General features: G+C 46.1%; 4 protein-coding genes across 5 annotated transcripts; 2 read left to right on the plus strand and 2 right to left on the minus strand.

The window, feature by feature from the left end:
* Positions 1-1,859: 1,859 nt before the first annotated feature.
* Positions 1,860-13,094, minus strand: ATPAF1 (ATP synthase mitochondrial F1 complex assembly factor 1). Of its 2 annotated transcripts, XM_054833898.1 has the most exons (9): positions 12,851-13,094; positions 12,411-12,519; positions 11,809-11,859; positions 11,056-11,118; positions 9,497-9,547; positions 7,694-7,741; positions 5,539-5,634; positions 4,865-4,972; positions 1,860-3,938 (listed from the first exon to the last, which is right to left on the minus strand). In XM_054833898.1, exons 1-9 carry the CDS (start codon positions 13,039-13,041, stop codon positions 3,744-3,746), a joined length of 912 nt encoding a protein of 303 aa, XP_054689873.1. In that variant the 5' UTR covers positions 13,042-13,094; the 3' UTR covers positions 1,860-3,743. The 2 variants fall into 2 exon arrangements, with proteins under 2 accessions (XP_054689873.1, XP_054689874.1); XM_054833899.1 differs by lacking the exon at positions 11,056-11,118.
* Positions 13,095-13,139: 45 nt separating this feature from the next.
* EFCAB14 (EF-hand calcium binding domain 14) lies at positions 13,140-33,055 on the minus strand. Its single transcript, XM_054833879.1, has 11 exons — positions 32,657-33,055; positions 31,593-31,741; positions 28,123-28,268; positions 26,148-26,246; positions 21,995-22,105; positions 21,067-21,147; positions 20,002-20,193; positions 19,253-19,333; positions 17,971-18,082; positions 16,996-17,127; positions 13,140-16,142 (listed from the first exon to the last, which is right to left on the minus strand). The coding sequence occupies exons 1-11, from the start codon at positions 32,836-32,838 to the stop codon at positions 15,967-15,969; spliced, it is 1,461 nt and encodes a 486-aa protein (XP_054689854.1). The 5' UTR covers positions 32,839-33,055; the 3' UTR covers positions 13,140-15,966.
* Positions 33,056-33,185: 130 nt separating this feature from the next.
* LOC129209586 (cytochrome P450 4B1-like) lies at positions 33,186-47,326 on the plus strand. The gene is made up of 13 exons (XM_054834215.1): positions 33,186-33,362; positions 34,050-34,542; positions 38,172-38,316; positions 38,980-39,024; positions 39,556-39,683; positions 41,243-41,367; positions 41,469-41,620; positions 42,195-42,301; positions 42,841-43,031; positions 44,365-44,498; positions 45,135-45,199; positions 45,731-45,813; positions 46,570-47,326. The coding sequence occupies exons 2-13, from the start codon at positions 34,363-34,365 to the stop codon at positions 46,736-46,738; spliced, it is 1,524 nt and encodes a 507-aa protein (XP_054690190.1). The 5' UTR covers positions 33,186-33,362; positions 34,050-34,362; the 3' UTR covers positions 46,739-47,326.
* Positions 47,327-58,402: 11,076 nt separating this feature from the next.
* On the plus strand, positions 58,403-66,736 carry LOC129209336 (cytochrome P450 4B1-like). Its single transcript, XM_054833630.1, is given in 12 exon segments — positions 58,403-58,647; positions 59,196-59,337; positions 60,908-60,952; positions 61,628-61,755; positions 62,187-62,311; positions 62,407-62,558; positions 62,762-62,868; positions 63,684-63,874; positions 64,134-64,271; positions 64,746-64,809; positions 65,517-65,599; positions 66,319-66,736. Coding segments are annotated over 12 exon segments (1,530 nt in total). The 5' UTR covers positions 58,403-58,461; the 3' UTR covers positions 66,488-66,736.
* The last annotated feature ends 3,660 nt before the right edge of the window (positions 66,737-70,396 follow it).

Consider the following 70,396-nt stretch of genomic DNA (forward strand, 5'->3'; position numbering starts at 1 on the left):
CCTTCAATCTGCACTTCCGTGATTGCTGTGACAGCCGCCTTTCACAAGCCAGGGCGTCTCCCCGGGGAGCAGGAGGGGCTCTGGGTTTCCTGCTGACATGGGGGTACATCTCCCCGGGGCGACAAGGGTGGGTGGGCAAGCCCGGGGTTTGAGACACTGATAAGAGCCTCTGGCTGCAAAACTTGCTCCACCACTCCTAGCAGGAACTGCTGCCACATCCCTGGCCCTGGGCTCTCCTTCAGCGGGTGGGAGACCACAGAAGGAGGTGGCTCCTACAGCACCTGGTTCAGCCGTGAAGCCCTTGCTGCAGGATGCTGCAGGGGCTGAAGCCTACATAGGGCCACGGGGACACTTGGGCTTCTCCTCCATGAACGTGCCCACTTGAGGGCTATTAAAGACAGACGCATCCAGCTCAGGAACACCCTGACCCACTGATGGCTGGAAATCAGCAAAGGGACCTGGAAAACTATTACAGGATGTTTGCCCTCCCCAAGGCAGCTCATGAAGGATCTGGGACAGCGGGCTAGGGGAACCACTGGTCTAACTCAGTACAGCCCACCCTGTTATTGACCACATAGCAGCAGCCTGGGCATCTAAATGTTCTTGCACAAAACTCACCCCAAGCTGACAAAGCTGAGCAGACAGGCTCACGCAAGCTGTGTGTGTGCTGGTAGCTCAGAAGGACACAAAACTTCCCTCTAGTGGCTACACAGCACATAAATCTCACAGTTACCTTCTTCCCCCACGCCAAGACTAACAGCGTCATTTTCACCAGCCCTTAGGCTCGACACAATCCTAAGCGCATCAAATCTTACAAACCCTATGCAAGTTTTTAGGGGCTTAAAATCGGTGCAGCTGCCAGTTTGCACAAAGCTGCAGATAGACCCAGGGGTCAGTGTCCACGCTGGGGTTTGTAGGTGCCCATCCCCACGGCCAGCCCGTGCCCAGGCTATGCAGTTCATGCACAAACTGGGCACTGGAGAAGCCACACAGCCACAAAACACCGCTGGCCTGTTTCTGCAGCAAGGATGGTTTGTGGGGCCAATTCTTCAGCTGAGTTACTCCCCCTTACGGCAAGTGGGATGGAGGATCAGGCCTAGAGTCTACCTCCCAGGAGGGCAGCAGCTTTGGAAGCCCTCCACTATCTCCCTGTCATTGCACACACACACACACACACACACACACGTATGTGTCTAGCCAGCTCTTGGCTCCTCTGCACCTCGGGGAGATGCAGTACAGCCCCAGATCACTGACGTCAGGGCAGTCGTTTCTGTGTCGAGCAGTCCCGCTCCGACACAAGGGTTAATGTGTGATGGCATGTACTTCAAGGCACATGAATATACCTGCAGAAGAAAGCCCTTGCTCCCTCCATCAGCCCATTCTGCCTCTGCCAGGGCCAGAAAACACACTCTTGCAAACTGGCTGCAGGTGGTATGGTCAACTTGGGCTTTTCAGTTTGGGTCTTATTTAAAAACCATTCCAATGCATGCAATGGGAAGAAATGCTTCCTTCTCTTCATTTTGCCATTTCTGTCTGTCTTAAACTCTTAGAGAAGTTCTTAGCTTGTGATTAATCACGTGATGGGTTGAAAAAAAACACTCAAAATTACAGGTAGCGACTGCTGCAGTCTTTACTAGAGACTTTAGTCTTTTAAGCTTAGAAAGAGGCTCAGGTATAGATTTGGAAGCCTTGAATTTCACTCCTGTTGCCCATTACTCTTGCAGAGATGCTGTATTATAGTTATATTAAAAATGAATACAGCAACTCTGACTTCTTCAAAGCAGGAAGTGAATAATGAATCAAAACTGCCCTTATTTCAGCTAAGGGAAAATGATAAATGGAGCGTGAATGCTATAAAATAGAAGTAGAAAGGCTCTTTATTAAAGGTGATTTGCTGTTCAGATTATAACTCTATCCACACCCCCTCTGATTATTCCCCTCCTATGCACACACTCACAACCAGAAACAGAAAGAAGATATTATCAAGGAGCAAGACCATCTTCTTGCTGCAGAGCCCCAGGAGAATATGTGTCTCTTCTAGAAACATCTTGTAATTCCCTGAATGGACAGTTCAACCCAACATATACAAGTTGCTGCTAAAATAGACCCCAACAATAAAACCTTACTATCTACTTCAGCGCTTTGCTGAACACTGTTCACGTCCAAAGAATGGGCTGAGAAAGTGTGGAGCCACAGCAAGTATTACAGCCACAGGGTCCTACAATTACCCTAGCAAACACTGTGTAAGAGTCCTTTATGACTAATCAAACCTCCATAGCAGGTCACGGTTAAGGGTAGCACAGAAAATCTGTTACCAGCTCTGCCCAAAAAAATTTGTCTTCCTTTGACAGACACGTTGCCTACCCTTCTTGCCTCCATTTCTTTGGCAAAGGAAGAAAAGCTTTCCAGCCTCAGCAGGCTGATGGGAAGATGCAACGTGGTCTGGACATAACAGATAATTAGTGCTAAGGGCAAGTTAGTGCCAGGGATTTGATGTGAATATGGGAAATATTTCAGCATTGCTCCTGGGAAGCTCCTGGCTGTTCTCTGTTTACTTGTCTACCCGTGCAGCGGCGGTATGTTGGTAATCCGTGCACAGGCTGCACATGACTTAGCCCTGCTGCAGTATGTCCTCGTCTGCAGAGGCACTGGCTGCCACTGCTGGGAATGGAAACAAGAGAAGCTCAAAGCACAAATGCCTTGGGATCCTTTTGTTGAAGGCAGGTTTAAAAAACAAAACCAGCTGTAGTCCTTTAAAGCCACATTCTTACCAACACTGCCATGTTAAAGCTGCTGTGCATACTCACACCAATGCATTTTTTCATGCATTGTCACTCAGCAGTTAAGAAACTGGCTGGTGGCTCTAGCTCTGTTACTGTGCAATTCCATCTTGTTTTTATTGGAGATAGTGGCTTTCCTGAAATAGGAACAAGAGCCATTTTTTGTCCCTCCAAATACCATCTGTAGTTACCTGACCAGCTGCCAGTCGGAGAAAAATTAATTCTATAAAGCATGCAATAACTCCTCACTATTCAAAAATATACAGAAATAAACCTACATTTATAATATCTTACTCCTCAAGAAAAACATCTATGACAGAAACACAGCAACAAGGTAAAATTAATGTATCACTTAGGCAGCACGCAATTCCCAGAACAAATCTAGTCACTATGTTTTAATCCCGAGAAAAACACAGGCCACAGTATACATCTGTGTAAGGAACCTCACACACAAAGTAACAAAGAGGAGTCTGTTTCAGAGCATCAGTCCTATTCTCTTTTCCTGATGGGCAAGCCTGTATAAATTCCACACAGATAAAAAAGCATTGGACCATGTCATTATAATGGTGGAGGGCATTGAAAATGCATTTACTGAGAAGAAACATTGGTTGTTATCTGTCTCCTGATGTCCTTATAGTCCATTACATAGCTCCCTTTCCGTCACTTTATTTCACATTTCAAACATACAGCATGCAGCAGTAAATTACAGGATGGGAAAATGGTTCGTTCTGATGAAGTTACACTGAAGTACAGGGCTCCGTTTCGGCAATTAGTTATTATCGTTCAAATGGCCCAAGTCCTCATCTTGCATCGGTGCCAGACAGGCTAGTCTATCACACTCCCAGGATGTCTCCAGATCCTTTCTGTAGCCAACTCAAATTCATAAAACAAAAGAGAGACAGGACCACCCCATCTAGGAACCCCACTGCCTGCTGCTGGCTCGCTTCACTCACAGGTCAGGCTCTACGACTTGTCAGAAGCCTGACCAGGTCTCAGTCCTCTTCCAAGTCCACTTTGCTCAAGCTCTGCTATAACTGACATATATTTAAATTCACTAGATCTGTGGTTGAAGGTCTCCACTAATTCGTAGGTCTCTGAACGATCTGTCGCATAGAAAAGCTGCACCTGATTCGCCAAGCACTGTGCTTCATGGACCACCTGCAAGTTAAAACAAAGAATTTGTTGCCATCTGGTTTTGCTATAGTTGAGTATCCTGTTGAAAAAGACTCTTTGGCAGCTGAAAGGCTGCAGTCCTACTCATTGAGTGACTCCCAAGTCACCTTAGTTTAGCAAATCCCTTAACAAACTACCTCCCTCTTGTTCCTGACCTACTACCACACTTTAGCCCCGTGCCTTTAAACTACTCTCCTGCTGAGCATACACCTCAGAGGTCAAAGATGATCCCTGCCCACTCTTAGGCACTGGAGACGCACCAAATCTCATCTTTCCCTTCTACAGTTGACCTATTTGCACAAATTGATTGTTTACTCTGAGATACAACAGGGAAAATGCATTACTAATGACTCCTCTGCACATCATTTCAGAACTGGTATAAGTAGGTCAGTTAGAGGTGGGATGCTTAGTTATCTTGTTCCACCAGTACGATCCCTAGTGCTATGAGTCCTAGCACGGTGCTATTACAGATATGCAAACAGCAGCACACCCACACGCAGGGAAAAGAGCAAAGGCACGCAGAAACCTAACACAAAGCTCTGGAGGTCTCCTGAGCTGACAAGCAGTGTTAAGCATCAAAACGTTTTAACTTGTTGGCAGGTAGTAACAGCTTTCATTTAAACTTGCTTCCATTAACATGAAAAAAAGAAGTTTGGTTTTTGGTTTTTTTACAACAATAAACTATAATACCCAGAGTAAGGAAAAAAAAAAAAAAGAATGCATGAGCTGAAATCACCAGATAGCCAAAGACCAATGATTTCCTATTAAGTAGATTACGTTAAAAAAATCTAGTAAGACCACTCTTTAGGAAAGGGTCTTTTAAAGACTTGACTTTAATTTGGTTTTAATTCAAAACTGTAGGACGAGTTGCAGCACAAAATGAAGGAAGCCAATGAACAGATTTCTCTTACCAAGAACTTGGAGTCCATTTCTGCTGTCATTAATACTATTCCTTTTTCCTTCTGCAGCTCAGGATAATGGTACAAGACCAACTGGCTAGGAGCAGTTTCACCTTGAGTCTGAAGGAGATAAATATCCCATAAGTATCCCATAAAGAACTTCGGCTCTATTGCAGATTTTGAGGCTTGATTACAAAACTTTTGAGAATTAACTGCTATGGAGACAGTAATTTTTCAGGGCTTAAGGATCAGTTGTAATTAAATTTAGTTCATTATTCCTGGTATTTACAGAAAACAAGGGATTTGTGGAGTTAGGTTGTTTTTTTTCTTGACTAAAGACATTTTGCATTTAAAATAACCCTCGATTTCAAGAAAGACATTTCATCTCATAGCATCTACTGGTATTTTATGTAGCCTGTGCAAACACTTCTAAAATATTTGGCTCTTGCTTCTATTTTCAGACTGTTTGACTTCTATCTCATTGTCCTTTAGATTAGAGACACTTAATACCCATAAGTTTATTAAGGACCCATAATTAATGGGAGTTTTTCCCTGACAAATATTTTCAACTTAAGCTAGATAACCTCTTCATTAAACTATTTACCAATTATTATGTAATGTAATATGCTGATATTATATATTTCTGGATCCTAAGCCATTTTTTACTTTTTCTTTCAACCACTCACCTGAATGTTTATTAGCGAAGTGAAGTGCAATTCTGTTCCTGACCACTGCCCCACAAAGAACTCATAGCCTTCTTTTCTTGGCAAAGCATATAGAAACTGCAGAGAAGTGATAAAAAGTAATTCTCCCTTTCATAAAACAGAATGATGCCTGTGTCATACTGGCCTCCAGCATAAACTCTTTAGTGAGACAACCACAACAGAAAAACGGGTTTCTTCACCCCACCAAGAGTGATAGGACAGCAGGAACCAGACTTCAAAACCGACGATAAACCAGCATTAACCTTATCAGTATTATTTCATAAACAAATATGTTGGTGCATATTTATCATCAGTATTATGAGAGACAGACAAAGGAAAGGATGGTGGTGAACATTCAGACTCTGACCTTTTCATTCACTTCTAGAAAATTAACAGCAGAACTGGTCAAATGTAAGATAAAAAGCATTCAGAGTTTTTAATCCTGTAATTTCACCAACTGTTCCAGAACAGGCAGCAACCATTTTCTCTCTAGAGATATAGGGTCTAGTCAACTCCACAGGCTAGGGACTTGCTCGTTTTCCCACACCAAGGGAAAGGACAACATTGGAGTGGAAAAATAAGCAGGATACCTGACTACATGCCAATGCACTGTACAGAAATGCACTTAAAGCTATAAATAACTTTCCAAGCTCTGAGTAGCTCAGGAAGCCAGATATATTTGATCTTGCTCTTGGCAAGTGAAATGTACAGGACCAATCCATCAATTCAGTAAACTCTCCCATTCAGATCTACAAAAGCACTCCTCTCAACACAGCAAAGTTTAGCTCCTTTGTTTTCATAATGGAGTGAAACATTTAATTTCTGTCTCAGGACAGTGAAATTTGCACAAAGCCCATGCTTCAGCACACAAATTACTGTAAAAACACATTACTTTCAACAGAAAACAGTACTAATCCAGCAGCATGTGGTACAAAACTGCAGAAAGATATACTTTGTATTGTTAGCTGTTCTGCTCTTTTGCAGTTTAACTTCTTCAAAGCAACAACCTGCTCATTCACACAGGAATCTTCTAATTGAAGCTTACAAGATACCCACCAACCCACACAAGAAACTGTGAACCCAAATCTTGGGAATTCACTCATTTCTGAAATAACCATATTACACACTCTCAGTATTCTATGCTTTGCCGTGCTGGCATACACCTAAGAGTAAATACTCTGTGGGTTGTGGATCTGTAATAAAGGGTTTGACTACACCCAATTCCCCCCTTCCTTCCCATCACAGCTGTTGAATTACAATGCTCTGCAACAGAACTTAACACCACTCAATTTTGCAGTGCATGCCATACAGTCATTTTTGACAAGTCACACTCCCCTAGAGACAGAGATGCATTATTTACACAACATAGTGCCTGCCCAGTTTGGCTTCCATGCAAAGAGCTCATATTCGCTTCCCAATATTTACCTATCACAGATCACCAGTGTGGTGAAGAAAGCATGGCTATGCATATTTATGATCAGGAAAAGCAGCCTAATAGATTATAAGGTTCAGCTCATTCTGTGGACAGAACCCCAACATACTGATTTCTTGCCTTTTTCCCCTTCCAGATACTCCTGCCTGTCTTCAGTGCCAGTAAACAAACATAAAAAGAGGAGTAACTTACACCAGCCATAAGACAAGAGAATTAACTTTCTCCATGTAAATGCAATGTAATGCTATGGTGACAGGCTACATGGCTAACAACAGTTCCTCCAGGTTAAAGCAAGGATGCTTTCAGCAATAAGGAACGATATGCAGGAACATCAGTGAAGCTGGCCTGCAAGGCTTGGCTCTTCACAACACTGCATGGAAGAGATTTAACCACAACACATCAATCAATGGAAACGAGAGGCACGTAGCTAAATCCATTTCCTGGGAGAATCTGTGCTCTCATTACTAAACCCTGCATCTTTTCTATCTACATATCTGATACCTAGATCAAACCGTTGAATACATATCAATAGCCATTGATTTTGTCCGAACACTAAGACAAATATTTGAACACCTGGATTTTACTAATCAAGCTGATACAATGAATCTGAATATAGGAGGGTCAAAAGCTTATGAATGAGGCTTTAGAGATGAGAAATGCATTACAGCTATAGATCCATGCATTACGAGTCTCTGCCATACGTACCGATGGACATTTCTGGGCTCTCTTCCATATTAAATCAAACTTCTCTGCCTTTGGGGAAAGAGAAAGGGAAATTAACTTTTCGTAACTCAAATGTGGATGCGCAGTTATTCAGAATTATCTAATTAACCTTTACAGGGTACAACTTCCATCCACAGAAGGTCTCACTACAGGAACGGTTAACAATGAGTGCATGGAAAACTGTATTTAGTTCTTAGTTACCTAAATGTCATTGGTACCTCATTTTAACAATGCCGTCTCTAAGATCCCTGCAGTGAACTCCTTGGATCCAAAGCGTTACTCCTTGGAGGTGTGGGGCCCAAGCTTTAGGCTTACATTGTGTCCTTTTCCAGTAATAGCTCCACTGTATCTATGTGGTGTCAACAGTTGAGCAAGATGACATATCCCTGGCCCCAAACAGTAGATTTTACATCATAGTCATCTGTTCTTCAGTATTATAATGCAGCCTAGATATTTACTCAAATAATATACTTATTGCTTAGGTTTATATTAAAACCACAAACATATTTGGTCATCCCTGATGAAACCTGGCAATCTCATTTACGTGTCCTCTGCGTTCCCCCAAATCTTTTGCTTGCTCTTCTCAGCACCATATATTAATACCTTCTCTAAGGTGTTCATGAAAGAAAACACATGCCGTTCATCAACACGAAATTCCTCCATGTGTGCTTTTGAGCACTCGAGAATTATGTGAGGCCCTTCTTTCAGCCAACAAAGAGCTTCTGGCAAAAGACATAGCTTCTTCCCCTGATGACACCATGAACTACTGCCTAATGTGCCTAGGATCTGGTTTGCATTAAAGCTTCCAAAGTTCCTCTAAAACAGCGCACCAAAGAACAGTGCCAGCCCCACTAATGAAAAACCTACACCATCTTAACTGGAGTCCCTGGCTTTGGCGCTCAATGAAAACTATTTCCACAACATCCATGTGAAACACGAAACTGCTTGACTTCAAATCCCCCATTGCCATTTTCAGAGCATACAGCACTTCGTACATTTAGAACGGAGCCTCCCTTCACTTCAGTTGCAGCTCAAAGGGCCAAGTACAACTGCAAATCAGACCCCAGGTCTAAACGAGGTTTCAAGAACTCAAGGAACACACAGTTCGTGCCCAGCTGTGAAAAAGACAGATTTAAGAGATCACGATTACATAGAGACTCTGCAAAGAATAAACAGAAATCCCAAAAGTGAGAAAAACTCCTTCAGCCTAATGCAGATTAACAACAATTAACATCTGGTGAAGTTATCAGGAATAAGAAATACAATCTTATCACAGGAAGCACCGTGCAATCTCAATGAAAGACAGCGCTGCCAATAATTTAAAGTGTATGAAAGTAAGTGATTAGCCACGTGCAAGTTACTAGCAAAGTGCTCCAACACTGCCATATTAAACTTGAGTTAGCAGTCTGTACTGCAGGGAAGAGGGGAGAAAAACGAGCAACTCTAAGAAAAAAATACAAATGCTACCTTAATAGATACTAGGGCCCTGCAAATAGTATGGGATACTCATAATAGAAAAATGCCTGGAAATTCAAGCCAAGTGTGCAGAAAAAAAAAAGTACTAGCTTTATTGAGGCTGATGTAAGGGAGGAAAAAAAGGATACACATTTCTGGAAACAAAAGCCTTTATTTGGGGCAATAATATCACTCAATCAGGAAAGTAAGTTTGTTCTTGAAACCTCATTTTCCTTCACAGATTGCTTTTAAAAGCAACAGAATCACAGTTAGGAAGGAAAGCTTTGCACATTGGCCTTTCAAGTGCATAACTACAAGGCAACTACTTACAGGAATAACAGCATAAACCGTATGTTTTGCAGAAAAATATTGATTCCAAATCTGTAGGAAACAAAGGAAATGAGCTACAGTTAAAAATCAAACATCTAGCAATAGTATTAAATGCTTTAAAAATAATTCCATTTGTCACCTAATCTTTGTAGGTACTTTGAGAAGTCATTTTTCAATCAAGCCTGACTGACTTTCCTGCTAATGCAACACACTTCTAAGGTTCCAGAGTACTTGTACCAAATGACAGATTTCAACTAGCTAAGAGAAATAAGCAGTGGTCTCAGAGGTGGCTCAAGATTTACTAGCTATCAGAAGCACTTCTTGCATTTTCCCCAACCATCACACTAATTATTTCGAGAGGGTTTGAGTTGTTGGGTTGGTTTTTTTAATAAAGAACATACAAAACATTTTCAACAGAAGACAAATCTTTGCGTAACGCTCCTCTGCATTCACAATCTTCTTCTTCACCACAACAGGATGGCAATACCAACATAAAATCTCAAAGTTCTTAATAAATGGACAAGTACAAGTAAAAGCCCAGAGCCCAGGACTCTCTCAGTTGCTCTTCCCCAGCCCTACATAACTAGTGAGAATTGTCAGTAAAATGTTTAATCGATAAAATGGAAATAAAGGAACTTGAAGGAAACTCATGAGTTATCAAATGCACTCCCTGCTATAACTGGTTGCACACCATTCCCTGTAGAGCACATAACCGCTTCTATAACATTCTCAAGCTATCAGGAAAGCAGCTAGATTTCTGCTAAGTCGTGCCAGAAGACTCCTTTATATGCACTGCTCCCCTTAAATGATCATGCCTACATGAAGTTTCTTGGCATACGGTCTGATTAGAAAAAAAACCCAAACAGATCCAACTCAAGTTACATCAGAAATGTGGAACAGATGTGACTTATAACTAGACAGAAGGGAATACAGTGCAAAGCCAAGCAGATATTAGGGAGAATAACTCGATTCACACGGTTCTTCATACAATGGATTGGGTTGGAAGGGACCTCAAAAATTATCTAGTTCCAACCCCCCTGCTATGGGCAGCAACACCCTCCACTGTTTCTTCAAACAGACCCACTCACCCCCTTACCCTAACCATCTTTAGTACGGTACAGAAACTCCCGAAAGACAGATAATGCAAGCAGAGATAGAAGATGGCAGGAGCTTTGTTTTCATTCCTGCAGAACTGCAGTACTGTAATCCACATGAGCTATTGCTAGGGTTTCCCTTTACCTGGCTTCAAACCTGACAGGAGCTTGCTGAGGGCAATTCAACTGCTACACATTAAAGGCAACAACAAGAATTACAACAGACAGTTTTTGAGTGACCAAGTCCAGATGTATTATTTATCAAGGGGGCACATCCTAGACAGACTTACCTATAGGGAGAAAAACTTTATCTTCTACTATTGATATGCACATGAATGTGTTTTTTATAAATACACATCCATAGCCATGTTTTATTTTTCAGTCTAAGCAAAATTCCCATCCTCACATGTAGATTACTATTAAGCACAGATGTGGGGCAAACCTTATTCCATTTAAATCCATCACCTCTTTTATCTCCTCTGCTGATTTTTCTTTCACCATCTCAACATCAAGAATCGAATCAAGTGTCTGCAAGAGAAAGCATAAGGAATTTGGCAGGATGACAGCTCTCTGATTCAAGTGAGAATCTAGAATGAATGGATGCAATTACAGAGAACAAAATCAAGCTTAATTCAATTTACAATGTGACTTAGTTCTCTGAACTGCCAAAGAAACTAGTAGATGATATGCAGTAACACACTGAGAAGTGGATTCACACACAGGCAGAATAGAAGAGATCCCCTCAGGATACAGAATACACTTTGCTCCAGTTCTGCAGATATCTACTGAAGCTGCAAGAGGAGCTGCAGCCTTTCCCTTTCAGCCATCTCAGATACATGCTCTGATGGCAGATTTACACAGAAAGCTTGCCAAAATACAAGAACGTGAAAGAATAAAACCATTCTCTTGTCCCTCTACTGGCTGATCTTTGGAAATGTATTTACATGCTGTAAAGGCAGCTTAACCCTTTCAATTTGTTAGTCAGCAGAGAAAGAACTCAGTAATAAAAAAAAAAAAACAAACAGATTGCTGGGAGTTTTAAGACTTGAATGTGATCCCAAGACTAAATGAGTATCTCATAGTCAAGTATAGCATAAGGAACATTAGTTTTATCTCAAGAAGTTCTTGGCTGAAGCAGTGACGGTAGCAATACAAGTTAATCTGCATCCCTGATTTGCCAGCAAGTCCTCTTCTAACACCTAGGTTCGTTTCCCTTACCTTATCTTTTGTGAAACCTCCCTTTGATGTCTTTGTGCCCAAGCCTTCTGCCTAGAAGAAAACATTCTTCTTTAGTTTTTATCACTGATGCTTTAATACCATTTATTTGCCTTCCCTGCCACACATAACATGCCTGCTGACAAGATGAGTATGAACTCAAATTTAAGATACTTAGAGATTGCTGCAGTGCATTTTATTAAAATAAAATATTGATTAGGAGAATAAAATGAGTAACAACATGAATTATGAATTTCAAGATCAGAAAGGATTAAAGCAAGCTATTATGCATTTTGGATCCAATATTATTGAACAGCTTTCTTTCATTCACTACAAAATTGTAAATACAAGATCATGTCACTCCATCTGGCCAAACTAATCTGGAACTAATTAAACACCTAAATTAGGCCTCAAGCACAGAAATTACAGCCAAAAAAACCAGCAAAACAACATGCTGGAATACAGAACTATTTTTAACAACCAGAGTGTGAAATTCTGGGGCTCCTTACTAACAGGAACGCCGTACGTTTGTAGCATTATGCTGATCCTATAAAAATGACATTATAGCTTTAATATATGTGAATTACAAAGAAAATTGGCCTTGCCTTTTCCTCCATACATCTGATAAATTCTCCCTGACTGGAATATCCCACGGGCTGCTTCTTCACTTCATTTCTTTTTTCCATCCGGGATTCAAACACATCTGGACTGGATCTGAATCGGAAAAGGGACTATTAACAGCACTGGGTGATTAACACCATTTGGCCTTTTAAAATGTTTACTGATTCAAGTTCTTCACCTAAAATTTTAACTAACTGTATTAGTAAAACAATCTCTACCCAAGGTGATCACGTTGGGAGACGACTCTCACTGACTTGGCAGCAACAATGTAAGTGAATTTCAAGGCATTTGGCCAAGAATCCACTTTCTTGTAAGGGCACAAAGCTAAAAATTACCTCCTTCCTCCCCCAAAAAACCCTCAGCCTCCTTCTCCCCAACAACCGCCCCCTCTCCGGCCTCCCCCGCAGGGCCCAGCCCCCGGCACCTCCTCAGCTCCTGGATCTTGTGTCGGTACTTCCCGTAGAACGGGTTCTCCTCCAGCGCCGCCTCTCCGGACCCCGGCCCGGGCCCCGCCACCTCCCGGCACGGCGGAGCCAGCAGCCCCAGCGGGCGGAGAGCTGCACGGCTCCGCAGGGCCGCCCCCAGCCCCCAGGCCTGCAGCAGCGGCCCCGCCATACCGCCCTGTCCGTCCCGGTCCGTCCGCCGCAGCGTTCCGCCCGCAGCGTTCCGCCCCGCCCCGCCGTTCCGCCCCCGGAATGAAACCGCCGGAAACGCACACTGAAAATGAAGTTTTATTTAGAGAAATTAAAAGTCGCGTTACATGATAAAAGGCGTGGAGTGCCGTAGCTCAAACGCAGCGGAGGAGAGAGGCGCCACGCACACCCAGCACGGTGCGGCTCCGCTCCTCGTACAGTAACTGAACTGAAAGATACACAGGAGTCACCCAAAACCCACAAATACAGCCTGAAAATGAACCCAAGCCTCACAGCAGAACAGCAAGTCTCAGCTCCAGCTCCAGCTGCCGCTCACAGACCCTTCCGCTGTGTTTAACACGATTTCAGACATCCCTTTGTTCCTGGAGAACTCACCGCATGCAGAAGCATTTGGCCTCCGGCTGGCTGGCAGCTGGGCACCGTGGTCCGCAGGCACGAGCTATGGCAGAGCGCGGGTCTGGACAAGCGCATTTACCATGTCCATGGCTTTTATGCCCTCTACCATCCGCAGCGCGAGTAAAACACAGGGGAGGAAGCCTGCCAACACCCAGCACGGGGGCTTTGGAAAGCAAGCGAGGTGGAGACCAGCAGCGTGCAGGCAACTTGCGGAGATGGGAGCAGGTGGCTGGGGACCCGGGCTCACACCGCTACCGGCTACAGAAGCGACCACTGTACTTGGGGACGATCAGATGTTGTTAAATTGATAGCACAAGTCCATCCTACAACAGCAGTGACTACAGCAATTAGCAATCCACTATGCTCTTGACATGCAAATTAAGCAGCACCACTGGAGAGCTGTGCCCTGTGCCGGTTAGTGACCAGCTCTAGCAACCAGCTCGGCTCCTTGGCCGCAGGCAGAGGACCCGGGCAGCTGGAGCGGCGCACGCTGTCTCTAGCTGACAGTTTCACTATTGCTGTTGAAGAGCCTTCTAAAAGTAAAGCAGACTGCAACAAAACAAAACACTAACAGACTCACATGGCAATACAATAATCCCTTAAATTTTAAGGTAAGTTAAATTCCGTACAAATCAAACTTCCAAAAATATTTTGCAAACTCTGGCATATGGCTATGATACAGTATGTACAAATAAAATACCAGATTGGTTACATTTTATTGCTAGGTTGGTTTTTTTTATTATTATTTGGTTAAGGAATTATACAGTAGTGTATAAAAGGGTGTGGGAAGTGGCAAGAAGTAAGTGTTGGCTTCTTGTCCTCTCAAAAGCCAAGGTTGGTTGGTTTTGTTTTTAAATACTGTATTTTCAAATGTCACATCAAAAGCATCTCCATATTGGGTCATGTCTGCATTACCCAAACAGGATAGAAGAGCAACAGTGAAAGAAGCCTAGGCAATGGGTGACAGGGTTCCATTTGTACACTCCTTCACTGATTCATACTCCAGAAGACAATTATTCATAAAACATCCAGTCTAAAGTTTTATATGTCAACAATTATGAACTGACTTCCACATAAACTGATGTTTCAGCAAGGTGGGCAACTTCAGTTCACTAATCATGCAAAAAACTCCCAACAAGATCGGTGACATTCATCAGCAAAATCATCCGACTTGGCCCTGATCTAGCCCGCAAAAGAATCCCTTCTGCAAAAGTAATTTTCTATCTTCCAGAAACACTCAGCGTTCAGATCCACTACGATAAACAAACCCTTAGGCTCCTCTATAGTAAGGAAACCTCACTTACAAAGGACGCGTCAGTGGAGAACGTGGATGCGACTGCATGCTCCTATCCTGCTTTTTCCATCCTTCTGTTGGCGAGAACACAAAAGGTAAAGGTACCAAGAAGGGATCATGCTCACATTAGTCAGGAAACAGCCCACAAACCTGCCCTGGGCCTTGCCCACCCACTCACGCTCCCAGTGACCAGGAGCTTTACTCAGGACACTTCAGAGTGGCCCCAACAACAGCAGATGGAAGAAACTGGCAGCACCAGCAACCCTGTTGAAAAAATCTCCAGTGACCAGTCAGCGGGACTGTCAGCACACTGTTGATCATATCCGAGGCATGAACTATTCAGGTGCTGCTCAGCAGGCTCCGTTGTAGAGTTTTACCTCTTAAAGCATCTGTTAAAATTCTTCAATAGCTTTCTTTTTTTAAAAAAATAGGCTCATCTTGCAAAATAATCTGGACGCAATACAGCAAAGCTAGAAGAATGCTGAAGTGAAAACCCAAGCACTTGTTAGGTAATTGCTCCTGTAGGCTCATGATATAAAAACATTTTCAACTCTTCCTTCTAAAAATATATCCTGCTGTAGATGGGCATGATTCACCACTCCTGCTTTCCTCTGACTGAGTCCAAACTCATTCATGGATATAGTCAGTCAAAATTAGAAATTTAGCTGAAGCTCTTAACCAGTCCTTTTAGGCTCAGTCTCTCCTCATAAAACAGCTTACTACCAACACAGCCCCTGACACAAACTTCCCCTTAAATATGCATAATTTACTCTATCTCAGATATTTACAAGCAGAAGGAGGCCATCTTTACAAGATAGATTTCTTTCTGCTCTACATAAAGTGCAGCTCTCTAATTTAAGGCAAATTTCAGTGAAATATAAAACCATAGTTTTATTTTAGTATGTACACATTTTAAATTAAAAAGAACTCCTTTGAAAAGGAAAGAATGAAAGGAAAATGTTTCCAAGTTTGGGAATTTTCTGGATTTTAACACAGTCCCAATATTATGTCCTATCGACATAGAAATTTGTAAATTTCTTTTCAATAAATGCAAACAAAAAGAGGTGGCAATGTGTACAGTAATTTAGCTCCAAAGATCAGTAAAACACTGGGAAAGTGCAGACGTAGTTTTTCATGTCCCGTAGTTTCCTTTAGCTACAGTAGCATCCATCAATATCACATTTCTAAATATATAACCTATACACCTAAAGCTAATCTCAGTTCTTGTAATGAGTATTTCTCATCTCCATCTGTGTCAAATTTCTTAAAGCTCCATGACTCTGGGGTTGTAGAGCCAAGCAGCTTTTGAAGATCTTCATATGATAGTTTTCCATCAACATTTTCACTTGCTTTTTCAAACAAATTCTGAAGATCTGCAAAGAGAAAAGCATTTAGAAGTAGGTCCTTTAAGTACACAGGAATATCCTATAAGGTGCTCTTCCAGTTTTACTGCACTATGTCTTACTACCTAGTAATTAAATAAAGCATCCCCAAGTATGCAGTTTGCCTTCTGTGTTGTTGCAAGCTGTCAGTGGCAGGTTAAGAGAAGGAAGCATAAACATTTCTGGATTAAATTACATTAAATCTGGAAAAAAAAAAATCCCTATTTCTGGCCACGACTAATAGCCCATTCTACAACCACTAACTGCATACGGATGAAGTTATTCTCCACAAAAGCCAGCTCTGAATGACTGTTGCTATACCAACAGCACAGATGATATAAAGGGAAAAGTGTCTATTCATTTCCTGATGCAAAGCACTGCCCTTTCAGTAGCGGAAAAGACTGAATAGCAAGACCCAGAAACCATTCGTTTGACCAGTCAGTGTTCTCCTAAAAAAAAAATAAAGAAAAAACAAACTACACTCACACCTACTTCACTGTCCTTCAGCACCCTAATTTTGCCTTTGGCTTCTCTCTCAATCTCTGGGGCACTTAATATAATACTTTAGCACTCAATTACAATTCGCTTATAATGCGCACTCCTGATTAAATCCCAGTTTCTTTTCTTTTACATGCTAGTCTTTTCTTTTAGGTTGTTTGGTTGTTTTTTTTAATTAATTTAAAAAAAAACCCAAAACAGCCCGTAGTTCGCAAGCTTTTAAAATTGACCTCAATTCTCCCAGAATGCCCAGACACACTACCATAATTCCAGTTACACTTACCGTCTCCTAAACATTTACATGAAGTATTCAGAAAAAGAAGAGGTCAGCCTAGAAAGGACATACCTTCGATGCTGGAAATTCCTGGTAAGGACAGATGTCTCAGCTGTCCATTTCCCTCCGTGTTGTCATCAGCTGACCTTGAAGCCAGCCTTGAAAGGTCTGTGGGCTTTGCTGTAGTACTCGGACTACTTCCAACTAGTACAAAACAATTTCTATTAGTTTTACTAATTCCACAGAATTACAGTTAGCAGAAACAAAAAAAATCCAATCAAACATGGGTTTTTTTTTTTTGTATTACAGATACTGTACGGGATAAGAATGCTGCAAAATCATTTCAGAATACAGCAGGGTTGTCCCCTTTTACCAATAACAGGAAGAACAGAAGGAAAGAAAATTTATTTTGGACAGTTACACAGCTTTAATCTTTCATGTTGTACTAGGAGATGTGCATTTGTAAACCCCTTACAAAGAATGATTTGGAATCACTTTCTACTTCCCAGTCTGAAAGTGCTGCACAAGCTTTATTAAGCAAATTACATCTTCTAAATTTTCACGTTGTCAATGCAGGTATCTATCTTTCCCAACAGCAAAGTCTAAACTTCCAAGTTGCTGATTAACAAATTAACAACAAGCTCAGTTTAATTGTAATGAAGTATTTCAAATCTTATCTTCAGCACTACCTGAATATATACAGCAAGAGTGCAGAACTGAGGTAAGGCAGCAGAGATGCAGACCTTTCCTCTTTTGAAAAAGCAAAACCAGATGTTACTGGGTATAAGTTTCTACAAGTTAATCACTGTATGCCTTCAAATACAAGCTATTGATGCATATGACTCCTGCTATACACATGGAAAGTCACCTTCAAACTTCTCTAGTCATATACAATTTTCTGGTTTAGAGCCATCAGTCCTACCACTTTGAAAGAACCTTCACCAAAAAGCTTAAGGAACAGTCTAAATTATCCACCTTCATTAGTTATTCTTTGAATTACACAGGGAACCTTCAGGTTTATAGATTACTATTATATGACACTCTTACCATTCTTTGATGTCTCAATGGGTCTGTCATTTTCTGGCTTGCCTGTTAGAGCACTGATCAGCTGAAGCTTCTCTTTTAGTTTTGATACCTGAGAATCTCTAGTTCCTATTTCCTGCACAAGTAGAAAAAAATTCTTATGAAGCACCCCTTCAGTAAATGGAGAAGATCAGGAAAAGAAGTAATTCAAAATATGTAAGTACTCGAGTGACTGGGAGGTCTCCAGGCTGATCAAGTTTAAAATGATAAACAGGACTTAAAAATTTAAAAAATCTGCAAGGACTAAATTCATACAGTCTGTAAGAAAACAATAGAATCAGTACCTCAACCTGAAGAGTAGGCAACCATTTTGCAGACACCAATTTCAAAAGAATCTGACATTTAATTTCTGTATTCCTTATATAAATGAGCAAGAATTAAAAAAACCTAACATAAAACAGTCAAACTTGGAGCGAACATTTATAATTAGTTGAATTGCATAATTCTTTCAATCATTTGTCTGCAGTACTGACTATCTTAGTGCTGAAGTCACTATATCCCTGTCAAAGTAAAACCACCACATTTTTTAATCTGGAGTTCCTTTGCTCTTTTTATGAGTAGTTTCCAGATTACAGATTGAGTTCACATCAACCCAAGCCTAAAACCGACAGTGTGGCCAGTTCCCTCACCCGACTTCTTTCCAGAAGATGGAAACTAACCTCAGCAGCGCCACCTCTTATCCGCAGCCCACAGTTTGCCCATTCAGGCTGTTAAACTCGTTCACAGCCAGTCATCAGATCATTACTGGGCGGCTGCTTTCATCAATTCCTAGACTCCACTAGTGCAAAGTTTGTCTAAGTCAACCCAAGAAAGTTTTTAAACCTGGATAAATGCCATAACCCCGTTTGTGGTGTGAACCCACAATAGTTGGGCTAGCTTTGCTGAGAGCAGGGCAATGGGTACTCAAACGAGCCGGCTGCCAGAGACCCCTGTTCCACTGGGCCTTGGTCTGAACTTCCCAAGATTCTTTCAGCTGCATGGAAGGATATTACAGCAGCTCTGCTATGTTATCCCATATGGAGTCAGAATGGCAAGACTTTAAACTATTAAAACTCCTCTGCCATCCTAATTGACTTCCTGTCCTCAAAGTGGGGTGGATAAGCTGTCCTTCTACTCTGGACTTTTAAAAGCAACTTCTTCAGACTAGCTTGCAGATCTTTCCTCAATTAAGTCTCATTTAAAACATGATTATAAAGACACTGACATGTTCTACTAATCCAGCGCAGTTTGTGTTTCCTTACTGTACCTTTAGCTCTTTATATGAATGAGTTTCATTATCTAGTTGATCTTCATTTTCCACTTTTAGAGAGGTAGTTGCATCATTCCCCTACAGGAAAAATGGAGGAGAGCTGAGTTTATTCATGTGCTTATTATTTTCTACAAGAGAGTTTCTTTCCTTCAAATTTGGCAGGCATAAAGCAGGAAAAAAATCAGGACAAATACATGGTAGGATAAACATGAAAACAGTGGGTTACATAATTTACCACAGCAACGTCAGCATGTTCCCTTATCACTAAACATACAGAACACCTTCTCAGAGACTGGCCCCAGTATGGTATACAGAAAGCACTGGCAGGATTTACAAACATATTTAGTTTTTTTTCTTTTTAATATTTAAGCATCACTGAACAATCCAGAAGCCCACGTAGCTCCTCAGTGGTCTTAACAGACCCATCCCAGAGCGCCTTCCTAAAACATAGTTAAAGAGGTTTATGAATCCCATTAAGCGGTCACCCAAGTCTTAAATGTCACAGTGTTTTGGACATTTCTCTGCAGATTCTGCAGAGAAGAAATGACTACTTCAGAGATACTCTTAACGTTGGTTATCTGTTCAGAAATACGGAACAAATTCTAGCCTTTTACAATGAATTCCTAAGTGTCTCAAGTTTCATTCTGACATTTTCTTTAGTGAGGTTTGAAAAGCTGTATCCGTAGCGTATAGAAAGTATTGAAACTACCAGGCTGAGCAGACACCCTTAGTCATCAAATACTTACCACATTGGTAGACAAGTTCTCTTTTTTGCCCAGATTATTCACAGCAAGGGGAAAGTTTTCTAACAGCATAACCCTCCGGCTAAGGTCACCAATGCTTGAATTCACATTCAGAAGCTTGATATCATTCAACTTTTGGTACACCACTACAGAATTATTTAGCTCCTCCAAAGCTGCATGCAGTGACTGGCTTTCCTGAAATACAAACCCAGAACATGTCAGTTTACTCAACCTCTGTAGCGCTCTTGCTATTAACAACATGGTGACTGACCCAGTTTAACCAGGCAGACTTCAGACTGGCTGCCCACCAACCCAGCTGATAACATCCAACTGGAAGCTTCCAGAAAGTTATTCCAGCTTTCAAAGTTTGAAACTGAGATTTTCCTCAGGGCTAACCTCTTTGTTGCTAATGTAATCACTTCAACCGTGCCAGCAAACACACAAAGCCTATTCATCTAATTTTCCAGGGCAAGCTTAGTAACCACACCAACTATTTATTCCCAAGAAAGCATGTCTTAGGCATATTTATACACAGGAATCATTTTTGAGGAAGATATCAACTGTATTAAATGTAAATAAATGCAGTCATTCCATTCCAAGCCATTCAACTAAACACTCACACAGTATCCTCTCTTTTTTGTGGCTGAATCCCTGCTTTCCACACCTCATTACACTGAGGGTGACTCAACACGTGCCACTCCCAAATTTGCTCAGATTGGCAACTACCTGCCATAAAACCCATTTGAAAAAAAGCCTTTAACTCATTGCCATTTGCATAAGCAAAGTACACCTATAATTTATTTGATATTCATTTCAGTCTTTTTACTCCTCACCCAGTTAGAACGCAAAAAAAAAATACTCAGACTAGGATAGTCTCCTGTTTGCACGTACACAGGAGCAAACTACAGATAACAAAACATAACAAAATTATATTTCATTTTGAAGCATGGTATCGGTATTGTCTTGATAAAAAACATACTTTTTTGTACACTACAGTACTGCAAAATACACATAAAAAATTATTAGTGATACTGGTACCAATATTCCTTATGCAAGGAAGAAAAATACCTGTTTGCAATTTTCTGTCTGATTTCTCTCAGTCCTTGGCACAACAGTGGAGGGAAGTGAAGGTATCTGTTTTAGTTCCGTCTAAGGAAAGAAGTAGAAAGTTATGTTACCAAATGCCTGTAAAAAACAATACTAAGCTTTTAATAACTGGCAGGCTGTAACTAAGGTTGTCTTGCTACAGTTATAGTCACTCAAGTCTGTTGTGCATGCAGTATTTTAACTAGGCTAATACAGAGTTTTCTCTTTCAAACACATAAGGTCTAAATTTATTTTAATTAAACCCTCCTAATTAGTTCTTCTCCCTTTAATGAAGTATTATGACACACACTTCACTGCTACCATACACACTGCCATATCTGCAATGTTTTCATAGCACCCACTGACTGAATAAAATTTTATGTGCCCAATTTAGATTTTACCTGCAAGTATTCTTATTAAAGTAATGCTGCATTGCATTTAGCCAAGAAAAATTTGTACTGGCTCCGTTTGTTAACCCCAAGTGAGAGGTCAGTACAAATACGAGTAATTTCTACTAAAGATGGTCAGTAATTTCATCCTTACATGCATCCTTAATTCAACCAACAAACTATTTCAACACTTCCACCATCCCCAATCCTAAGACAGTGCAGACAGTTACCATATGCAGTGCCCAAAGCTCCACATCTGTGTAGCAAGGAGCAAAAATCTGCAGGAAAAGAAGTGTAGTAGGGACCAACAATTCTGTCTCCAGAGAAGTACATACTTGGTACCACATTGGAGATGTCACACAGGGATTAGCAGATTACCTTATTAAAGTACCAACCAGCACGTACTGAAACTTCAGAAGTATTTTGAAGGCACAAGGCAGAACTCCACACAATTCTTAAACTTGCTTGATATTAGGCAGGTAACTGTTAAAACGCAGTGTTAAATCATTACATTTTCTTACCACATCGTTCTGAAGTATTTCGATGGATTTCTTGTATTCTTCGATAGCTGTCTGTATATTTTCAACATCATGGGAAACACTGGTAAGCGTGCTACCTATGTTCGCTACAGTCTGGAATAAAGAAGATGACAAAAATCTCAGTCTTCCTCAAACTGCACTGTCCCAAAGTTTCAATCTGCTAAACACAATGTTTTGTTAGCAAAACTGCAGGCAGACTGCCATAAAAATACGCACATGAATTTCAAGTATTCAGAACTTTCTTTGCAGACAAAACTGCAAATTATACCACATCATCTCCAGGCCAATAAACAAAGGCACACTCTACAAGATGACAGCTTAAGCTAGATAACTAAAATCACAGGTTTGCTACTCCCACTCCCAAAACAATACAAATGTTCTGGAATTAATTAAAAAAAAAATCCTGATATGAAGACATGGAGTATTTGTACTGAATACAAGGATGCTGACATCACCAATTTATCCTGCCTTAATTGTCTTTCAGGGCTACCCAGACACATCATACACCACAAAACTAGTCTGCCAAAGGTTGCAGATTAGATTTTCAGCAAGTATTGCCTTTTTAAAAAAGGCAAGAATAGCTCTGAAGCATCAGCACAGCCCCTGTGAATTCTGCAGGTACAGTCAGTGTGCTCCAACAGCTGCCTTTGCTTCTGACTACCCCTGTCTCATCCTTCCCTTGCCTCCACCTATGTGAATTCCTCCTACCCCCAGCTCTAACTTTAGAAAGTAACTATTCTGTAAAGCTGCACTGGTGTTTTAGCAGCTGACAGCATGGCACCTATCAGAGTCAGACTGTCAACCAGGACATCCACAAACAGTACTGGAATGATAGAATCTTAAGGTTGGAAAAGACCTCTAATATCAAGTCCAACCATCAACCCAACACCACCAAAAGTCACAGTAACAGGACAGAGCATGACCCTATGCTTCTCATTCCATTTTTAATACTTTCTTCAATCATTAAAACAAGCAGAACCAATCTAAAAATACCCTTTTCCTATGACCCCGTTAAGCTCATAAGCTCTTAAGGCACTGAAGTGACCCTCTAGCTACCCAGACTATATTCAAAAGATATCCACACAAATCTTCCTCCAGCTTTTCATTTTGCAATTCTGAACACAGGTTCAGTAAGCAATCTCTCTGTCCTGGAGGATCTCAGGACACCTTTAGCACCTTTCATCAGTCTGAACAAGAGCTGCTGTCCAAGAGGAACTCCCTCAGTAATCCTTCAGGACTCTTAACACCAGCAGGAACCTCCCCATTTTCAGGAACAGTACCTACAGGGAAAAAGACTTAAGAAAACCAAAATCCTATTCTAAGAACAGCAGTCTTTTCATATAATCATAGAATAATTTAGGTTGGAAAAGACCTTTGAGATCATTGAGGCAGTGCTAGGTTAACAGTTGGACAAGTCCACCACTAAACACCATGTCCCTAAGCACCACATCTACATGTCTGTTAAATACCTCCAGTGATGGTGACTCCACCACTTCCCTAGGCAGCCCGTTCCAATGCTTGATAACCCTTTCAGGAAAACTTTCTTCACTAATATCCAATCTAAACCTCCCCTGGCAGAACTTGAGGCCGTTTCCTCTTGTCCTATCGCTTGTTACTTGGGAGAAGACACCAACCCCCACCTGGCTACACCCTCCTTTGAGGTAGTTGTAGAGTACAATAAGGTCTCCCCTCAGCCTCCTCTTCTCCAGGCTAAACAACCCCAGTTCCCTCAGCTGCTCCTCATAAGACTTGTGCTCCAGACACTTCACCAGCTTTGCTGCTCTTCTTTGGACACGCTCCAGCACCCAATGTCTTTTTTGTAGTGAGGAGCCCAATACTGAAGACAGTATTCAAGGTGCCAAGTACAGAGGGACAATCACTTCCCTGGAGCTGCTAGCTATGCTATTTCTGATACAAGCCAGGATGCTATTGGCCTTCTTGGCCACCTGGGCACACTGCTGGCCACAGTACTAACCCTGGGGAACACCACTTGTGACCAGCTGCCAACCGAATTTAATCCCATTCACCACAACTCTTTAGGCCTGGCCATCCAGCCAATTTTTCACCCAAAGAGTACATCCATCCAAGCCATAAGCAGCCGGTTTCCTCAGGAGAATGCTGTGGGAAACAGTGTCAAAGGCAACAACCACAGCCTTTCCCTCATCCACTAAGCAGGTCACCTTGTCATAGAAGGAGATCAGGTTAGTCAAGCAAGACCTGCCTTTCATGAACCCATGCTGACTGGACCTGATGCCCTGGTTGTCCTGTACGTGTCGTGTGATGGCATTCAACATGACCTGCTCTGTAACCTTCCCTGGCACCAAGGGCAGACTGACAGGCCTGTAGTTCTCCAGATCCTCCTTACGGCCCTTCTTGTAGATGGGCATCACATTTGCTGGTCCAGTCAACTGGGACCTCCCCAGTTAGCCAGGACTGCTGACAGACAATTTCTTCCAAGGCAGACAGGTAATCCCAAAGACAGCTGAATGCAATGGACAGTTGAGCAGGAGATTTTTCACCAGGGCTATCAAAAGCCAGGCTACCCACCTACACCCACTGAAGTTCTCCTGCATGACAGAAAGTAGTGCAGCACGCATGCAGAGGTCAAAGACATCCAAGTCTTGAAACCTATCGCTTCTCATTAACGTGGCACTTACAAGCCATTAAAACTATAGTATTTAAACCTTCAAAAAGCTTTTCTACATTCAACACCTTGCAATATACCTCCTGGAAGGATTCCAGCTCTTTTTTTCATTATATCAATTTTCCAAAACATAAATGCAAACAAGATAGCATCAAGAGAGCAGCGGAAACAGATGTCATATCTAACACCTTACCTAGACGCAACAGCAGAGACTGGAAAGAACTCAAAAGTTCCCAAGATCTTTGATTCTCATGAAGCATGACCAAGGACAGACTTATTTCAACATGAAAAAGCCTTGCTGTTCAGCAGATCACTGCAAGCTGACATCTGTTGGCCCTAACACTTTGTCCTGACAGTACTAAAGGCAGCAAGATGACAACACGGTTTTTCTACATTAAATATATATAAAAAATATGAAGTAGGTGCACGTTCCAGACTAGGTACTGCCTTCAGATGTACTTCTGATATGACACAGTGAAAATCTATCATGCTCATAACAGCAAATTAGAAGCTTAGGAAACAGCTTTGTACTCCTTCCAGAAACAGAAATCCTAGCAGTCTGTTCAGCCAAACCACATTAATTGCTTTGCATGTGACTACCTGCTGATTATACATTAATTTTGTTGGGATAGGAAATGAGAAGTAGAAACCCGTAAAAGCCACAAAGTCCGGACTGACATTAAGTGTTAGCCCAATATAAATACTTATTGCTAAATAAACAGAACTGCCATGGAAGAGCCAGGGAAGTTTCAACAAGCCATTCTTTTTTACCAAAATAAACAGGACAGTTCTTTGGTAAAGAATGCTCAGCTGAGGCACATGGTAAGACACTGTATTAACAGAAGCCACTTTAAAAGTAAGCTTGCATCACCCAGTAGGGCCCATCTTTCAAGGGATTGTCAGAAAACCATCCTAGTACAATTCATGTTTTGCTGTGCATGTACTGAACACCAAGAAATCTCCCACACTAACATTCCAGGCCCACCACTCCCCAGGTTAGACCTCTACCTGCCTCAAGACCATAAATGCAGAGCCAGATGCAGAACCATAGACTGTTCAAGATGAAAATGGATTGCTTTCTGGAAAACTTTCTCTTTTCAAATTAAAAAAAAGCTAAACAAACCACGTATTTGCAAGCAGAGTTGTAAAACTGCAGACAGATGTTTTGCAAGTGTCTTAAATGATATTAAGATTAGCAACCTGAAGGAAAGCAACCAGAAAGATCAGTGCCAAGGCGAAGAAGTGACAACATAATACAAGCAAATGCATCTCCAGAAAGAGATAGACGAGGCCTTCAATTTTTTTACCTGCCATATGTTATTGTAGGACCATACAGTATCAAGTATATGAAGTCTAATTTAAAAACAAGAGAAGCAAATACGCCTCACATGTAATTCAGGTAACTCCTGTTGTTACTGCTATCCCCAAGAGCCCAGCTGCAGCTTAGCAGCACAGAATGCTTTTAGCAATAGCCACATTTACAGTACTTGCCTTCTGAAGTTTCTCTACTGTGACAGGAAGAGAAATCAGATCAGAAGCAGCCTTTATGTTGCTTTTGAGATGATTTACTGTTGAGGTCAATAGTGATATCTAAAAACAGAGAGGAATATTTAGAATTAGTCAACATAATCCTGATTTTGACCTTCCCCAATGCTAATGACTTCATTTGTAACAGTAAAACATAAGACAAGACAAAATTATATATGCACACATACAAAACACCGCTGGCTGTAGGTTAGAAGTCCTGCCTAGGCTACATTAAAAAATATTCCGCCTCTTGCAACAGAAGATTTTTTTTTTTTAAACTGAATGAAAGCCATAGAAGCCCCTTCTTTTCAATAAGGTACCCTCTGCCCATTTTACATTCATGCCCTTAGAGAGAGGCTGTTGCCCAAGAACGGTGTAAAAAATTGTGCAAGAAGCCCTTGCATGGAGGAAACAAGTCAACCACTTCTGTATTCAGCAATCAAAGCCAGCTGGCAAAACCCAGCAAAGCCATGCAACTTCTCTAGCTGAGTGAAGTTGCACGTATCACCCAAACCTTCTGCTACAGAAGTGGAACAGTGACAACCTGAGTATAGCAGGTTAACTCAATTTCTGTCAACTGTTTGACCCAGACAGCAAGTTATTCAGTGGGTCAAGATTACTTATTCTAATTGAGAGTTGGTCAGATAAATTAAAAACAACTAGTCATTAATTGCTAACACTATTGCTTTAAAGTCAATTTGTAGCCATTGGTAGTCAAAACAAAGAAAAATAATTTCTTTTCACATTTGACAACACAAAAGTAGAGCAGATAAAACCCACTTTCTTCTGGTTAAAAAAAACAGTTGTTTCACAAGCTGGGGAAATGGGCAAGATCCTAACTTTACCGTAGGCCAATGCTGATCAGCTGGCATGCAGAGCCTCTGGTTCCACAGCTGTGAATATTGGCTGAAATAAATTCCCAGCAGTACATCCCAACAATTCATGGAAAACAACAGTAACTAAATTTTGATCCCCAGAAGAGCTGGCTCAGACTCTTAACCAGACCCTGAGGTAACTTGAGGGCCTGCAAGAACCATGTGCAAGTATCTTTAACGTCCACGTGCAGATGATAGTGTTTTAGAAGTCCAATGAAGCACCCAAATATCTGTGGATAATGCATACTGTCAGGTGCCCGAGAAAGCAAGTCAAATTTTCAAATATATTTGTGTGCCCCATTAAGCACTTAACCACTGCATGGGGCTGAAGAAAAACCAATCCGAGCAGGCACCTCAATACTCTTAAAAACTAAACCCAAAGCACCAGTGTCAGGGAGGGTTCCCCACACACAGCTCTCTATACCACTAACTGTGAGTAGCTCTGAACTTTTAGCCTCCGAGGCAAGAATTTCAATAAGAGCCTTGCTGGATGCTTTGTTTGAAGCATGAGTTAATACAGCAACTGAGGAAACAGCTTTCTGTTAAGTAGCTTAGTTCTAGCTACATAAACAGAGCTAAGATTTACAGCAGCTCAGATTCTAAGTGTGTATTATCAGATTTTATATTCACGAGACACCAGTGCTTCATTTGTAGCAACATGAACTTGCACTGATTTCGGTAACTTTTCCATGTTTATAAAACATTTGCAGACACTCTCAGAAATTTGGAATGTCAAATGTCTCATCATAAACATCACAATTATTTGGCAGGAAAGTTAAGAACCACACAGTTGTCAGGTTCTTTTAAGTTCTGCCTGAAGTCTTTCCACCAGTTGCGTAATTTCTTCTCTTTGCGATCAGTCTCCAGTCCAACTGGATGCTCAAAATTTTTGCTTGTTTAATAATGAGGCTTATACTCCATTTTAACTTTTATTTTAAAAGTTTAGCATATGGTCACAGAAGTCCTTAGATAAAAGCTCAGCACTGCACTTGAAATTAATTTCTGTAAAAATAAATTTGAATGGAATATTTTATTTTTCAAAACCAAGCACTGATCCCTCTCACCTGTTTATTGATCTCTGTGATATTTATCCAAATTTTATTTAACCCCAGTTCTCCAGTCTCAATTTGTTCTAGTTGCTTTTGCTTCTGCACCAAATCTTCATTCAGTTTAGGAATTTCTTGGAATGATGTCTTTTGATTAGATTCCACTAAAAAAAAAAATAAATTTGTTTAAACCCCCCCCAAAAGTCCAGGTAAATGGTATTGAAAGGCAAAAGCCAAATTACAAGCAGCAACATCTACAGCAGTGAAAGAAGGCAATAATAGGTTCTACATCTAGTTTTATTGCCAATTCAAAACTAAGTGTTTGTTCAGAATGACAGCGCTTTTTTGTTTTAAGAGTACTAACGTCCGCAAAGAGAACTCAGAGAGACTGTACTAAATTTAATACTTTGCAATAGTACTGTCATTCTGGCAAGCCTTGGCAGGTCTTTATTTAGTGCAGTTATTCTACATTACTTTCACAAAGAGACATGAAACAGTAATGGGATGGTAAATGAGAACTGCCAACAGTACCAGGGCAAAGGAGGTACACAAAATGAACCCTGGTGCCCTTCTCAAGCCTGCGAAGGGGTTGCTGACAATGAAGTGAATTCCAAAGAGATTAACATGATTACAGTCGTTCCATGTGACAGAAAGGCAAGTGAAAAAATGTATAAGCTTACACACTAGCGTCTGTTGGTAAACAAATCAGTAAACAAGGTCCTTGGAAATAAAGTCAGTTATTACTGCAATTAATACTAGACGAAGAGGGAAACATGCAGCTCAAAAATTCAAGTGTGCCTCAGAAATGCAGCTCTTCCAGGTCTGCAGTGACTAAGCTGTTTAGCTGCAAGCGCTGTTAGGCAATCCTAAATCCCTAGGTCTGGGAAACAAATACACAAAGGTTTTGAGATGGAGATGACAGAGTTCTCCAAAACCTGCGCCTCCACCCTGTAACGCAGCACTGGAATGCTCCACAACAAACAGCCATCGTTCAGACCACAGACCCCCAAGAGCAGTGGGACATATGTGGTACATAGCTGGCAGCTCCCAGAACAAATTTCCTTGTGCAACCCACCCAGCCAAAAGGGGAAGCCTTCACGAGTACTTCGTGCCCATGGAGTTGGATGTCCAAATACACACAACCAGAAAGCTGTGCATCTTCAAAAACCCACTTCACTTTTCTTGAAGCACGTCCTAAAAGTCATTTCTAGGCACAGAGTAATCTCCATTGATCACTCAAGATCCAAATAACACTTTCAAGTTAAGTAAGACATTGAAAGGTGTATTTTAGCCAAAACAGACTGAGCACTATTTGTGTTTGACACAAGCAGTTCACATGGCATCTGATGTTTCAGAAACTCTGGTAGACAAATTATTTTTCATTTTGCCAATCTCACTATGTACAGTGAGACTCCACTTAACTTTCCTAGCACTGCAAAAAACATTAAAGTGCTATATGCATTCTTAGCATCATTACTAACAACTGAATGGAAACACTACAATAACTTTCCCCTACCCCAAATACACTACATGCAAATACGTCTTATTTTTGGAAAGCACTCATACCATACACAGTTTGTTCAAAGGATGGCAGAACATTAACAAATATCTCCATGGGAATCCACTCTTATGGGGAAAACACCTGGATGAAGATTCAGAGGAGGAAGATTCTTTTTCCAAACCTGCTGCTGGACAGACAGATCCCGTGCTTTTGTTTCTGCAACCACCTGTCTCAAAGCACAATGTTAGCTTTTGGAACCAGGTTATTTTTGCTGTCTTTTTTTATTGTTCTTTTTAACTCTGTGCCTCATTATGAGACTCACGTCCAGCTTCTAGGCAGGCTATTACAGTGGCGAGGAAATCTGAGACTATTTTATCACTAGACCAACTATTAAATGCACAGCTTTTCTATCAGAGCTATTGAGGAGAAAACAGACATGCTATTCGTAATTGCTAGACAGCAAGAGAGACAGAGAGAACTGCTTTAACAAAGAGGTCTATGTAGAACAGGAATGATGAAACTTAACTACACCAAAGCCAACAACTGTTGGCATTGTGCAAAACTTTTACTGCCGGTCCTTACTTAAACCAGACCAGTCCATGAAGAGTAGTAGTCAGCTTACCCAGAACACAGAAACAGCTACGCAGAGCTGTTGGGTACGCTCACAGCCACAAAACAGCGCCTGTAACTGAAGGTGTCCTCCATAACTGGTGGACGCCAGTTACGGCTAACTTTCAGAGTTCAGTATCAGCTAATACAGAAGTACATCTATCAGCAACAATTCCTCTCACTCCCAGGCAGCAGGTTCCACCTTGGCAGACAACTCCCCACCTCATAGCAGAGTTACATGCCTGAACAGGAAGCCCTAAACACCAGCAGCAAAGAATTTCTACATACATTTCCTCAATACCTCTTTTACCACAAGCAAATCAAGCCCCCTGCTTACCTCCAGCCTTAGCAGCCTCCTAATTTCTTAATTGATTTCACCAGCCTTATTTAAGGTCACCTTCACATCAGGGGCACAAAAATTCTAAGATGAAGACCACAGCTATGGGACAAAACCCAGTCAACAACGGTGCTCCTAAGCCAAAATGTTAACTACCTAGCTTTCCTGATGCAGACTACCTGAATGCTTAACCTTCACTCTTCTGCTCCATTCACACAGCTCCTCAGCTTATCCTTGCCTTTTTCAATATATAGGATTTTAAACACTACTAAAATAAGGCATCAAAACATATCTTGTGTACAGCGGTGAGGTATGGAGAGCCAAGAGCACACATTACATGCAAATCTCACTGTTTGTTATACCTCAGCATTACAGAAGTTATAATATTGAAACCTTACACAGACAGGGAAAGCCTTAGATCTACAAGCAAAATGCTTCACGTTAACTCCACGCTTCAAAGTATTAAACATGATGTAACTCCACACCGTATGCAACACAACATAAAAGCTGAACAACAGGTCAACACAAGCAAGATAAACATCAGAGGATATGAAGGAAAAAACCATTACATCGAAGCAACATCCAAATTGCAGTAATGCCACAGCAAGTATTAGAAGTTTTTAAAAGAGCTCAAGACAAGAACAATGTTTTCCATTAATGTTTTTTAAGAGATGCACTAAAATCCCCTAAACTGCTTTTACGGGGCTGATCAGAACTTTTACTTTTTAAATAGGGGCTTCCTTTGGAAGAGAGCACTCACAAAACCAAAGTCAGGAATTTTAGAAATGTAAGTAAAAGCAACTACAGGCCCACTGAGTCCAGCATCCCTACACCTCAGGACATATACAGCAGATAAGAATATGTAACATTTGCCTTAGATTCGCCCAGCCTCCAAGTGTTTTTGGCTCAGAAGACTCCTCAATCCAGGGGCAGTTTGTCTACTCAGTACTTTCAGATTTTGAATAAGCAGGCAGGCAACTAAAGCTCTTCATACTGCCCAAAGCAAATGTAAAATAGCATAGTTACATTGACACTACTTACTAGTTCGAAACTTCTCCTTTATTGCATCCAGATCCTCCTTGAGAGCCACCTGCATCCAGACTAAGCCAACGCACGCTACCACACAAGCGGCAAGAATGACAAACGCGCATAATGGGTAACACAACTTGCAGCATCGTAGATAGTCTCCCCTGGATAAAACAAAAAATGACAGATTGTGAATATTCAACAGTACCACGGAAAGTTTTATTTTAAATGCTCTTCTATCAAAGTAAGGGACAGCGCTGGAACAGCACATGTTTTGGCTGACAAGAGCTAATGAAGAGCTTTTCCAAGAATAAATAAGGCTACAGAGAGAGATCAGGGCTATTACTCTCTGTTCAGTTTATTCTCAGGAGGCACATCTAGCATATTTTAGAGCAGCTGTCAGGTTTCCTTTACTAAGGCTTCCTGCTCTGCTCACATAAACTTGTTAGGAACATCTGCTCGATAGCTTGGAAAGCAAGCTTCAAGAAAGGATATTACCATAATGTTATGGCAAGTACTTCTATATTATCCTAAACTGCAAAAGACTAAGTTTCTCTGAGACAAGCCTACTTTTAATTATTCTCAGAGGTCCATTAACAACGCTGCTACCTAACAGAAAAGCTTATTTATTGGCAAAAGCACATCACATCCATGAGAAAGCCAGCACTGCCTCAGCTTGTGGATACAGGATTGCACCACGCTGAATGCACACAGATAACTGCGCTCAACATTTCAAGCAACTAACCCCAAGCTGCTCTAAGGACTGCAGCGAGCATAAAACAGAAAACACAAGAAGAAAAAAGCCAGAGGGTGGTTCAGATCCACTTCTGCACCCAGCCAGGCCACCTGTTGGGCCAGACACGCTCAGGGCAGCTCCAGGTCTTCCCTGGCAGTCCCCAGCACCCCACAAGCCCCGAGAACCGCGAAGCTGACCCGCTGAGAGCAACGCAGCCGCCTCCAGCACCGCCCCGGAGACCGGCGCTGAGGCGAGGCGGAGCAGGGCCGGGGCCCGGAGGCAGACCCCCAAACGGGCCGGGCAGGACCGGGCCGGGCACCCAGCGGCAGCCCCGGGGACTCACTTGCCGCAACGGCCCCGCGCCCCCGCCGCCGCGAACTCGTCCTCCTCGGAGCTGGACTCGGAGTCGGAGGCGGGGGGCTCGGTGCGCAGCAGCCGGTGGCCCGAGCCCTTCTTGGCGGGCTTCTTCCTGCGGCCGTCGGCGGCCAGGCCGATGAGGGCGTTCAGCTCCTTCCGCTTCTTCATCCTCTTGTGGGGTGTCGGCGGCGGCGCGGCCGGCGGCTGGCTCCCGCCTCCCTCCTCCTCCGCCGCCGCCGCCGCCGCGGCCGCCGCCAGCGCGCCCCGGCTCGCCAGCCTGCGGCCCGGCCGCGGCTACAGGCGCTCCGCGGGGCCGCGGCCGCTGCTCCCCCGCCGGCCCCGCGGCAGCACACCCAGCCCCGCCGCCGCCGCCCGCGCCATGGCTGCTCCCGGCCCCAACGCGCCCCGCCCCCTCCACCTGCCAGCAAGCCACGTTCCCATTGGGCGGGGCGGGACCGCCCCGCTCGGGGCTTAAAGGACCAGGCACGCCGCCTAGGGGGGTCGGGAAACGTGCGGAAGGACCCCGAGTTCGAGTCCCGCCGGTTCGAGTTCCGCCCCCCAGCGAGTGGGCCGGGAGGCGGCTGCGGCCAAAAGCGGCCGAGCGGAGGGGCACGGCCCGGTTGGTGCCTCACTCCGCGGTTACCCTCCGTCCCCTCGCCGACTGGGCCCGGCGGAGGCCCTTGCTGCCAGAGGTAACGGTGGCAGGGAAGCGGCGTTGCCTGGCAGCTGCCTGCCATCTGCCTGCCACACAGAGCTGCCGCGTTACCCGCCCGGCCCCTCGGCTTACACCGCGCCGGAACAGCAGCCCGGTGCAGGAGTCACCGCGCTCGCTGCGGGGGAGATGATGTCTCTGCCGGTTTTAAGATGCGGCTTAAAAAGCTCGCTCGGGGGGCGGCAGCGGGGAGGCAGCTGCCGGCCGGGATGGGAAGGGAACGGATGGAGGTGAGGGTGAAACCTCGGGAGGCAGGCATACGTGATGAAGACCTCGGGGGGAGGAAGCCCAGCATATGCCTGTTTTCTCCTTCGGGCTTGTGTGCACTAAAAGCCTAAAAAAGTGCATGTAAAGGACCGATATTCCCAAATGCCGGCTTCCCGCGCCCGGCGGGATGGTCGTTACACACCCTCACTCAGCCAGGCTCTTTTATTTCTTCAATCCCGCTTGGTCTTTGCAGTTTTCCCCGGAGGCAGCGCACAGGCCAGCAGCCGGGGTTGGGGCGGGGGTGTGAACACCCCCCGACTGTGCCGGGGCAGGCAGGGGAACGCGGGGCGGGCAGCCGGCCAGGTCCCGCTCAGCCGGCGGTGCTTGGCGTGCTGCCGCCCCTCACAGGATGCAGCCCCGCCGCCGGCACAGGCTGACAGCTCTTGTCCTCCCTCCTCAGTCCCTGGAACCACGGCGAGGTTCAAGCCGGTGCCGGCAGCGGGGAAGAGGAACAGGCAACAGCTTGGAGCTCATTTTGCGGGCAAGCGGTGCGTTTCCCGAGGCCCCGCGGGATGCTTTCCTCCCAACAAGCGCCGTGGTGATTTGCCAGCCGCTCGGACTCTGAACCTGACACACGCACCCCCACACACCCCGCCCTGCATTGGCTGAACGCCGCCGGTGCCGGTCGGGACGCCCGAGCGGTGCCACCGGCCTCCGCCTGAGCCCAGCCGGCTGCGGGAAGGCGGCCGGGTCGCTGCCTTCACCGAGGAGGGATGAAGCTCTCCTGGCTGGGCGTGGATGTGTCCCGGGTGCTGCACTTGGCTGCCGTCTTCTGCCTGACCTGCGTGCTGCTGAAGGCCATCCAGCTGTACCACCGGCGGCGGGAGCTGCTCAGGGCGCTGGCCGACTTCCCCGGCCACCCGACCCACTGGCTCTTCGGCCACGTCCACGAGGTAGGGCGGGAGCCGGGTCTGCCCTGCCGGGGTGGGGGGGAGGGAGTGCGGGGGGCGGTTTCCTCACGTTGGGGGGGAATGATGCTGGTGGGACTCGTACCCATGGTCCAGGAAAATTGCGTCTCCCTTTTCCCAGGGGAGAGGGAAAGGTGGGCATCCTTTTTCTCAGCCATACAAACTGCTTTCTCTGCTTGTGATGCCTAGAGAACAGCACACACAGGCTGTTGCAAAATGCACGGTGGAAAGAGGTGGTAGCTGGCTCGCAAGTAAAGAAAGCAATAATCTAACGTGGCGTGCGCACGGTTGTCCTGGGGTGTAACCCAGCATCGGTGCTGGAGGCAGCAGAGCCGCGCTGCTCCATCCCGGGGCAGGCTCCGCTGTCACCTCTCTGCTCCTGTGAAAGTCAGGGCATGGCCACTGCAGCCGTCCCTGCGATGCTGTGCAGATGCATGCTGCTCCCAGCATCCGGAGGCACCTTTTGTCCCTTGCCAGCTTGCATCGGCTTCACGACCAGGTGGGCCAGACAGGCTATTGATCATTTTGAGTCACATTTAAGCCACAAAAGACATCCCAGGTACAGTATCCAGCACAGGGGCCGTGGATCCTTTTAAGGTTGCATTAAAGCTGTGACTAACTAAACCCATGTACCTAATAAGCAAGCCTTGTTCTGGGTGGCATGGATGACTATTCCCTGAGGTACGTGCTTGCCAACACAGATCGGCGTGGCTGCCTTGGCAAACAGATTTCCACAACTCATCAGCAGCTTCCTGAGGAGTAACTGAGCTGCTTGATGCAAAAGGCTTTTCCATACATGCCAAAAGTTGCTTAAAATTGCCCTGGCCTCCCCTGACCTCTGCTGATGCCCTGCTCTGGCCAAATCTGTGGCACACTAAATAACTGGCACACTGAAAAGTAGTGGGAAATCTGGAGGAGACCTCCTAGGACTCGTCTCTGCTGTGGCAGCCCCAGTTTTGCTGCACTGGATGGGACAGTCAGTCTTTTGGCAACATAAGCATGAAGACAGGCCAGTTCAGGGCTTTGTTGTGATGCCAGTTAGACTTTAAAACTGCAATGAAATAACGTTCGCCTGTTTGTCAGTAGTGACTATTTATCCTGGAATGGAATTTAACTGTTGGTGCGAATCGCTTGCTCCCATCGTCGCTAGGTTGTTCATGGCTCAACTTTCACCTTGAGCAGTATCTTTTTAAGAATTCCTGGTTAGCAAATTTAATCATTTGCTGATTAAATGCTGCTGAATTCTCCAGAGCCTGACAGTTCATTGAGCCAGTGAGGAAGCTGGCAATGCTCTGAGCACCTTCTGAATACAAAGTTTACACACGCCTCCGAGGAGGACCTGAGAGGCGTATTCAGGGAGAGCAGGGAGCTGCCCTGCGGGCGCAGGGGGGCTGTCGGTTCCTCGGCAGCCCTTTGCCTGCATCTGCCCTGGGCGGGTGGCTGGTGGAGGGGACCCAGCCTGGTTCTGACTGAGCATGGCACAGCTTCGTGCTCAGATTTCAGCTCCTCTATTTTCTGTTTCATTTGCTATCAGTGCGTAGTCATTAACAGCGCCTTTAAGTGCCCCTTCCCAGATGCTTTTAGTGTTGGATCCATTTCAAAACTTGCATTTCAGTGTGAGATCAGGCTATTACCTTTTTTCCCTAGACCCAAGCGGGGGTTATACTTTTCTTTTAAAGTCCCCAAGGGAGGAAGAAGTAGAAGTGCTGGTCTTGCGTGCAGAGCCCGGTAGCTGGAGCCACGGTTAAGAAGCAGGACCTGTCCATTCCTGTTCCTCCTCAGCCTGCAGGACTTTACACGCTCTGCCCGGGAGTGCTTGGCACAGCAGGTAGAGGTTACTCACCTTGGTGGTAACCTCTCCTCTCAAATAAACCCTACCAGCGCAGGGGTGGTTCTTGACAGCACAAACTGAGGCCAGTGCTCCAAAACCAAGGTCAGATGCAAAGGCTTCTAGCGTTAGGACTTCTGCCAGTGAGGTTTGCTTAACATCTCCCAATTACTTTCATTTGTGCTTTCTGTGATTTCATGACAGGAGGAAGCAAAGCAGATGTATCAAAGGGACTTTCACATGTTCAGGTGTCAGCTAAAGGCACTGTGCCAAGCCCTGCTTCTGCTGGCATTGCTGAAGGGATGGGCACTGGGGAAGGCTGCCTCCTTTTACCCCAAACCTTGATCTCTGCAACCAGAGAAATTGATGGTTCTCTTTAGTCAGTCCAAAATCCAGAACTTGAGTGAGAGAAGTTGAATGATAACTTTTTATCATAAAAGATAACTGAATGTAGTTTGCCATTCTGCCACGAGAGACACACAGGGTGTGCTTCAGGGACCTCCTAGCTCACAAGGAAGGGGGCTGAGCCTTGGTGCACGGAGCCTGGACATGCCCCCACGCAGCCTGTGCAGTCCTCTGGCAGATGCACTGCGGCTCCTGAGCATCCTCTCCAAGACAAGCCTGACATGGATGATCATTTGAGTACAAACCATCTTCCGGGTTGAGAAACATTAACCAAACGAAAAGCTGAGCTGAGCTAACTCAGCACCAAATATTCACTTGCCTCAGTCAATAGGGTGACTTCGTGGCTGATTTCTGCACCAGAATACAGATGTAATTAAGCTTCAAGCTTCAAATCAAAGTAGCAGCAGCTATGTCAGCCCTAGCTCACCAAAATCCTTCTCCCTGCATATTGTGGCAGCGTAGTTTCTGTTCAAAGAGAATTCTTACACAGTTTTGTCTCTGTGATCTTTTTTTCTCTGTCTGTGACTTTGGATCTTTCCACTGATCTTTCCACTTGTTCTTTGGCTATTGCCTGTTTAATATACAACACTAGCTATGAAATCAATAAAACAGTTATCACTTTTGAAGAGCAAACCTGCCAGTGCTGCCGATATAAACACTGATGCTCACGTTACTCCTCAGCGTGCAACTTCCAAGAACCAGAGATGAACCCTTGTCAGAACACCAGCTCCTCATTACCTATTAAATTCAATTCCTGGAAATCAATGAAATCTTAATCTAACATTACTAACCAGCTTCCCCTTCACTGTACACTCCATTGGTGACTTTGGACTCATTCTTTTGAATTTGACCTGGACACTGGCCTTCTCCACCTAAATGGCTGGTGGAAGCTGGGGCCCAGGTTTCCCAGTCAGAAGGCATCTTTGCACTGAGTCAGACGCAGCAGTGATGCCGTTGGCCGCCGTAAAAGTGCTGCTGTGTTTTCTCATGACTGCAGGGTGCTAATTGCTCAGCCACGTGCGAGTGAGAACATATTTGCATGCCACAAAATGCAGATGCTGCTGGGGCAAATCTTCTTTAGGGCGGCCATGGAAAGACAGCAGATAACATGCGTGCACTGATAGGCACCAGCACTGTCCCTAAGGATGTTCTCCATGTTTAGCATCAATTGATGGAATTGTCTTATGTAAGGTTTAAAAGTAACATGCATCTCTACTTCTCATGCTCTGCAAACCCAGAGTGACAGCATCTTGTTTGGAATCACTTGGTTTTGTGATACAGAAAGACCTTGAGCTTTTTAAGAAAGTGGTTTGGGAGACTTTTTTTCTTTTTTGGTCTGAATCTAAGTATTCTTTCTCTTTTTACTTCCCCACAACTACAGTTTCTCAAGGAGGAAGAGGTACTGGACAAGGTAGAGATATGGGCACAGAAGTACCTACATGCTCACCCTCTCTGGTTCGGAAGTTTCTCGGCATTCCTGGTTGTCACCAATCCCGACTATGCCAAGGCTCTGTTGGCCAGAGGAGGTGAGGAGATGATGCCTTCAGCTGTGGAGCAACAACCACAGCTTGCAGATTTCCCATGCCAGCCTAAAAATTCACAGCAAGGCAGGGTTTCACAGAGAGGTTGTGTTGCAGAGATCTGCTGAAGGCATGGAGAGCTGGTCCCTCCTTCATGCCATGCTCTTGGTGCTTCAGCCACAGGACCGCGGGGATGACCCCTCCAAGTCTGGCAAATCAAACCTCCTCAAGTGCTCCTTGAAATGTTGTCTTCTGGTGCCTGACCCTAGCAAGGAGTAGACAGCTGCAAGTTTTTTTCTCAGCTCAGACCCCTGGTTCCTACTGCAGAACCATATCTTTAGTGCATCCAGAGAGAAAGGTGCTAAGCAGTGTTGTCTGGGAGGGTTAATCATTTATCACACAGCACAGACTTTGGACTACCAATATTCTTGTTTATTCCAGTGTGGATGTCTGCTTTTATACAGACATATGTCTGTTTCTTGCAGCTGGGCCAAACAGTGTTGTTTTGTTGTGAAATACTGAATTCTGCAGGAATGCCACCAATTCTGCTTCATACTCAGCCAAAAGTGAGAGCCCAGAGGGACCTTTCAGGAACAAACCGGTGGGTTGATGCTACTGAAACATTTACCATTTTATTTTCTCTTTCTTGGTTTTTTTTTTTTTTTACAGATCCCAAGGATAACATCAGCTATAAACACCTTATCCCATGGATCGGTATGTATTCCCAGAGCTTTGCTTACCAGGAATGATTCTGAAGTTAGTCAAGAACATGCTGTAAGCAAACAGCATTGTGCTTGTCCCTTGATGCAGTTATAGCTAAAAGCTTCCTGAACTTATTACCTTTATTGAAAAAGGTACTAAATAATGTGGATTTTTTGTGATTTGAGGAAGGAAAGTTCAGACATAGTCATATGTACAAATGAGAACCACTTACATGTCCGTAGATAGCAAAGAGTGATGATGGGAGAAGCTGAGATTCAGTGGAGGACTGGTGAAAAATGCATCCACTGATCTGAACTTCTCAGCTCCAGCGATGTTGGTGTTTCTTTTTGGAGGCAGCACTGTGTCATTTTGGTGAGCAGGGCTCTGCTCAGCCCTGGGAACGCTGGACATTTGGAAATACTCTCTTGTAGCAGCTCAGAGAGCAGATTTAATAATGTTCCTTGCAGGTGAAGGCTGTGTCCGCAGGCAGGTGAAAGCAGCCTGCTTGTGCCAGCAAAACATGCCTTGCCTGTGTTTCCCCAGGGAACGGGTTGCTCATCTTACATGGGCCAAAATGGCACCAACATCGAAAACTCCTGACTCCGGGGTTTCATTACGACGTCTTGAAACCGTACGTGGCCCTGATGGCAGAGTCTACTAACGTGATGCTGGTAGGACTTGTATCTGATGTTCCTCTCTCTGCTGTGTTTTCTTTTCCCTGATCTTGACTGGTTGGTCAGTAAATGCTGGAGCAGAGTTTTGTTGCAGTGCCCTTACTCACAACTTGGTAATTGTAAGGACAGGCTGTGTCCTGGCGGTCAAGCTTTCTGAGTCACCACAAATCCCTGCCTGTGAGTTGGAAGGAATGAGCAGGTTGAGTCTCCCTGCAGGGACTATGTCTCTGGTACTGCTTTGGGCTCTGTGGCTACGATTTGAGGATTAATGTTACTGCCATCACCAAACTGTGCATAATCTCCATCCCAGCTGCAACTTCTAATAAGGTGTTTTTGTAAATGAAGGATTGAAGTAAATAAAGGTTCATAATAAATCCCCAAAATGCAAAGGTTGGAGGAGAGCTATCCTGTGACCTAAGGTTAAAGGGTATCATTTGCTGTCAACATACCCATGACTGGATTGCAATCCCTGCCTTGCCTGATACATAGTGAAAGTGCACTGTTCTTCCATCTATCTGTGCTGGGCATGATAGAAACCAGTGTGAATTACAGGTGAGGGGCAGCAGGCTTTGTGCATGTGGACCAGCAGGAGTCTGGGTACTGGATCTACTCCTTCTCCTTTGCCTCTATCCAACCTCCCCAGCAGCTCCACATGGATCCTGGCTGTCCTCCTTCCCACTGGCCCAGGGAGCAGTCAGGAGTAGGGGGCTGGAGAGCCAGGAGAGCTTTTGCAATGCAGACAAAGTGCCTGGCAGTTTATAATTCCTTGCACGCAATGCAAAGTGCCTATTGTGGGAGCCCATGGCACCAGGTGGCAATCGTTGTATGTGCTAAGGACATAAATCTGTCCATATGAGTCCTGTTCCCCAGCCTGGTTTCATGCTGTGGGAGCTCAGATGTGACTGAGCTCCTCCATCTCCTCCCTTTCTCAGCTTTTGAGTCCACTGATTTCTTACAGCCACAAGGGGACAGAGGATTCAACGTCATTTCGTGTCTGCCAGGCAAGAGAGACACTATTTATAGTTTCTCTAAGAACCCCCTGTGGGAAGAGTTGAGCAAGAGCTCCTATATTATATGCTGGAAAAACACAGCGGCAGAGAGATTGTGGGATGGAGGAAAAACCTTGGTCAGAAGTTTGCATCTTAGGCACCAAACTCATGTGTGCTTGAGAACGGACTTGGTGAAGCCCAATGCCAACATACTGCTTTTGTGGAGGAAACACACTGCACCCTAAGAAAGGCTTTGGTAGCACGCCCTGTCACCCAGCAATCCACCCGTCTTGGGCTTCCCCAGGGTGCCCTTGCCCCAGGGTAAGGCGTACCAGGGCTCACCGCTGCCAGGATGCTAGAGTAGCAGCTGCCTGAGACAAATCTTGTATTAACCACCCCGCTCTTGGCTTTCCTTCTCTGGGATTTTGATGGCAACTAAGAGATCCTCTTCTTTTTTCCACTTCTGTGGGATGTATCCCTAGCTGAGCACTCATTTAACCAGAGAGTGACTGCAGATTGTGCAGAACTGTCCCTTGCCTTCTCATTCCTGTCTCCTTTGCGCCCTAGGATAAATGGGAACAGCTGATCACAGATGGGAAACCAGTGGAGCTCTTTGAGCATGTCAGCTTGATGACTCTCGATAGCATCATGAAATGTGCCTTCAGTTGTCACAGCAACTGCCAGACCAACAGGTCAGTGCTGGCAGAAATTTTGAAGTTCAGAAGGGAAATGGGCAAATTGCTTGTCATGATGCTCCCAAATTTACAAACTTTCACCATTCCCCTCTCCCCAGGAAAAACAGCTACATCCAGGCTGTCTATGAACTATGCCACATGGTGCACCAGCGCCTCCGCATCTTCCCCTATCACAACGACATCATTTACTGGCTCAGCCCCCACGGATTTCGGTTCAGGAAGGTCTGCCAGCTCGCTCACAACCACACAGGTATTCCCTGACTTCATCCTCTCCCAAAGCTTTCAAACAGGGTGAGTGAGGGCTGACCAGAGGCAGTCGTTACCTCCTTGCCCATGCAGTGATCCTGCCAGAGACTCAGAGCTGGGATCCACGTAGAGCATCATCTTGCAGCAGTGGTCTGATCTAGGCATGAAGCAAGGGGGTCTCACAGCTCCTGGGTTACCAAACTGGACTAACAGAGGAATTCCACTCTGGGAACGCTCCTGTTAAATGACCAGTCACTGGTGAGACAAGGGATGGGTGCTGGAGGAAACACCGATGAAAGGAATGATTTTCCTTTCCAGGCCAGGCGTGATTTTAAGGCAGGAAGGGTCGGTAAAGTAGGCTGAGGGGTCTGAAGTTTGCAGAAAAGGATGGCAACGTTCACGGCATTTGTTGCTGTGCTGCTGAAAACCCCAAACTGCCTGGGATGCAGAAGCACACCTATCAAATGCATCGTGGACTGAGCAGTGGGCACCCCCTTGGGTGAGCTTTGCATTCACTGGGCGATATTGCAGCTCAGCATCTCCTGCCCCTGCTGAACCTTTAACTCTTTCTTCCCCAGACAAAGTGATCCATGAGCGAAAGGAGTCCCTTAAAGATGAACGGGAATTTGAAAAGATCAAGAAGAAGAGACATTTGGACTTCTTGGACATTCTGCTGTGTGCCAAAGTGAGCGGTGAGAGCGGGTGTGCGACAGGGCAACAGGCTGCAAAAGCCAGTCAGTCTGTGCAGGGGTGCCACAAACTGCCAGAGACCTTCAGGACTGCACGAGCCATTAAAATAAATTAGCCCAGTCCTGCCCATCTGAGGAGGGGCCAAGGTGATCTGAGTTTCCATCACTGAAATGTTGGTAGTGTCTGTTGGGGAATACAACATGCAGAGGGATTTCATAGTCCTGGTGGTTTGATATCGGGGGGATAAAGGGATTTATAAGTGAAGGAAAAGGGACTCTGAATTCAGCCTAAAGAGAGATTGATTTTGTTTATACGTATTCCAGGGACATCACCACCCCTCTTTGCAATGGCTGAAAGAACATAATGGTCCCTTCTGAGATATTATATTGGGTTTTATATATATATATATATATATGTATATATATATGCGCCACTATAATATATATACTCTGTATGTTCTGTGTTATCTATATTATATATTATATATATTACTTACATATACATGGGCCACTGAAAGTGTCTCTGGACTGTTAGGACGAGAACGGAGCTGGACTGTCTGATGAGGACCTGCGTGCCGAGGTGGACACGTTCATGTTTGAGGGCCACGATACGACAGCCAGCGGGATCTCCTGGCTCCTGTACTGCCTGGCGTCACACCCTGAGCACCAGGCACGGTGCCGGGAGGAGATCCAGGGGATCCTGGGGCACCGAGAGACGCTTCAGTGGTAAGGTTGCACATTTCCTCAGCTGATAACTTTTTTCCCATTGCTGCCATTTCTAAGTGAGCAATGTCTTCAGGGCTTGAAAGCTGGGGCGCTAAAGATTGCTGTGTGCACAGGGACTTCACAGGATGGAGCAGGTACTGCATCCTTCAGCTAAATCTTCCTCCCTGCCCTTCAGGGCTGACACCAGAAGAACCACCCCAGACCGGGAGGGACATGCTGGGTGCCATGCCAAGACCTGGGCCACCAATGTTGCTCTTTGGTCTCTCCTGTTTTCTCGCCACAGGGCATTGTAGTCACGGCTTTTTCGCTGTCACTTTGCACTTGAGCTTGTTCAGAGATTGTTAAAGTTGTTCAGAGGTGTCCTGGAGTCCCCAGCTTGTAGCAGCTTGTTGCAGATGGAGTGATAGAGATGCACTTCACTCGCAAGAGAGAAGCAGCAATATATTTTATTGACAGCGAAGTAAGTTAACAAAGTTCAATGGCAGATGTGACAGTGGTTTAACAAGATCCGATGGCAAGGTACACTGGATTATTTACTGCATAGAGAACAGGGTCAGACAAAACTGTCAGGGAGACCCTCCTGTTGAGTCCTGAGGTTCAGAGAGGACCGCCTTTGCTTTCTAAACTCCTGGTTAGAGGAGTCTAGATGCAGCTGGATCCAATCCTAGTCTCAGACTTGGTCAATGGTTTATGTCTAAACGATTATATGTGCACAATTAATCCTTTATATCACTTAGCTGAGATTTTCAAAGTTTCAGCGTGCTTATTCCCAATTCACTTACTGAGTATCTGACATGGTAAGGATTCTCTCAACCTTGAGAAGTAACCTTGAGAGGTGTCCCTACTTAAGGGGAGATCCTGGCGTGCAGCCTGCTGCCGTGCAGGAGAGCTCAAAGGGCTTTTGGGCTGCTCACTGTTTATGGGGTTAAGATGATTGACTAATAGCCATATTTCCATACCAACCATAGGTGTTAGTTTTTTCCAAATTTGGCTTGAGTTGGAGATTGACTAGCATTGTAGTTAGGTGGGCGCACTGCTCAAATTAGCCCTTGGCTATTGTGTCATTATCTGTCTCCAAATCCACTTTGGGATGAATGCAGCCATCATGACGAGATGCATCCATTGCAACCAGCACTGGTGTTATTGCTTGAGCAGGGTTACAGGAAATAAAGGTCAGGTTGGGGGGTGGGAGCACATTGTCACACCCGTAGCTGGACATTATGGGTCCCTCTGTACCCCCCATCTGTTGCAAGGGGGTCTGCCCCGAGGGCTGATGGCCATGGGGCAAGGGGCCTCCTGGTGCAGGGAGCTCAGCCTGCCTCTGTCCTGGCAGGGAGGACCTGGGCAAGATGACTTACAGCACCATGTGCATCAAGGAGAGCCTTCGCCTTTACCCACCGGTGCCTGGTGTGTCCCGGCAGCTCAGCAAACCCATCACCTTCCCCGATGGACGCACCTTGCCAGAAGGTCTGTAAATCCCATTCCCACTTCACAAAATTGTGCTCTCGGACATCAGCCACATGCTTGCTGCCTGCCACAGAGCAAAGGGACAGCCCTGCCTCTGCAACCTGCTCTGTGCTGGCACAGATGTCGAGATAGGGCTGTGCAGATGTTGGCATCCCATTGATGGACTGAGGTCTGGGCTGTACAGCAGCATCCCCATGACATCCTTCCTGCCACCATCGCTACAGGGCAGCCGTGCCTGTGCCAAAAGCCCCTTCTCTTCCTGGCTAAGCACAAGCTCATGGTTCACCCATTTTGGCAAACTGCAGGCGCAGGGGGACAGGGACTGGTCCCATCCCAACTTGCGGTGTGGGAATTGCCCTGTGCTGCTCCTTCCCTTCTCTGATGTGGCACAGAAGAGGGCAGTGTTGGTGGAGGGATGATGTGCCGGTGCCTTCCTCGTTTCCACTGTTTGGCTGCTTACAACTAAACAAATGGAAAAGGTTTAGTTTTCTCTGAAGCCAGTGCAAAACCCATATAGGTTTCCAGCTGACAGATAAGACCATGATGATTTAGACAGACCTTTGTGTGAGCATGCTGCAACCTTCCTTTTAGTTTCTTTGTCACTGAGCCCTTTCCTTCTCTCCAATTGCTTTACAGGCAGCATCGCTGCGATAAGCATTTATCTCATTCACAGAAACCCTGCAGTATGGAAAGACCCTTTGGTGAGTTTTCTTTTGTCCTTCTAATAATTTTTCCCCTTTATGCTGTGCCTCTTCCAATGTCCCCTTCACCTGTTAGCCGGTCAGCAGAGCCCCTCCTTGCTCCCAAACATCTTTGCCCACAGGAATCACCCTGAGAAGCAACCAACCGCCTTGCATTAGTGTCGGCCAGCTGCAGCACAGGGTGGTCAGACAGCAGTGTTAGCGCTGGGTGCTGCCCAAACAGTAAGACAAAGTGCTCCAAAGCACTTGTATTAACAGACCAAAAGATGATTTTGCTCAGCTTACAGGTGGAGAATTGAATCCCGGCTCCCTGGTTTTCATCATGCCTATGTCCGGTTTGTCTTGGCAACGCCATTGCCAGGCTCAGTGGAAAGCAAGGGAGTCTGGTGTATGAGTTTCAGTCCATCTCAAATTGAATCCTCTCTCCAATGGGGTTGTTCAGAAATTATGAGGTGTGTTTCTGAAGATACTGGTCAATACCTTTACTCCTTAAGTAATCACTTTTTCTTGCTGCATATTCTTCATTTCCAGGTGTTTGACCCTTTGCGGTTTTCCCCAGAGAACATCTCTGGCAGACACTCTCACGCCTTTCTGCCTTTCTCTGCTGGAATGAGGTAAAGCGTATGGAACACTGAAGGAGTAGGGGGGAGAGAAAATGTGCATCCCTGGAAACTTCTCAGCCTGAGAAGCATGTGCTGCTGTTATAACTGCTATCAGGGAGGCACTCACAGAGTGCTTTCACAGACTTCCCCCTGAAGTCCTGGCCCTGCAGCGTTAAATAGCTCACAAGTATATAAGAAGTGTTTGTGCTGCAGAGGGTTCTGGTATCAGCAGGTAAAATGACAAGGAAACATCGCCAGGCCCCTCTTGGGGACGGGGAACTGGGTCCCAAAGCTGCTTAGCACCCTGCTGGCATCACGCGGGGAGCCTGCAGCATCCTGGGCTCACCTGCTGTCCTCCTCTCCTTGATGCAGAGACCCCATCCCACCCACCCGTCCTTTGATTTCCCATTCTCCCCTGCTCCCAATCCTTCCCTTCACCCTGCGCTCACCCTGACAAGGCAAACATATTGCACACCCTCCTGCTTGGAAACCCACCACCTCGGCTCTGCTGGCCTCTCCTTTGGCTTCCCCATCTCCCTTCCCTCTCTGTGCTCACTGACCACACATCCAGGAGCTCCTCTTCTCCTGATGCTCCTCCAGATTTCCCCTGCTCGGCCCATACCCCTGCTTTCCCCACCCAAAATGCTGCCTGGGGCCCCCAGAACTGCAGAGAGGAAGGGCTGTGTGCTGGTGTGAGAGGGCTGGGATCCAGCCACGGGGGTTTGCCCAGCACTGAGATGGGGTGGCTGAGCTGCTGTTTTACCCCAGGAACTGCATCGGGCAGCAGTTTGCCATGAACGAGATGAAGGTGGCGCTGGCCCTGACCCTGCTCCGCTTCGAGCTCTCGCCTGACTCTGCCAAACCTCCCTGCAAAATACCTCAGATCATCCTTCGCTCCAAGAACGGGATTCACCTGTATCTAAAGAAAATCCGCTGATGCTGGAAAACGTCCTGCCTTTGCCGGAGGGAGGGACAGAGCAGAGGATGGGACAATATTTCTCTGGGGCACAAGGTGCAGGGCAGGATTTGGGGATGAGGATTCCTGATTTCTGTGCTTCTTCCACCAGCAGAAAGCCCTTTTTGCCCTGGTCCAGGTAGCCTGAATGGCATTGAACAGATCCATTGCCATCTGCTCCATCAGCGCCGATCTCGGAGCAGCCGGGCATGGCCATGCCTCTTTGGTGGCTGTCCCCTTGCCCTGCCATAAGGGCTAGCCTGGCCTGGGAACATCTTCAGGTCCCACCAGCTTCCTCCTTATCAAATCCTGCCTTCACACTCATGTCCTGGCTGAATCTGTGACCATTCCCAGCCATGCTCCATCATCCACACCTTCCTCAGTGCCTAGAGGTCAGCCCTCCTCTCCTGCGGCAGGGACAGCCCATGGCAGACCTCTGTCTCTCTTCTCGCACTCAATGTCTCTCTGTTTTGTTGAAAGCACTGATTCCAGTTTGGGCTCTGAACTTCTGCCCAAACTGCAAAATTGTCTGTAATTTTTGTGTTAATAAACCAATAATTATTCCTGTAACAGCAGCTGCATCAGTTTTTATTGCTGATACTTGCCAGCTCCACCACAAACAGGATGTAAAATCCCTTTAGAAATGGGAGATGGAGAGGAAACCCATGAGCAGCAAGAGACAACCCTGGAGGTGTCTGGCCCCACGGGTCTCCGGCCCCAGCCAACACAGCATCTCCTTCCATGGGCAACGCCATTTAAAGCTGCAAGGGAGGAGCTGTTATAGTTAGAAAGCTTTTTTTTCTCCTATTTTTTTTTTTTCATTTTCCTAAGCTGATAAAGTTACAAGATTTGTATGCTTGAGGTGCACTGGAGGACACCACAAGGTGTCCTCTGCCTCTGCAGGAATCATTATTGGGGTAGAAAGTGTCAAATTGGGAAATCTCAAATGCTGCTGTTGCAATTAGCGTTGCAGTGACGTTGACTGCAGTTCCAGCATCGTGAGCAGGCTGCTGTGTAGGAAGACAGCAGCTGACTTCATACAGCTGTCTTCTGCAGAGATAAGGCAGATAGAAAGCAGGAGGGGGAAGAGGAGGACCTTTTTGTGGAATGCACAGTGCTATACTATCAACACTGCAAGCCCAGTCACTGGTGAGGCCCGTTAACAGAAGGTTATATCAAACATGAGGTTTTGTCCAATTTTAAGTACACAAAGGGTGCCCATAATGAATAATAGAATAGAAATAACTTCTGCCATCTCTCACTCTGAGCATATTAGCAACCCACCGCAGATGTCGGACCAAAGGTGTCTTCAGAACAGCTGTAATCGAGAAGCTGCAAAAACCAGGCGCGTATATTGTGCAAATGGGGTTGCCTGCGTACCTCCTCTGCCACTTCACCCGCATCTCCTCTAACCACGCTCACAGCCATACCCACAGCTACCACCAAGCCCCCCACCAAGCACGTCCAACCACCATCAATAAACCCTGCTCGTGGGGTGCTCGCTTAGCCAAGCAGCCTTGAGAAGACACATCCTGCAGCCAGCTTCACCTGTCCCTGTACCTCATGGTGCTCCAGGCACCCAAGCCACAAACTAATTGATGAGCAAAACCTCCGGATTGCCCTGAAGCAACTGCTATGATTCAGTAATATCCCATTTCAGAAGACATGGTGAAAGAAAGAAATCACCTGTGTGCATAGGTAACATGACAGACACGACTGCATCATCCAGCTTCACCCTGAATTCAGTTACAACTTTGTTAAACCTGAGTACACAAAAAATACCAGATTCCCACCCTGCCATGGATTTGCAACCATAGCTTGTCAGGAGAAAAACTTGGGTCACTCCATATCTTGGAGTAAGTTAAAGGAAAGTGATGATTTATCTCCTGATGAGGCTCTAGTCCGGGAGGAAAGCAGTAAATGCACATGGCTCAACGCTGCTCAGTCACAGCCTCTAGTGATATGGCAAGTAATAAGCTGATAAAAGCCAGTTTCTTCAGTTATGTTCAATCATGTTTCAAGGTCATTGGGTAAAGGCTCATTGGGTAAAAGCTACAAACTCACCTCACCTCGGTTACTAAACTAGGGCTGTTCCAGCTCCAGCAGCTGAGCAGCTGCATATCTGGGGTGATGCCAATATTCCCAGGCAAACCCACAGTCGTCCTTGCGTGTTGAACAGACCCGGCGTGGTGGAGCTCAGCACAGCAGAGCCATGCGGAGACCCGTCACAGTGACAGCAGGAGGGCTGTGCATGAAGCACAAACGGAAATGGCCATGTGTGAAAGCACTAGAGAGAATAATATAAAGCAAAGATTGCAAAAATGGCCTGTATCGATGACCAAGGACACAAGTGACAGCAGTAAAACTGGTGATCGCTGAGGAAAGCGTTTACATCTAGGCAGGTGACCCCCATGCCGAGAAGGCCACAGCGCAGATGACTCACCAGCAGAAGACCTGTGCTCTGATGGTAGGAGGATGGAGCAAGGCTGCATCACCTTGTACCTGCCATTGCTCTCCCTGCCTTTAATAGATTGTAACCCCTTAACTTATCATTTCAAGTGAGACCTGAGCTATAGATTGCCACCCGGTGAGTTGAGCAGTACAGACCCTCCAGGAAAGATGAGGTGCCAATCAAGCCCCTTTCCTCTCTCCTCCTGAGACCTGAAGCAGTCTGTGATCAGACCACCACAGCCAGAGACTGAATGACCAAAACTGGCCGCAAATGGAGCTGGCCCTGGGCTCTGACCCACCAGAGATTACTTTGCCCCTTATGCCCACAGAAAATGTACCCACAGGAACTATTTTGCAGGTCCATGGAAACGCACAGACATCCCACCGGTGTGAACAGGAGCAAATTACAAGTGCAATTTAAAATTCACTCTTAAGAGTTTGCAAAGGACAGAGGATTAAAAGCTAAAGAAAGGCTTAGTGGCACCAGATATCTGGATTCAGCGCCTAAGTTTGATGTGCAGGGCTGTGCAGAGCGCAAGCCAACTATGTGAGAGGACGTTTCACTGGGATCATCACCTTGCGAAAACAGCCAGGAGAGCATCTGTCGGAACAGGCAGTTCGTGCATCCTCAGCGCCAGGAGCTGTTGGCAGTGCTAGAAGCACCCTCCAGCCTCATCCCTCCTGCACGCACCTCCACGAGTCCGTCCTGCTTATTGAGAGCACTACGGCTGCCTGGAAAGGGTTTGCAGGAAAACTTACTATTTTTTAGGCAAAAGACTTGAAAATCTGTGATATTGAATTGATAATTTTAAAAAAAGAATAATTTGCAAATAAATTATAATAAATAAATAATGATAAAAACATAAAGCTTACAGCAACTTCTCATGGAAAAGCATGAATAGAGCTTGGGAAAGTGGGGAGCTCAGGGGCCAGCCCGAGCCATCGGGGTTACCCCCCTTCCCTTAGCCAGTCCGGGTGGGTTAGCAGGGATTTCAGAATATGGCAGATTATTCTATATGCCATACTGTCTGGCAAAAACCGCATGAAAAAACAAGCATCAGGCCAGACTTCAGTCTAACCCAATTATTTTCTGGGCTCAAAAGCGTAAGAGATTCAAAATGCCGTTTCTGTTTTCAAACTTCGAGTTCCTTTGAAAACCAGGACTTTTCAGAGGTAAAGTCTCCCAGGAAGAAAAATATTTTCTGAAGAAAAAATCAGTAACTTGTTGAACCCAACATTATAATCTGAATGATGCTGCTACTCCCTTTCTTCGTGATGAATGCCACCAAAAGAACAAATCTGAACTTAAAATGAGAAATACATATATTTTCAAAATGCTTTTGCACAGAGGCGATCCTTATCTAATGGCAGCTCAATCAGCATGTGGTCTTAGCAGTTACTCTCATTTATATATATTTAAGGATCAGGACTCTAGAAAGTAAAATCAAAATAAGATTTCTCAGTAAACGTGCTTTTCCCTGTGCTTTTCTCTCTCTATTTCCCGCCCTTCGGCAATGTTGGCTTTCCACCTATGCCGGGCAAACTGAATCCTGGTTCAAATTGTTTTCACTTCTGAGTTAATCCAATTTATTTCTGCGTGAGCCAGCTCTTCTCAAAGAAGCAGGAGCACCGGCATGATGGTACCGTGTCAGCTTTGCAGGGGATGCTCTCTGTGGCTGCAGCCTCTGCGCCGGGACGGCCTGGGCGAACACCCGCGCGCTCCATCCGGCTGCCTGTCCCCTCTGCAGACACAAGGTGCAGCTCTCGAGTTGAAATCAGAGATAGCCCTGCAACGGAGAGAGACAGAGTATGCTTAATAAAATGTAAAAATGTTATAAAACTATGAGACGCTGCAAGCTCTTGGGAGGGCAGTATTAGGATACAAAATTGTCTTGATAAATTGAAAAAATGCTGAAGTGAATGGGATGCGAGTCCATAAGCAGAAGCACAAAGCGCAAGAGCAGGCACAGCCATTGCACAAAACCAAGAGCAGAAATGACTGACAGGCAGCAATCTCTCCAAAAGGTATTTTGTAGATATAGAGGCTGCAAAGGTAATACGAATCAATAATATCCTGATGTTGTAATCAAAGCAAACATCATACTTGGATACATAAATACAAATATTTCTCCAAAATTTTTCACTTGCATCTCCTTTCAGTGGGTGAAATGAGACAGTGTCCTTCAACCCTGTTTGGAGATTTAAGTATAAAGGAAACTGCATTTACTCCAAAATGTACCTTGCCTACTTATTCTAAAGTGCAAAATGAGAAAAATTTTAATCAAAATAGCTGAAGTCACTAGAAGTAAATGGCATGCATCTCTATATTGGATTCAATTTTCTTTTAAAGACAAGATTTGAAGAAAATACCATCTAAAAAGGAGTCGATGAACCTTGGCATGCAAATGTGAAAGCGTAAAGCAAGAACATCTGATGAGCAAGAGCACAAGGCTGAAAATCATGGTGTACCCACTGGAAAGACATAGGTAAAGGAGGATCAGACATGGGGAACTCGGCATAACAGTCCACATGTAAACAAATGGCAGCTGCTAAATTGCATTTAGGTAGATACAGATTATGTAGCATAAAGCACTCCCTAAAGTTTCCTAAGCCCTGGGGAATCTGCATTTTCGGAGGTTTTAAGAGCAGGTCACCATTTTTGCTGCATAATCCAAAAGCCCAAAGGTGGCAATGAGTGTGGTGTAAGGCTACAGCAGAGCACCTCTGGTCTGGTTTTTGGGAGCAGACTGAATCTAGGGTAGAGGAAAGTCTGCCCTTGCTGCTTTCCCAACTGGGTCATCCAACACGGGAATGTTTCTGGCCCTGGGACAGAAAAGCCAGGCTGCTCCTGCCTTCACCCTGTTCAGTCATTGTCCACCCCGTGACTTTTAGGATTCACTAAAAATCTGCCTCTTCTTATCTGAAGAGGAAAAGGAAAAGGAAAGGTGTTCTGCAGCATTCCCATCCTCCTCTCTGTCTTGTGCTTGTGGCTTCTTGGCATGGGAAGGGAGCAGAGCCTGGTTCGCCCTGCAGCTGCGTACTCAAACCCAACACCAGATCTGCGCACAAAGCCCTCCTTGGTGCTAACACACTCCGAGGCCAGGAGCTAGGTCACACTCTTCTAAATAATGCCATGTGTGGCAGCCCAGCTCCCAATCTCCCCAAGCCACGTGGGCCAGCACTGTATGCCAGGCCAGCCAGCCTGCATCCCACATCCTGCATCCCATAGCCCATGTCCTGCATCCCGCATCCCATATCCCATATCCTGCGTCCTGCATCCCACGTCCCACATTCTGCATCATCCCACATCTTGCATCCCGCATCCCATATCTCATATCCTGCATCCCGCATCCTGCATCATCCCACATCCCGCATCCTGCATCCCGCATCTGCCATTGCTGCTCTGCCAGCTCTGGAGAATTGGGCTGAGGCTGCAACAGGGCTTCTGGGCAACTGTGTCCCAGTGCCAGAGCAAGCCAGATCTTTCCAGAATGTAATTTCTGAGAGCGCCTTCCCCCAGTTATCTTTCCCCTCCTAGATGTTAGAGACATGGTAGTAATAAAAAGACCTAATCACATGGGATGTATAACTCAGAGCAATAAAGACAGTCAAGGACTAGATGCAGAGAGGTTACCTCATTCTTTAATCCTTCCCTACTCTCTGCAGAAAGGGTAATTGCAAAGATGATGAGCTGACCTTGGACTGCCTGATTCAGACCTTCAGATATCTAATTTAACAAGAATTCGTGAGAGGGGCTATGCAGGGTGCAACAGGATAAGTCTTTGTTTCAGTTAAAAAGATCTTAGATTTTTCTCATTGCTACAGCTTTCAATAACGACAGAGCAAAGACGCCATCTACTCACGCAGTTATTCCTTTCCCCGCAGAGACTGTCATAATATCTGTGCAGCCACATCCTGGCCACGCGAAGGGTACCCATCCATTGCAGTCTGGTGGTGGTACTTTCTCACACACTGCCAAGCAGCAGAACCAGCAGTGAGAACAGCTTGCTCACACCGCCGGGGGATGTGGTCCCTGCACAGGGCCCACACTGCTCTCCGGGCAAACCCATTATCAGATGGTACCAGCAATTTCCATCTAAACCCCACCGGGATTTTACGCTGGAAGCAGTCGGTAAATTAAATAAATATTGCAACATATTTGTAAGACAGCTGTATTAAATGCTTCCAGATATAAATTCATCCTTGAGACATGTGTGGTCAGATGGGATCCAGGCAGCTCACATTACTCTGCAACTTGCTGGGCTCTTGCTGTGATTTCCTCATATATCATGTGTTTGGAAGCTTGAAACTTTTTTTTTTTTTGGCATTACAGCTACATTTCATCTGTCAGCACTAAGCACTGCAGGAACACAAAGGGACAGATGGGCTTGGACTGTTCTTCCTATCCGAATAAACACAGGCACAACCCGTGAAAGCAGCTGCTGCAAGGTTACACCCTGGAGCAAAGCACCAGTTTTCCACCTGAGTTTCACCTGCGTGGTAAACCAGTTCTTCTGCAATGAATGCCAACAGTATGAGTGAAATCAGTGAGGAAGATCCTCTCCTTCTATTTAGGCATCTAAATTAAGTGGAGAAATTCCCAAGACCCTTAAAGCAACTTTCACAACCTGATGTGTCCATGGTTTTGGTACAGGATGGGAATTCTCCAGTGTAACTATTTTATTTTTTTTAAACGTTTATGGCATGACCTGTCGTGGCATACACTGCCATCATGTGGACATCCACAACATCGACCCAACCGTGCAGAGGCTCTTTGCAAATATTTGATGACCTTTCAAGTGTACTTCAACACTCGACTGTATTTTTTTCAGCCTTAGTTGTCCACAAGGTCAAGCCAATACTCTGTTCACCCTGCCAACCTCCCCAGATCATTCCAGCTATCAGGAGACTCTTGTAGATGCTTCTTCATGCTAAGATCTTTTGAAGGTTCCTTACTTCAGTCAGGATGCCGGGGAACAACTGCGCTGTAGGTTCTCCTGGTGCTAAACAGACTGTTTCTGGCCTTGTCCCAATCCCCTACGATGACCAGACCAGTTCTGTCCCCTTTCACTTTTCTCCACTGGCAGCTCTGTTGCCACTTCACTTTCTCTTTTGAACTTCCACAGTTTCTTCCCCTGCAAAAAACCCTGAGTTATCATCCCCAGGCTGTGCTGAGGAGTGTCAACCCAAATGTTCATAGCCCCTCTTGCCATGAAATCTCTGAAATACATGAGAAAGGCATTTCTCTCCCCTCCACCAGTGAAACAGAAAATGCAGAGGCTGGAGGCTGGATTAGGCACTCAGTTTTGCTATCACCCAAGCTCAGATTCATGTTCCAAATCCCCATAAATGTGGGTTTAGCCACTCTGTCCCCTATGTCCCCTCCCTATCAGGTCAATGCTTGACATCTCACTTGACCTTCAAAACCCATATCCCCTTGGCTTCATGCTTAAGAGTCGTCACTGGTTATTAAATAACTATCTGGAAGACAGATGGGTAAAAATCCACCTTGCTCAGTAATCCGTGGTCAAACCCATTGTCCAGGGACTTTGTCACCAGTGAGAATTTCTGTGTTGTTATAAAAATTTCATCTGATGCCGTGCCAGCAATTTCACCAGCCTGCCCCCTCCACCTGTGGGTCTTGGGGGATTTCCGAGTTATTTTGTAGGTGATCACTGAAAGGTGCCAGCCAGATCCAGATCAGATGGTCTGGTAATTGGGTAGGTGCCACAGGACACCCCAAAACAGCTCCATTGGTGCTAATCAAAGGCTCAGCCCCAGCTCTCCCTGTGTTCCTTACATGGACGTTGTAAGGCTCCCAGCTACACAACTTCGCTGGATTTATGAGTGTGCTGCAGGTCTTCACACAAACCCATAGTAGCAATCCCACTCCATGGAGCTCCTCGTCTCCTCCCTCCCATCCATAGTCACAGGTGAGGCCAGACAAGAAGCTATTTGTTCATGAACTGTTTCCAAGAGGGGGTCTCTGAAAGACCCTAAAGGCCATTTTAGAGTTGTTTGAGAGGAAAAAATGCCTGGAGGAGGGACAGCTTTGGGGCAGAGCCCATGATGCATTACAGATGAGGCATGGGATCTCTTGTAGTATACACCATCTGAACCTAACTTCAAGGTTAATCCCAAGCATCATAGCAGACCTGTCTAAATCCTCTCTATGACTTCATCTGATAACAAAGGAAAGCACACAGTAACATCACTGTCCTCACATCCTTTGCCTGCTCAATCTATTTAGGTCAGACCCACGTTTTCAAGGCAGCTTGCAAAGCCATAGATTGAGCTCAAGCAGCCCAAAAGTGGCTCTTTGTGCTGCTTGTTCATCCTTCTCCATCTCCTCAGGTAGGCAAGAAACTTCAGCAGGAACCTCCTGAACAAGCGCAACACACATGCTTCCCAGACATCTGGCCAACCAGCCAACTGGCCAACCAGCCTGCATTGCCTCCTCTCCTGATGGGAAGCCTATTAATCACGGTGCTGCAGGACCGACAGAGGATCATAGGAAGAGCTAGAGGTACTAGATGCATCCTCTACGCCTTCCATGGCCATGAGGTCCCTGGAGTCAGGTGCTCCTGCTCCGGAGTATGAAGTTGTCATGGCAAACTGCGTCCCTCTTGCTCTGGCTACAGTCAAAGCCTTCCCCAAGAAATGTCTAACTTGACAGACTGCAGCCTTCTTCCCCCTAAAGAATAACCTTTAACTCTCCTTTGAGCTGTCACACAGATCCAGCTGGCTTGTCATAACAAGATACACTCACTGTCATGAAGATGGCCAAGTGTGTGAAAAGCAAAATATCACCACCTGAGAACTAGGTGATGATGCACATGACAGAGGCTACGTACCACACTAGCTAGCATCAGCAGGGGGATCGATGTTCGCCCAGAAAATCTGCAGCTGAAGTTCCAAGAGGAGACAGCAGCAGTGGGCTGCACAGTCAAACATCCCTTTAAGGGATGTGAGGATGGAGCCACCTGAACCCACCAGGTCCTTCTGTGAACTGTCCAGATGCGAGGTTGAGTCCTTGTATGGCACTCAGCATCCTCTAGCTGTGTGGCAGGGAGGACAAATCCTCTCCCTTGCAAGGCGCCACAGGTGATATTGCAGCGCCTGTGTTGGACAGAGGGTCAGGCTGAGTCTTACCTTCCTGCTCCATGCACTAGTTTACCCACCCATGAAGAAAAAAAAAGCCATGCTGAATTTTCACGTTTCAGCAAGGGAATCTGCATGGATCCAAAGTAAAACTGTCCCAAACGCCCTCAGATATGGGGGTTTATTCTGTAAGGTCCCAAGAAGGGTTGAGAACTCAAAGAAGTTGGATGTGAAGATTTCAAGTGAAAAGGGAATTGCTTTAACAACACCTTTTCTTGAGGAATGGCATGCACCACACCTAAGCATTTCTGCAGTCTGTTGATTTTTCTCTCAAAGAGCGCAGGATGAGTCCAGCTTTTGCAGCTGGGCACCTTCCCATGCTTCCCAAACTGGCACACGCCATGGCCTTCAGCCTGTTTGCAATGAGCAACATATCACAATGGATGAGCAATCCCTCACATGGGTTCATAGCAGCCAGACACTTTAGATCTTCTTGAGACTGAAATATAAAGAGCACCATCTGTATCTAGATCTTTGTCTCTGTGATCCTTAATTAACAAATAGGCCACAAGCCAGCTGAGAGAAAAGTTACTCATTTCACTAACTTTCAGACGTATTTGTGGAGTCAGGTAATTCCCAGACAGTGGGTCTTCTAAGAGTTTTCTCATATATTCTTTCCATTTAAACAGTTTAAATATTTTCTTCGGGGCTGTGCAGATTCACTTCAACCACTGATCTCCATGTCTCTGTCACTATAAAAAGGATAGATCTGGACAATGAATACCAGATAAACAGTATTTTTTTCAGTAAAATTACTAGCAGGAAACATGGGTTTCAATTGGCCATGGCGTAATTTAGACTAAAACCTAAAGGAAAGTGCCCAAACATCAGAAGACCCTCGTCTCAGAGACATTTTAAGTTGAAAAGAAACACAAAATTCAGCAGCCCCTATGTAGTAGCCCATCAGCCTACCAGGTTCAGCAGCTGATGACCCATTTGATCCTCATAATATCCTGATATCCAAATGGGAAATTATTTCAGCACATCTGGGGATCCTCCTCTTTGCAATATGCCCGGAAATCACCCACACACCCCTGACTTCCAGCCCAAGTCCTCCACCAGCCCTGCAATTCCATCCAAACCATTCCAGGCTTCTGCCCCTACAAGATGTGAGCTCAGGTAACCAGCAGGATCTGGTCAGGGATTGCTAGAAGGGGTCCTACCTGAGGACCAACCAAACACTGAACTGGAGAGGTAAATGCAGTGATACGGAGCCTTCTTTGGAGGATGGTGAGGTGCTATGTAGACAGGGGAAGGAGGACTCACCAGGACTGTAGAGTGAACATGACCTCCATGAACATCATGCCTCCCTATCAGGTTAGACATGCCCTTAATGTTGCTGCAGCTCATTTTACTGCTCTTCTGCTCTCCCTCTCCTTGTCTTATCTATTGACCATGTTAATTCTTCTGGGCAGCAGTTTTGTCTCCTGGCTTGTCTATGGCAGGACCCCTTGGAGCACAGGGCCATGGTCCCTTGTGTGCTGATTCAGTTATGTCCATTCTCTTGATTAAAGTCTGGCCATGCTGTGTGATGTTGCAGTCACTCAGAACACTCCTTTACAGCTGAAGGCAGCTGGATCTGTCCAGCCCGTGTGTTGGGAAGAGGTTCCTCACTTCCTGCGGGTGGACGAACAGCTTCCAGACCTGAATTTGGCTGAGGACGGGACAGAGCTCAGCTAGAACCCAAGCCTGGCTACCTCTTACCTCCTCCCTCCTATAGCTTTGTCCACACAGGCATAGATGACTTCCAGCACTTCCTCTCTCTGTTGGGGTGTACCGGACTTCAAAGAAAGCAGCAAATACGTACAGGTTGGTTGTGAATAAGCCGCCTCCATCCACAGGTTGCTGGAAGCAGGTCAAAGGGTGAGTGAGAGCAGCAGGGAATCAGGCTGCTGGCCAAGCTGACTCATTACTACCACAATGGTCCTGCTATAAATTGCTGCCAGCAGCGCTTCACCAGGCTCAGCTCCAGCAGAGCAGGACGGAGAGGATTTTTACCTGCACCTAGCTCCCCATCAGGCACAGGTGTAGGAGGAGTAGAAGAGGAGCAGGCAGGAGAAGGCAGCACCAGGCATCCTGGACGTGGGGCCAGCATGGCGTCTCTGCTGGACAACATAGCCATACCTTCTGCTGCTGTTCTGCAGCTGTTTGCAGTGCTTGGTGTCATCTTTGTGCTGCTGAAGGTGGCCAAGTTCTACCGGGAGAGGAAGAAACTCATCAAAACTCTGGAGGCATTCCCTGGTCCCCCGAAACACTGGCTCTATGGCCACAATCACCTGGTAAGGAGGGAGCTGGGGTCAGTCAGGGTGGGTTGTCCCAGCAATTGTGCAAGATATCAGTGAGGGTGAAAGGAAGCACTGGGTGAGGCGTGCATGTCCCCTGCTCGTGTCCCTTCATACAGGAGAGGACCTCTGCACTGGGAGAGCCAAGACTTCTGCAGGGCAGGCAGAAACGGTGCCTGGATATGAGATGTGATCATTTGGTAAAAAACAGAGCCATGTTGTTTTCGATCATGTGCTTAAAGCATGGAGTTAGGTGATTTCTGGGACTTTAATGAAGTTATTTAAATATGAGCAACCATAAAATGTCTCTCCTCTGCATTACAACTTCTACCAATAAGAGTCTCTCCCCCTACACCCACTTAAGAAGACATGACCACGTGCAGCATGGAAAGCTCCCCGTGGCAAGTCTGTCCACTCTCTCCCCATTTCACAGGAGAGGATGTCTTGCATGTGCTTTCCATGAGAGGGCAAGTTTAGACTCTGCTCTCCCTCCCACATCCCTCATTTTCTGCCTGAATTCAGTCCCTGCTTAACTGTCATTGCAGACAACTTCTAATGGAATATTAAATCAGATGGTGTCATGGGGAGAAGAATACCCTTATGCCTTTCCCAAATGGTATGGACTGGCTTTGCCTTCTCTAATAATCCACCATCCTGAATATGCCAAAAGCATACTTGGCCGAATAGGTAAGTCCCTACCTCTGGTTTTGGGAAGTCGTGTCCTTGACACTGCCCTACCAAGAAAATCATGGGAAACTTGCCTGGAATAACCCCCTGTGCCAGCTTCCTTCACAGCTGTTGCAATTCCTCCTTTGCTTCCCTCCACAAATTCCCAGTCTGCCCCAGGTTTCATGGAGCAGTTCGTATCCTCATGCAAAATGGTGACCATGTGCCTGTTCCTCCCAGTCCACTGCCCCCATTGTTGTTGGTCTTACTGTCTTCTATGGCATCTACCACTATAATATCTGTGTTTCCCAGTAAACCCAGTAATGTGCATGAGTTGGCATGGCAATGTCTCTCAGAAGACAACTCAAGTCTTCTCTGCTCCTTTCTGTGGAGCATGATGCCTGTGAGTGTGTCGTGGTTTAGCCCCAGCCGGCAGCTGAGCACCACGCAGCCACTCACTCACTCCCCCCCCTCCTCCTTCCCCCCCCAGTGGGATGGAGAGGAGAACGGGAAGGAAAAGGCAAGACCTGGTGGGTTGATATAAGGACAGTTTACTGGGATAGCAAAGGGAGAGGGGAAGACAAAACAAAACAAAACAAAACAGTACTTAACAGAGTATACGAAACTGGTGATACACAATGCAGTTTCTCACCCAAGGACCGTACAACTCAGACCGCGTGCTCAGACCTGTCCCGAAACCGGACTGTCCCCGAGCCACGCATCCTGGAGCTGCTGCCCCCCTTCCCCGGCTAGCCCCCCTTTTATGCTGAGCATGATGTCACATGGTATGGAATACCCCCTTTGGCTAGTTTGGGTCACCTGTCCTGTCTATGTCCCCTCCCAACTCCTTGTGCACCCCCAGCCGTTCCACTGGCAAGGCAGTGTGAGAAGCAGAAAAGGCCTTGGCTCTGTGTAAGCACTGCTCAACAACAGGTCCACATAACAAAAACATCTCTATATTATCAACGCTGTTTCCAGCACAAATCCCAAACATAGCCCCGTACTAGCTACTGTGAAGAAAATGAACCCTCTCAGCTGAAACCAGGACAGAGTGGTACTTATATGGGCATCTCCAGTAACTCACATCCATTGTTCTCAACTTTGAGATTTGCCACGGCCATTTCTTCTCCACACACAATTTTTTTACACCTTTCTCAGGTTTTCTCAAGTCCACTAAGGCCATATTTGTAGAAGACCACTTTTAAAATCTACCTCTAGTTTTAGAGTATTTCACATATTGAAATTAGACTAATTCTACATTGTGATTTAGAGGATGAAATCTAATGTCAATTTATCCTGAATTTTCTTTTTTCTTATGTTGAATTCATTAGCCATTCGTACTGTTCGTAGAACCATAGAATGGTTTGGGTTGGAAGGGACCTTTAAAGATCATCTAGTTCCAATCCCCCTGCCATGGGCAGGGACACCCTCCACTAGACCAGGTTGCTCAAAGCCCCATCCAACCTGACCTTGAACACTTCCAGGGATGGGGCATCAACAACGTCTCTGGGCAACCTGTGCCAGTGCCTCACCACCCTCATAGTGAAGAATTTCTACTAACATCTATTCTGCTATATATTTTGTTTTACAGATCGCAAGTCCAATATGCCCTATAAGTTCTTCGTTCCCTGGATCGGTAAGTCATTCTCTTCCATTATCACTTCCAGACGTATTGCACATTTCAGTGGCTTCTCTCTTGTTTTCCTTTATTTTGCTTTATTCCATTCTAAAACCAGAGTTTGCAAATGAGAGGGTTTGTTTGAGTGTGAGTGTTAGTACTGGTGTTGCCCACCTAGTTGTGGAGGCTTTGCCTTGGATCACATCCCCTGGCCTTCACAAAGCAAACTTCAGTTTGCTCAGGGGCTGAATGCTACCATGGATAACTGGGGTGAGATGCACCAAGGACAGGGAGGTTCATGGCTTGCACACATCTTTGAGGTAGCCTTCCAAGGTCCTGCTAACAACTGTCAGCGTGGGCTGCAAAAGGCACTCAAGTATTTAATTTAGGGCAGAAAAACCCACCTGAGAGAGCAAGCCCTGTGCTTCTGCCATCAAGGCTTTGATTTCAGGGTAGATTAAACATGCACAGCCAGTTGCAGTGAAGGACACGTGGGCAGGCTTCTACAAAGCATCCAAAGAGCGATGCTGTGAATGGCCTTAGAGAGGCTGGAGAAAAGGCTCCACCACAAATTCCTCCTCCCTCCAGACCCTGCACGTTACCCAGCACTTGGCCAAAAGCAGTAGTGATGCTGTCAGAGCCGTGATCAGAGTCTGGAGGAGCTGACTGCGCCTTTGCTGTTTGTATCTCCAGGGCAGGGGCTGTTGATCTTGGCCGGGAGCAAATGGTTCCAGCATCAGAAGCTGCTCACCCCAGCCTTTCATTATGATGTGCTGAAATCTTACGTGGCCCTGATGTCAGACTCGGTCAAAGTGATGCTGGTAAGAATCACCACTCCTGCTACTTTTACCTTTCAGCTGTGCACCAATGAAAATAATCAGGTCTGGGAATGACTGAGGGAAAGAAACTGGACTTAGATGGTTCCTAGAGTTTCATTACTTTTTGGGTAGTTTTGAAGTTCTGAAATTGCTCCCCTCACCTTCCTCTGGCCATTCCACTTATTGTCTCTTTCATCAGCTTTCCAATAAAATCAACCACTGCTAGAATATAATTTCCTAGCCCAGTAATGGTAAACCTGGAAAAACAGATGTACAGAAGAGTTCGATTAGGTTCACAGAAAATATAATGAATTAGGGCCTCTGCTTGCAGAAAAGAATGTAATTAGCAGTGTGGATCTGGGAAGAGGGACAGGAAAATATGACCTAAACGTAGATGGTAGCCTGTGCCTCCTTACCCCTGTCTCCACCACTAGGATAAATGGGAAAAGAAGAACACAGAGAGGAAGTCAGTGGAGGTCTTTCAAGACGTCAGTTTGATGACACTAGACAGCATCATGAAATGAGCCTTCAGTTATAATACCAACTGTCAGACTCAGAGGTCAGTACCTGAATTCTCAAATTCTGGGAAAGCAAGTGTGTCTGTCTCCCCCGCTTGTGTTGCTAACACCAGCTTTAACCTTGGTTTCCTTACAGAAACTCAGACTATTACATCAGAGCTGTTTATAACCTGAACTGCCTTGTGACCAAGAGAATCGCATCTTTTTCTTACAAGGATATCTTCTATGACCTGACTCATGAAGGCCGTGAGTTTAAGAAAGCCTGCAAGCTGGCCCATACCCACACAGGTATTTCTCCCCATTTCTCCCCAGCCCTGTCTCCCAGCTGAACCTCTCCCTGGAGCATCTGGAGCAGCTTGGAGCGGGGTTGCAGCAGTCACTGGCCAGAGGGTTACACGTTAAACAGTCCAAGCTGCTAACCAAGCAGGCAAGTGCATGAGCTCTCTGGAGGGACAGGACACGTCTAATGGATTGATCATTCTTCTGTACAGATAAGGTAATTAAAGAAAGAAAGATGTTGCTCTCCAGCGAGAAGGAACTTGACAAGATCCAGAAGAAGAAACACATGGATTTTCTGGACATTCTTCTTTGTACCAAGGTGAATGTTTGAAATAATTGTATCAAATGCTAAAGAACATACCTGTGTGGCACCAAGGGTGCATCAGCAGGGAGCTCACCACCCTGGGCTGGAGTTGCTGGCAACAGCTTCCCCACTCCAGATTTCCTAGCTCAGGGAAAGGTGGTTTGAAAGTGAAGGAAATACAAATGTGTGAGATCAGTGATTGAACACAAATAGCTCAGACAGATTTTCATCCTCCTTGTTCGTTTTCATTGAGCACATTAATAGTTTAAAATAAGTGAGCTGTCAGAAATCAGAATGACATCTTTGGAAAGGTTACAAGGAAGCCACCTTGGTTGTAGTCCTCTTAAGAGATTTTGTTTCTTACCATCTGTAGCTTTACCTTCACAGAAATCTTGAGATACTCTGGATAAAAGCTGCCATTTGGTCTTCAGGAAGGAGATACGCTCTGTACTCACTCTGTCCTTCTGAAGCCACTGCTTTCTTTTGTGTCTGAACCTGAAACAAAAGTCACCCAAGCCAAACTACTGAAAAACGTAACAGGAACCCTTGGTAGGGGACCAGATACGGTGTCCTTCTGAAGGGCTGGGATCTGGTAATCCACCAAAGCCCAGCGCTATAACTCTGTTGACTGCAGAGTTGGCAATCAGCAAGTCTGACTGTTCTCACATCTATTGGATATATTTTCTACTGGCTTACTTTCTGGTGTCCAGGGAGATACAAGAGACACCAAATCACACCCTTCTTCATCAGCATCTGGGGTTATTTTTATACCCAAAGTAGCAAGTTCAATTAATGTGCACTCGAGAATGATATACTGTCCTCTTTGTTAGGATGCAAATGGAGTTGGGCTATCTGATGAGGATCTACAAGCCGAGGTGGACACATTCATGTTTGGGGGTCATGATATCACAGCCAGCGGGATCTCCTGGCTCTTCTACTGCCTGTCATTATATCCAGAGTACCAGCAACGGTGCAGGGAGGAGATCCAGGAGATCTTGGGAGACCGAGATACCATTGAGTGGTGAGCTAGGACTTCTTATTCCTTTACTTTGAATTCTTTTCACTCATCCCGAGAAGGGAACTTCATCCACCTTATACTGCATCTGCACTGGGGCATTCTGCTTTTCATGTACCAATGCTGGCAGCAAAGGGAAGACGAGGAAAAGGAGAAAACCCAGCAGGAGATGGGAGATATGATGGTTCAGCCTATTCAGTCCCCATTGCTGGTGTCCTCATTGGTGCCACTCAAACACAGCCTGACCTCTCCGATTTGCTTTCAGGGGCGACCTTGGGAAGATGACCTACACCACAATGTGCATCAAAGAGAGCTTGCGCCTGTTTCCACCAGTTCCTTTTGTGTCCCGATACCTCTCTAAACCTGTCACATTTTCTGATGGACGCAGCTTGCCAGCAGGTCTGTTGAGTTTGTTCATCCTTCATGCTGCTGTCCATGACAAGCGGGGCATCCTCACTAGAGCTGCTGTGTGGAGGGGCTGCTGGGGCTTCCAGCCTCTCTTCTCTCTCCAAAGGCCTGTACAGGGTCACCCCAGCTCACCATGACAGCTCTCCCAGAAGGGTGGCTGGAGAGAGTCTAAGGATATGCTTCAGGGCACTGGGGTGGTCACAGAGATCAAAGGGGACTTGCAGAGCATTGATCCTGGCCAAGAGTAAAAGCTCATCCACCACTACCAAAGTGGGTCCCAGCTCTGAGGTCAATGTTTCTTCCATGTGAGGGTTTCAGGAGGTGACCTGCCTGGGCAGGCTGGGCATCTCCCTGCCAGATCTCCTGCAACAGCCCCTGCAGAGCCCAGGGAGGGAGAGCATCCCACAAACACCTCTCCTGGGTCTTCAGTCTGAGCTGGCATGAGCTTTTTTTCATTTTTCTTTTCCAGGCACCAGGTTTTACTGAACATATTTGCAATTCACAGGAACCGGGATGTGTGGGAGGATGCCGAGGTACTTCATCTTTATAAAAAGAAGGGGCAGGTGATCTCTGAGCCCAGATATCCACTCCCCTGGAACAAGACGGCCTGCGCCTCCCCACCCTGTATTTTTTTCCCCCTTCTTATTCCAACAGTCTGTATCTAAATGCAAAGTTCAGCGAAGTTATCAAACAACCCAAAGGCTTTGAACATGACAAAGTGCTGGGAAAGGGTGTTGAATAGTCTGTCTTCATGCATGGTGACACAGAGATACTCAGACTGCTTTCAGCTGCCCTGGATAGACATAGGTCCCAGAGTGGCATGAGAAGTCCCAAGCCCTCCAGGTAGTGTGTGATTTGAAGTTGATGTCTTAGAGGCTGCAAGAAAATAGCTAGTAAACTTGAAGGAGGGTCTGCAGCTGCCTTTCTCTGGAGAGGCAGGATCAGGTATCTCTGGACAGGAGGGAATCTGACTTGATCATTGCTGCCATGGATGAGAAAATGCCTGTAGGCATCCTGGGTACTGTAGTGGGTGATGTGGATATCTCCAAGGGGAAGATCTGTACAGTCACCAGTGCCCTCTTCTCATCCACCTGGTTGGCTTTGCAGAGGGATGAACATCAGCTGCAGCTTCTCTGGGGCAGCAGAGGCCACATCCAGCCCTACCTTGGGGACTGGGGAAGAACCTGGTGCTGCTCATACCAGAGCCAATGGTGACTAAATGGCCTTTTTTCTCCCACAGATATATGATCCCCTGAGGTTTTCTCCAGAGAACTCAGCACAGAGGCACTCCCATGCTTTCCTGCCTTTCTCTGCTGGATTCAGGTGGGACATCCTTCATCCCTCTCCTTGTAGGCTGCCTTGTACAGGAAACCTAGCTCAGAGCTGAGCTCCTGAGGCTAATCCTCCCTCAGTGCCCATGAACCAAGCTGGCTTGGCCAACTCAAGCAGGCTTTCCATAACAGGATCTCCACCATGCTCCATGAGCTCCAGAGCATTTCCCATGCCCCAAGTTCTGTGGTCACTATAGGGTTTCACACACTTTTCTTGTGGATTTGTGGAGAGGTTTACATTTTCTGTTGCCTGCATTGGGAACATGGGCTCCTTTGTTTAGGGGTGAATACCCAGTGCATCTCAAAGCCAAGCTGGGTCCAAGTGTCTGTGTTTCCCACAGAGTTGTATCAATAGACAGATGCAAGATACTGAGGTTTCAGTAACTTGTAAGAGGAGATACTCCACATAGAGCTAAAAATAACCCTTCTGAGGTGTCTGGGGTCTTAGCAGGATCCATACAGCACTTTCTAGTGAAGTAAGCCCCAGTTCTCTCAATCTCATATCTTTTTTCAATGCCTATTAATAAAAAACAGTAGTACCCCATCACAGAGCTGGGTGCATTAGGGTGTGGCATCAGGAGATTCCTAGATAAGCTGTGGTGTCATCCTCACAGCAGCTGGAGGTCCCCCAGCTCGCACACGGGCTGAGCCGAGCTCGGGGACGGTCAGGGATGAAGGCTGCAAGCAGAGCCTTTGTTATTCTCTCCCCAGGAACTGCATCGGGCAGCAGTTTGCCATGAACAAGATGAAGGTGGCGCTGGCCCTGACCCTGCTCCGCTTCGAGCTGTCCCCCAACCCATCCAAGCCTCCCAGACTGATATCGCAGGTCATCCTCAAGTCCAGCAATGGGGTCCACCTGCATTTGAAGAAGATTCGCTGACCCTGTGGGGTACCACAGCAGGGGGGAAAGCCTTTCCCAAGGACCACCCTCCACGCAGAAGTTTAAGAGGGGGACACCAGACAGACCCACCCTGGCCACCTTGGACCTCTCCCATATTAACCTCCCTGCCTGCTGCTCTCCAGGGGGCACACTGAGCGCCCTCGCACACACACCAAACCCAGCAGGTCCAGGTCCGATCCTAGCACAGGGAACTGCTCTGCCAAGGGGGTTTCACAGTGCAGCTGTGGCTCAGCCTTCACCTCCTCAGGCATCCTCTGTGTCCTGCTCATCTCCTCACCTCCAGCCTGCCCTGGCACGCTGCCTGGCAGGACTTCTGTCACCTGCCTGTGTAACTTGCACCATTGCCAGTTCCCTGCTCAGGCAGGGTGGTGAACAACACTGTGGTTTACACCAATGTCTAAAGCCTGGACACCGCCCGAGAACAATGTTTCTCCCCTGCCTCCAGCCTGGGTGTGCTGGGGCAGGAGAGCTTCTCCCTGCAGCCACACTGCATCCCATGCACCACGCTCCAAATTACTCCCCCTAATCCATTCTGGGGCTGGCACTGCACCCACTGTTACAGAGATGAAGGCCAGCAGGTTTTTCTGCCCTGACACTGACATTTCTTGAGCTGAGGGTGCTCAGGAGCCAGTGCAGAGACCTGTCACCAGCTAACTTGGAGAAAGCACTCACCGCCCTCAAAACGATGTGTGGTCACAGCCTTGTCCTCCTCTTCTCTCTGAAAGGAAAATAACACCTTGTGGAGATGCTCCCCAAGAGTGGCTTTGGCTTCCTTTGCATTTGTGGGCCAGGGCGGGGTGGGTACAGGGTGAGTCCCGGCAGCCCAGAGGCAAGGCTGTGCCCAAGGGTGCAGCCCTGTGAGTGTTTCCTCAAGCTGTAAGGGTTGTTTCGGTGGGTTTGCCCCACCTCATGTAGCCTGAGGAACCTGTTTTCACCCCTCCCACGCTGTGCATCGCCAAGCCCTCACCTCTGCCTCCAGGAGTTTCTGTGGGATGGAAATAACTGAAATGTTCTGGGATCAAACAAAGCAAAACAGAAATCGTCACCCCTCCTCAAACGCTGGTGGCAAGAACAAAATCAGCTTGCAAGAAAGGAAGTCCCAAGAGGGAGCACGAGTCTGTCTCAAGCTCTTTTCTGCAGAGGCTGAGAACTGACTGCTCAGTACATGAGTGAGCTGCCCAAGGGGTGCAGGTCGGCGCTGCCCGTGGGGCTGGGCTCATTTTGGGGGTGGAGGGACCCACTGCAGGGTCTCCCCACCAGCACCAGCCATAGGTGGGCTCCCAGGCCAAGGGGGACCTGCTGGGTGAACTGCAGATCTGGGGTGGGAAATGAATCGCTAGGTGGCAGTGGGAGACCCAGGAAAAAACCAAAGTCCTCCCTGGTCCCTGGCAAAACCCCCTGGACTTGGCAGGGAGCATGGCCAGGCCCAGCAGGGCAGCTGATCGGCCCCATCCCTGGGGGCATCCCCATCCCCGTCCCATCCCCACCCTCAGCCGTGCAGGGCAGCAGAGCAGGCATTGCTCCATCACGGTCCCCAGCACAATGGTGGTGTTACACATGGCACAGGAAAAGCTTGTCACTGCGAGTGCCTGGGCAGTCAGCAGGTATCAGGGGAAACTGAGGCACGGAGGGCTGCACAGATGCTATGCCACGGTGAGAGACAAGACTTTGCCCAGCTGTCACCTATGGCAATAGCATCACCAGCATCGCTGTAGGCACTAACATAACCAAACCACGTCCGTCTGTCTGGGCAGCTCAACTCTGCTTGCGGCCAGACCAGGATAGCCAAATCTGAGCATGTCCACATCTGCATAAACCCCTGCAGCCCCCTGCTCCCCCTCTCTGCCGCCTGCTGCATCCTCAGTTTGAGAAACAAAACTCCTCTAGGGCTGGATCCGGACTTTTGTTTTGGCTGTCTTGGTACCTACCGGGACAGGGATGCTGTGAATAACCAGCAAGGTGCAGCTTCTATTTATTTTGCAAGGCTGATGGAGACAAGGTTCCTCTTCTCCCCACTCCCTCCCCTTCTCTCTCCAGGTGCAGGTTGCATAGATGCTGATGCCACCACCCTTGCACCGCTGGTGGACTCAGGCTGGTCTCAAAGGTCAGACTCCAGCTCTCCTCCCTGCTCCAGCACAGCAGGGCCGTTGGAGGGCAGCAGTTTGATGCAGATTTTCGTGACTGGCTCTATTTGTCAGACATTTCAGCCACTCATCCAGGAGCAAGCAAGCCACCTTGCAGCTCTGCTCATCCACTCACCTCCAGCTTGTGGTCCAAGCAACAAGCTTGGGGAACACTTAGCTGCAAAGACTCATCCTAGTCTCACTGGTGGTGGGTTGCAAAGGAAACTAGGTGGCACTTGAAGGTGGCCCTATGGCATCTTCTGGTTTGGGCATGGTGGCATAAGGCCAGAGCAGGAAAAGTTGAATCTGATGAGGACCCACAGCTGCTGCCCATACCTGTGTCCGTATGGTGCCTGCTTGGCCTCCCAGCCCTGTGTTTTGAGGCCATCACCTACTCACTGCCATGATCGAGGCTGCTCATTTGGTTACCAGGAGTCCTCCTGACTGTTAAGAACAGCCAAACCCCAACCGCTTCCAGCAGAGACCTTCCCCGGGGAAATTGCTCTGGGAAACCTGCTCAGGAAAGAGAGGAGAAACTACTGCCATTTTTTTGTGCAGAAAAAGGATCATTATTCCAGGCAGTTCTGACAATAACTGCGGTAACCTCAGCCAAACACGTTAAAGTCTCTCCCCGTTAAGAATCACACTTAACCCAGGTTTGCGGTTTGAAGGACCAAAGCTTTTGGGGCAAGATTTTGCAGCACTGAAGCATCATGGAGCCATTATCCAGCAGCAACCAGGAGAAAATTCTTCCACTTTTCAACTTATTCAGGTCAAACTGGGCAACCCAAACATCTCCCCCCTCTCCCTGCCTTCAAACGCTGGCAGTTTCTGGACAGCAGCGTGTTCAAGATAACCTCCTATGCCAAGCCAACACTAAATGGCTTCAAGAGCAGCAAAAACCAGCGCGAGGAGCCGGGCAGCACCCAGTGACACAGATCTAATCGCCCGAGCATTTGCCCCAGATGTCTCCCTGCCAGGCAATGACATTTCTGCGCTGTCTCAGCTCTCTCCCTCCATCACCATGGCTACAGCAGCCGCCAATCCACAGGCGAGTTCTTCCAGGGTACCACCAAACCCTCTGGGAGATGCTACGAGAGCCAGCCCCTTTGGCAGGGAGACACTTCGGGGACCCTGGGACAGCCCGTAGCACCAAAATGTCCCCTTTTTCTTCTTTCCCTCCTCCTTTCTATTTTTTTTTTCTCTCCTTTTTTTTTTTCTCCTTTTTTGAAGCACAAACAATGGAGCTAAAAGGTTGGGTATCAGGCCGATAATCATGAATGACGTGTCGTTATTACACACCACACATTCATTATCTCCCACTCCAGCCATGTCACAGGCGGCTGGAGGAGGGCAGATAACGGGGTGCCTTCATGCAGATGGCTTATTATCAGGATGTTCCAGGAGGGGCTTTAAGACAGTTAGTGATGCTGTTTGCCAGTTAAAGATTAGAGACCCCAGAGAATAATTAACAATCCCAAAACCCAGTTTTTCTGCTGGATTCTTCTGCTTTCTCCCCCCTCCCCCATCCTCTTTAATCTATTCACTCTAGCAGGTGTAATAAAGTGATAAGGACAGGCTCCGGGGATGTTTGTTTGGCTACTACGGGTGTATAAACCAACAATGGATGGTATTTTACTTCTGGCTTTCAGTGGCTTGAATCAAAACCAAAAACTTCGCAGCCCCCTTGCCCACACACAGCCACTCCTGCACACCGCGCTCCCGGCTCCCACCTGGGTGGCTGGGCTCCTTCCCCAGCCTGAAG

This window comes from Grus americana, chromosome 8 (assembly GCF_028858705.1).
Source record: "Grus americana isolate bGruAme1 chromosome 8, bGruAme1.mat, whole genome shotgun sequence".
NCBI lineage: Eukaryota > Metazoa > Chordata > Aves > Gruiformes > Gruidae > Grus > Grus americana.

What these genes read in the sequence shown, in the direction of transcription:
- ATPAF1 (XM_054833898.1), bottom strand. Translation starts at nt 13,041, where the DNA reads ATGGCGGGGCCGCTGCTGCAGGCCTGGGGGCTGGGGGCGGCCCTGCGG. An exon ending in CGGTTTATGCTGTTATTCCT is followed by an intron (nt 7,742 to 9,496) that starts GTAAGTAGTTGC and finishes CTTTCCCCAAAG; the next exon opens with GCAGAGAAGTTTGATTTAAT. An exon ending in GAGCCCAGAAATGTCCATCG is followed by an intron (nt 5,635 to 7,693) that starts GTACGTATGGCA and finishes ACTTCTCTGCAG; the next exon opens with TTTCTATATGCTTTGCCAAG.
- EFCAB14 (XM_054833879.1), bottom strand. Translation starts at nt 32,838, where the DNA reads ATGAAGAAGCGGAAGGAGCTGAACGCCCTCATCGGCCTGGCCGCCGAC. An exon ending in CATTGAGACATCAAAGAATG is followed by an intron (nt 17,128 to 17,970) that starts GTAAGAGTGTCA and finishes GTTTTGTACTAG; the next exon opens with TTGGAAGTAGTCCGAGTACT. An exon ending in AGGAATTTCCAGCATCGAAG is followed by an intron (nt 16,143 to 16,995) that starts GTATGTCCTTTC and finishes TTCTCTTTGCAG; the next exon opens with ATCTTCAGAATTTGTTTGAA.
- LOC129209586 (XM_054834215.1), top strand. Translation starts at nt 34,363, where the DNA reads ATGAAGCTCTCCTGGCTGGGCGTGGATGTGTCCCGGGTGCTGCACTTG. An exon ending in ACATTCTGCTGTGTGCCAAA is followed by an intron (nt 42,302 to 42,840) that starts GTGAGCGGTGAG and finishes CTGGACTGTTAG; the next exon opens with GACGAGAACGGAGCTGGACT. An exon ending in CACCGAGAGACGCTTCAGTG is followed by an intron (nt 43,032 to 44,364) that starts GTAAGGTTGCAC and finishes CTGTCCTGGCAG; the next exon opens with GGAGGACCTGGGCAAGATGA.